This window comes from Neoarius graeffei, chromosome 6, assembly GCF_027579695.1.
Source record: "Neoarius graeffei isolate fNeoGra1 chromosome 6, fNeoGra1.pri, whole genome shotgun sequence".
In the NCBI taxonomy this organism is placed as follows: domain Eukaryota; kingdom Metazoa; phylum Chordata; class Actinopteri; order Siluriformes; family Ariidae; genus Neoarius; species Neoarius graeffei.
In genome coordinates this window covers 90,253,895-90,325,983 of record NC_083574.1, presented here as the reverse complement: position 1 = coordinate 90,325,983, position 72,089 = coordinate 90,253,895, and the positions used below count along the sequence as shown (strand labels likewise).

Genomic DNA, 72,089 nt, shown 5'->3' with positions numbered 1-72,089 from the left:
AGTATCCTCAGATCCCATACAACTAAAAAGTAGTATTACAGGAAAGGTGATGTAACACAATGGTAATAATGCCTCTGTCCCAACTTTTTTTTTGAGTGTGTTGCAGGCATCAAATTTTTTACTTCATTTATATTTACAAAATACAATTAAGTTGGTCAGTAAAACTATTTAAAATATTTTCTTTGTCCCTTTGTCACTTAAATCAAGGTTCACACAAATTTAACAAATGACACATTTTTTGTTTTTATTGCATTTTGGAAAATATCCCAACTTTTCTGGAAACAGGGTTGTAGTTGAAGTGGATGTTTGGAAGCAACAGGGCGTTGAGTAGCCTGACTGGAGGGGTGGTAGGGGTAGTCACATTAATTACAGAAGTAAAGCTAATAGAAAACAATTAAGGTTTAAGGGCTTTCTGAGGGTATTTTGCTTCAATAGCTTCAATGTTGCAGGAATTGATCTTTATAAGCCAAATGAATATGAACCGAGTCCTCCTGGATACAGTTATATACACCAGCCTTGCCTAACTGGCAGATGAGGAGGTATTGTGGTTACTTATGATTATCTAGGCGTAACACAAAAACCTGGTTATACATATAAATGTAATACATTTGAAGTTCTTCATACTCCTATAATGTATGTAGCCTCAAAAAATACGTCTATCCAGTTAATTCCATTACTTATTATTTACAGCCCCCCAGGGCCATATTCTGAGTTTCTTTCTGAATGTGCAGATTTTATCTCAGATCTGGTTATTTCCTTAGACAAAGCTTTAGTTGTTCGAGATTTTAATATTCACTTCGATAACCCAGAAGACCCTTGGAAAACAGCATTTGTGTCCAATTTAGATTCAGTAGGGATTAATCAGAATGTCATAGGACCGACCTATAATTGTGGTCACACCCTCGATCTAATACTATAATTTGGGTTAAATGTAAAAAATATAGTCATACTTCAACAGTGTGAAGTTATCTCAGATCATTATCTCATCTCATTCAAACTATGTCTGAGTAATAATATATGCGCCTCACCACGCTACTGTATTAAACATACATTCACGCCAAGTACTGCACAGAGCTTTATAAATGATCTCCCAGAGTTATCAACTTTGATTGGGTCATTGTCAGCCCCCACAGAACTTGATCAGGCAACTGAATGCTTAGAGTCAACATTCCACCATACTTTAGATAATGTAGCTCCTCTTAAAAGGAAAATAGTCAGAGACAAAAAATTTGCACCCTGGTATAATGATGACACTCGCACATTAAAACAGACCACTCAAAAATTGGAATGTAAATGGCGTCAAACAAAATTGGTAGTGTTCAAATTAGCATGGAAGGAGAGCTTCCTGAAGTATAGAAAAGCTCTTAGTGCTCCTAGATCAACATATATCTCCTCTCTAATAGAAGATAACAAAAATAATCTTAGATTCCTATTTAATACTGTAGCAAAATTAACCAGGAATAAGTCTACTATAGACACATGCACACCTGTAGTATGTAGTAGCAATGATTTCATGAATTGTTTTAATGACAAAATTGAGAATATCCAACAAAAAATTCAAGCTACTAATTTACGGTCAATGTAAGTAACCCTGTAGTTAACAATATAACTGTATCAGATCAGCAATTAGAATGGTTTACTCCCCTAAAAGAAACTGAATTACTTTCATTAATTTTGTCATCAAAAGCCTCAACTTGTGTACTAGATCCCTTACCTACAAGTCTATTCAAACAAATAATACCTGAAGTAATTGAACTGCTTCTAAAAATAATAAATTCTTCTCTTAGGATTGGCTATGTACCCAAATCCTTTAAACTAGCAGTTATCAAACCCCTGATTAAAAAAACTGACCTTGATCCCTGTCAGCTGTCCAATTATCAGCCAATATCAAACCTCCCCTTTATCTCCAAGATCCTTGAAAAAGCTGTGGCACAGCAGTTATGCTCATATTTACATAGGAATAACATCCATGAAATGTATCAGTCAGGATTTAAACCTCATCATAGCACAGAGACAGCTTTTGTTAAAGTACAACCCTGATTCCAAAAAAGTTGGGACAAAGTACAAATTGTAAATAAAAACAGAATGCAATGATTTGGAAGTTTCAAAATTCCATATTTTATTCAGAATAGAACACAGATGACATATCAAATGTTTAAACTGAGAAAATGTATTATTTAAAGAGAAAAAAATAGGTGATTTTAAATTTCATGACAACAACACATCTCAAAAAAGTTGGGACAAGGCCATGTTTACCACTGTGAGACATCCCCTTTTCTCTTCACAACAGTCTGTAAACATCTGGGGACTGAGGAGACAAGTTGCTCAAGTTTAGGGATAGGAATGTTAACCCATTCTTGTTTAATGTAGGATTCTAGTTGCTAAACTGTCTTAGGTCTTTTTTGTCGTATCTTCTGTTTTATGATGCGCCAAATGTTTTCTATGGGTGAAAGATCTGGACTGCAGGCTGGCAAGTTCAGTACCCGGACCCTTCTTCTATGCAGCCATGATGCTGTAATTGATGCAGTATGTGGTTTGGCATTGTCATGTTGGAAAATGCAAGGTCTTCCCTGAAAGAGACGTCATCTGGATGGGAGCATATGTTGCTTTAGAACCTGGATATACCTTTCAGCATTGATGGTGTCTTTCCAGATGTGTAAGCTGCCCATGCCACATGCACTAATGCAACCCCATACCATCAGAGATGCAGGCTTCTGAACTGAGCGCTGATAACAACTTGGGTCGTCCTTCTCCTCTTTAGTCCGAATGACATGGCGTCCCTGATTTCCATAAAGAACTTCAAATTTTGATTTGTCTGACCACAGAACAGTTTTCCACTTTGCCACAGTCCATTTTAAATGAGCCTTGGCCCAGAGAAGATGTCTGCACTTCTGGATCATGTTTAGATATGGCTTCTTCTTTGAACTATAGAGTTTCAGCTGGCAACGGCAGATGACACGGTGAATTGTGTTCACAGATAATGTTCTCTGGAAATATTCCTGAGCCCATTTTGTGATTTCCAACACAGAAGCATGCCTGTATGTGATGCAATGCCGTCTAAGGGCCCAAAGATCACGGGCACCCAGTATGGTTTTCCGGCCTTGACCCTTACACACAGAGATTCTTCCAGATTCTCTGAATCTTTTGATGATATTATGCACTGTAGATGATGATATGTTCAAACTCTTTGCAATTTTACACTGTCGAACTCCTTTCTGATATTGCTCCACTATTTGTCGGCGCAGAATTAGGGGGATTGGTGATCCTCTTCCCATCTTTACTTCTGAGAGCTGCTGCCACTCCAAGATGCTCTTTTTATACCCAGTCATGTTAATGACCTACTGCCAATTGACCTAATGAGTTGCAATTTGGTCTTCCAGCTGTTCCTTTTTTGTACCTTTAACTTTTCCAGCCTCTTATTGCCCCGTCCCAACTTTTTTGAGATGTGTTGCTGTCATGAAATTTCAAAGGAGCCAATATTTGTCATGAACTTTCAAAATGTCTCACTTTCAACATTTGAGATGTTGTCTATGTTCTATTGTGAATACAATATCAGTTTTTGAGATTTGTAAATTATTGCATTCCGTTTTTATTTATAATTTGTAATTTGTCCCAACTTTTTTGTAATTGGGGTTGTAGTAAATGACCTATAGTAAATGGCGAATAAACTGTTTGAACCTTAACTTTCATCTCACTCCTCTGCACTTGAGTCATTCCCCTGGTGGCCTAGTGGGGGTTTGCTGGGTTACTATACCAGCGACCCGGGTTTGATTCCCAGCCCAATCTAACAGAAAGATTCAGTCATGACTGACTCAGCAGAGGCTTCTTCAGCTGTCTTTTAGAGGATAATGGCTGCTTTAACAAGCTTTGGGGCTACTATGGACACTCATGGACAAGCAATTGTAAGCCAACAAGAGATCCTTGCTCGCCACAATGCACTGCTTCAGCAAATTGGGAAGGCTGATTCCTCTGCCCCCATCTCCTGATCCTCCTCCTGCTCCAGTGCCTCCTGCCATGCTGCCTCCTTCACCTCACGAACCCTGCCTTCCTGCACCACAGAGGTATGATGGTGAGTGCCGGGAGTTCCTTACCCAGTGCCAACTCACCTTTGAGCTCCAGCCTACCACCTACACTATGGACCGCCGCAAGATTGCTTATGTAATAACTTTGCTAGCTGATAAGGCATGAGCTTGGGCAACAGCCATCTGGCAGAGACAGGGACCCAAGTGTTCCGATTTCAAGATGTTTACGGAGGAGATGCTTCGTGTTTTCGATCAGCAGACATCAGCAAAGATGCAGCCAGGAAGCTCATGTCCATCCAGCAGGGAGAAAGTGTCACAGACTACGCCATCTCATTCCAGACGCTCGCAGCAGTCAGTGGATGGAATGAGACTGCCCTGGTTTCAGCCTTCCACCATGGTCTGTCTGACCCCATCAAAGACGGTCTGGCCTCTATCGGATGCACAAGTGACCTTGAAACTCTGGTCTCACATGCCATTCATCTTGATAACAGGATTAGAGAGCGTCACCAAGTCCTGAGCTCCCCTTGCCTCACTGCCTCAACCTGGAGTCCGTCCACCTCCTCCAGTGACTGTCCAGAGCCCATGCAAGTTGGCCATACTTGTCTCTCCGTATCTGAGAGGGAGCGCAGAAGGAGGGACAAGAGCTGCATCTACTGTGGCAAGCCTGGCCATTTCCGAGCGTCATGTCCCGAGCTTTTGGGGAGACAGACCATCCTGTCCAGCCGAGGGAGGGTTGTGATGGGGACTACCCTCTCTCCTGAACTTCCTGGCCAAGGAGTCTACATCCCTGTCTCCATCTCCTGGGGTGAGTCCGTCCACTCTTGCCAAGCCTTGTTAGACTCCGGGGCTGCTGGAAACTTTATGGATGTTCACTTCGCCCAAAGAATCAATGACCCTACTGCACCTCTTGAAGTTCCATTGTCTGTGTCTGCTCTGGATGGCCAAGCTTTAGGTGACGGAAGAGTCACCAAAGTAACTTCTCCAGTCCTTCTCCAGTCTCAAGGTCACAAAGAAGAAATATCCCTGCACCTGATTCATTCACCAGAGTTCCCAGTGATTCTAGGCCTTCCTTGGCTTACCCGCCACAACCCTCGCATAGACTGGGTAAGTTCTCCTGTGCCTCCTGCCGAGCCCCCTGATCTCACCAAGTTATCTCAAGTTCCCACAGAGTACTGGGATCTGAAGGAGGTTTTTAGCAAGAGTAGGGCTGCCGTTCTTCCTCCGCACCATGCCTATGACTGTGCCATAGACTTGATCCCCGGGGCTACCCCTCCTCGGGGCAGGCTGTTCTCCCTCTCTCAGCCAGAATGCAAGGCCATGGACGAATACATCAAGGATGCCCTGGCCTCTGGATTCATCCGACCCTCCACCTCACCTGCTGGTGCAGGCTTCTTCTTTGTCGGCAAGAAGGATGGGGGCCTGCGACTGTGTATTGACTACAGGGGCCTGAACAAGATCACAGTGCACAACTGTTATCCCCTTCCACTGATGTCCACAGTGTTCAACCTGCTCCAAGGTGCTACAGTCTTCACCAAGTTGGATTTACAGAATGCATACCACCTCATTTGTATCCGACAGGGAGATGAGTGGAAGACTGCCTTTAACACCCCTTCAGGACACTATGAGTACCAAGTGATGCCTTTTGGACTTACCAATGCACCAGCAGTCTTTCAGGCCCTTATCAATGATGTCCTGAGGGATATGATCAACAAATATGCCTTTGTTTACCTTGACGACATTCTGATATTCTCCAAGACCTTGCATGAGCACCGCCACCATGTCCGTCAGGTTCTTCAGAGGCTGCTAAAGAACAATCTGTTTGTGAAGGCCCAGAAATGGGAGTTTCATGTCCCCGAGGTCTCCTTTCTGGGCTTTATTGTATGGACGGGACAGCTCCAGATGGATCCAGCCAAGACCCTGGCCATCCGGGACTGGCCCACTCCCAAGTCCATGAAAGAAGTTCAGCAGTTCTTAGGATTTGCTAACTTCTACTGCAAGTTTGTCAGAAACTTCAGTTCTGTAGCAGCACCCATATCTGACCTCACCAAAAGGACAGATGGGTCTTATGTCTGGTCTCCTCAGGCAGGGAAGGCTTTCAAGGACCTCAAGCACCGCTTCTGTATGTCACCCATTCTGGTCCTCCCTGACACATCGCAACCCTTCATCGTCGAGGTGGACGCTTCGGACAGTGGCATCGGTGTGGTCCTCTCTCAATGCTCGGCTGGAAGGTTACACCCCTGTGCATACTTCTCCCACTGTCTGAGTCCTGCAGAGTCCCGTTATGATGTGGGGGATCGAGAACTGCTTGCGGTCAAACTGGCCCTTGAGGAGTGGAGGCACTGGCTGGAGGGAGCTCAACATCCATTCCTGGTTTGGACGGACCACAAAAACCTGGAGTACCTCCAGGAAGGCAAGAGACTTAATCCATGACAGGCTAGGTGGGCCTTGTTCTTCAGTCGGTTCAATTTCACTCTATCGTACCGCCCCGGCTCAAAGAACACCAAACCTGACGCTCTTTCCAGACAGTTCTCTTCCATCAACAGGGAAAGTGAAGTTGGGCCTAGTATCCCTGTGTCCCGGATTGTGGCCCCTGTCCACTGGGGTGTTGAGGAGGCCATCTGACAAGCTCAACGCCAGGACCCCAGTCCTGGGATGGGGCCACCTGGCCTCTTGTACGTCCCACGTCAGGCCCAGGCCAAGGTTCTCCAGTGGGGTCATCCTCTCACTGCCCACCCAGGAGCTCGGAGGACCCTGGATTTCTTGAAAAGACACTTCTGGTGGCCAGGCATGGAGAAAGAAGTGAGGTCATTCGTCCTGTCCTGTGAAGTGTGCACCAGAAGCAAGAACCCATGGCAGCATCCCCAGGGTCTCCTGCATCCCCTGCCCATTCCTCGGCATCCCTGGTCTCATGTGGCAGTCGACTTCATCACGGGCCTTCCAGATTCACAAGGTAACACTGTCATTCTAGTCATAGTCGACAGATTCTCTAAGGCCTGTCATTTCATACCACTATGCAAGCTCCCTTCTGCCCTTGAGATGGCCAAACTAATATTTACCCATGTCTTCCGAGTCTTCGGGCTCCCACAGGACATTGTCTCCAACCGGGGACCCCAGTTCTCCTCCCGAGTGTGACGGGGGTTTTGCAAGCTGATCGGGGCCACTGCCAGCCTCTCCTCTGGGTCCCATCCCCAGTCTAATGGCCAGACTGAGAGGCTCAACCACCCTGTGAGGCCTGGCGATAGATAACCCGATGTCGTGGAGCACCTGGCTGCCATGGGCAGAGTACGCCCATAACACCCTGCAGTCATCAGCCACCAGGTTGTCTCCATTACAATGCCGATTCGGGTTCCAGCCACCTCTGATTCCTGAACAGGAGGAGGACGCTGGGGTGCCCTTGGTCAACCAGTTCCTGAGACGGGGTCATAAGACCTGGAACAAGGTCCAGAGGACTCTCATCCAGACTTCCAGGGCCAACCAGACTCAAGCCAACCGCCATAGACGGCCTGCCCACATTTTTCGCCCTGGGCAGCGGGTTTGGTTGTCCGCTAAAGACCTTCCTCTATGGGTGGAGAACCACAAACTTGCCCCTCATTATGTTGGCCCCTTCAAGGTAGTGCACAGGGTGAACCCTGTTGCCAACCAGCTCCAGTTGCCCTGGTCTCTTAGAATCAACCCCACATTCCACGTGTCCCTGTTGCGGCTCATACTGTCGTCCCCTTATGCCCCTGCCCCTAGGAATCCCCCACCTCCCCGCATCCTCCATGGACAGACCGTGTTCACTGTGCACCGCCTGCTGGGCTCCCACCAGGTCCGTGGCAGTCTTCAGTACCTAGTGGACTGGGAGGGCTATGGCCCTGAGGAGCGCTGTTGGGTCCCCACCTGGGACATTTTGGACAAAGAACTTTGTCGGGACTTCCATTTGGCCCATCCTGATCACCCTGGGAACATCAGGAGATGCTCCTTGGGGGGGGGGGGGGGGTCCTGTTAGGCATTGTGACTATCTCGGCCTCTAGAGGCCACTATTGCATAGTGTTTTGTGTTTGTTTTGACAGCCATGTGCTTCTTTGTTTTTCATGTGCCTTGTGCCCCACCTGTTCTTTATTTACTGCCCTGCCTATTTTCCTAATTGCCAATTTTACCTGGTCATGTGTCCTATTACTTTGGGTATTTATACTACCCCATTTTGTGTCTCTTGTTACTGAGTCTTTGTGCTGTTCATGTCTAGTCACCTTTGTCCTGTGTACCTTGCCTGTCTACTTGTGTTTTTGGAATTCTACTCTCTTAGGGGTCATTCCATGCCAAATCAACAAATATCTGACAAATTTATGCTCGACCATCTCACATTTCAATGAAATTTGAATGGCTCAGAGGTACTATTAAAAGAAGTTAATCCCCAAAATTTGAGCTTCCTATCTTCAACGGTTTCAGAGATACAGGCATTTGAATTTTTCTATTTTTTTTTGCATTTTGCTCAAAACATACATATTTCAAAGTGTAATATAATCTTTATTATGCAAGATAGAAACCTAAAATTTTGCAGAGAGATACTCATTGTCTTGTACTACAAGCTTCAACTTAGAATTTCAGTGGTGATTGTATATTAGATGGTGATTTTTACAAGGAAATTAAATTTTAACTTACAATTTAAAATTAACTTATTAATTAACTTACAATTTCTGTTGTATGTTAGTTTAACATACAACAGAAATTGTAAGTTAAATACACTCTCTCAGTATAGTTTGGAGCAAATTTCATTAATTAAACAGAGAACTGAACTTGAGAACATTTCAAGCACAGACACAGTATGTCTGCATCATGAGAAACTGTTTCTGTTGAAATATGAAGAGCTACAGAAAAGTTGTTGTGATCCATATGAAAGGCACAAGAAAAAAGTTAAAACAGAATTACGGTCAATTCTTCCTGAAACAGCAGATTCACTTTCAAAACTGATAAATAAAAATATTAAACCTGGACAAAAATTGTGTTCTAAATGTTCACAGAGAGTGAAAGAACATTTAAGCCAAGCAGATTCAGCAGGTTCTACAGAATCAGAACAAGAGACCATGTGTGTAGATGTGGATCCAACATACACTGGTGAGGTAGCTGAATCACTTGACAAAAGCCTTGTGTCAATTGGTTGCTGTCCACTGAAAATTGCCAAGTATAGCCACAAACAGAAAGCTGCATATGGCAAAGCAAAGCTGCAACGAGTAGAAGAAATTTTACGTTCTAAAATGAAATTTTATTAATTAATGAAATTTGCTCCAAACTATACTGAGAGAGTGTATTTAACTTACAATTTCTGTTGCATGTTAGTTTATGGCAGTCAGAATCTTTCTTTAGTCCAATTCCTATAGAACAGGGAGGAAGTTCAGCCATTTCTAGATGTTTAAGAACAAACTCATTTATACTGATCTCAAATTGAAAGCAACTACAATTAAATTCCCTAGTCAACTATTCAAAATATCCAATCCTTGCAAAGAAACACATTCAGTTAATAACACTGGTAAATTTTCTCAGTGCTCTGTATTACAATGTATTTAATATAATCCAAGCAATATAATGTTATCTGAACAAGTATGCAGTTTACAGACTCTAAAACTATAAGATATGAGCCACCTGTTCTGGTATCAAAGGTCACCTATTGTGCTGTGTTGATATTGATAAGGCTAGCTGTTGACTGGTACACAATAGCTGGTCATTGATTGCTAATGTTACACAGTCTTAGATTAAAATCAATTTACAAATAATTAATACTGAGCATTAATTGAAATTTTATTTAAAATTGAGGAAGAAACATGTCTCCTAACCTACTTGAGCCTTACTGAAGCATTTATTAACCCTCAAATATCAGTTATATGAAAATATATAAAAAATTCGAATTTGGTGAAAATGGATTTTTTAAACCCCTGTAGTTTAAAAAATACTTGAGAGACACAGAACAAAAATTTGGAAATATAAAATATGGGTCTGGGGGATTACTGAAAAAATGTACAAGTTCCTAACTGCTATCCCACATTGGATTTCTTGCTACTGAAAATGGCATGTTTTAGAAATCCGTGAATTTCAAAACCCTATTACAGACAAACTAGGAATAGTGTAGACTTGGTAAAACTGAAATTGGTAGATATTTCTGTGTAGATTTGAATAACATTCTTAGTTTAAGCATTACTGCCACAGGCAAGCTTCCAGAATGAATTAAAAATGCAAAAAATGCAAATTTGTCTTTTTAATTTCCTTGTTAAAATCACCATCTAATATACAATGACCATTGAAATTCTAAGTTGAAGCTTGTAGTACAAGACATTGAGTCTCTCTGTGCAAAATTTTAGGTTTCTATCTTGCATAATAAAGATTATATTACACTTTGAAATATGTATGTTTTGAGCAAAATGCAAAAAAAAATAGAAAAATTCAAATGCCTGTATCTCTGAAACCGTTGGAGATAGGAAGCTCAAATTTTGGGGATTAACTTCTTTTAATAGTACCTCTGAGCCATTCAAATGTCATTGAAATGTGAGATGGTTGAGCATAACCTCTTGTTGATTTGGCATGGAATGACCCTTCAGACATTTGGACTGTTTCTGTTTACTTGGACCCTTGCCATTTTTTGTATCTTCTGAGCATTTGGATTTTGCTTTCTTTGCCTTGGTTTTGGATTTTTGGACTTTTGAACTTTTGGATGTTTTTTCTTGTATCTCCAGTGTGTTTGTATTTTTCTTTTTTGGATTTTTGCTTTTTCACAAACTTTGGATTTTATGGACTTCTGGGCTTTGGCAAATAAACTGTTTGAACCTTAACTTTTGTCTCACTCCTTTGCACTTGAGTCATTCCCCTGGTGGCCTAGTGGGGGTTTGCTGGGTTGCTACACCAGCGGCCAGGGTTCGATTCCCAACCTAACAGATGGCTTTCTTTCATCTCAGAAATACTGCTAAGATAAGAAATTTAATCTTACTACATGACGCAGAAAAACTAGTTCATGCTTTTGTTACCTCCAAGTTGGATTATTGTAATGCCTTACTATCTGGATGTTCCAATAAGTGAATAAACACATTCCAGTTAGTTCAAAATGCAGCAGCAAGAGTCCTAACTAGAAAACATGACCACATCACCCTTGTCTTTTCCACACTGCATTGGCTCCCAATCAAATTTTGTATTGATTATAAAATACTACAATTGACTTTTAAAGCACTGAATGGTCTCACACCACAGTACCCGAGTGAACTTCTGCTCCTCTATGGCCCACCATGCCTACTTAGATCAAAAGGTGCAGGCTATCTGCTGGTACCTCGTATAGTGAAGGCTACATCAGGGGGCAGAGCCTTTTCTTACAAAGCCCCACAGTTATGGAACAGCCTTCCAAGTAGTGTTCGGGAATCAGACACAGTCTCAGTGTTTAAGTCTAGGCTGAAAACATACCGGTATCTGTTTAGTCAAGCCTTTTGTTAATAGTGTTTATGAGGTAAAGGTGTAGATCTGAGGGTCCTCAGACATAGAGGGTTTTGGTAAACCAGGATGTATGGATGCTGTCAGTCCCCACTCGCTTGCTCACTCAAGTTTGTTGATTGTGTTGTGGCTGGCTGCTTTATGTCCTGGGGCTCCCTCATGCCTGTGTTACCTTCTGGATCTCCCCTTTTAGTTATGCTGTCATAGTTAGTTTCCGGAGTCCCTGCTTGTACTCAGTGCAATATGTATACTGTTCCTTCAGGTGACATTGGGCATACCTAACAACCTGTGTTTTCTCTCTCTTCTTCCCCCCCACCAAATCTGTCCCTCTGAGTTACATGTTGGTCCTGGGATCGAGATGCTGACCTCTTCTGCTCCTCGGACCTGCCTGATCCATCCTGGTGCCCTGTGTCTGGTTGGAGTCTCATTGCATCGCTCCTGTGGAGGGCGGCCCCATGTGGACAGTTGGGGGTCGCTCCTGGAGGATGCTCTGGACTCTTGCAGTGGTGCTTTTGTGGCTGGGGACTGCAGTTGACTTGCTGACTTTAGGACTGCATTTGACTTGCTGACTTTGGGACTACGGTTGTCGTGAACGGTTTTGCGCTCAGGTTTCCATTGGTGGGGGGTTTATAGCATCAATGAAGCTGACTTTATGTTAGGACTGTTAATGTTATAGTCATGTTGTCTGTTGTTGCCCGGATGGGGATGGGTTCCCTCTTGAGTCTGGTTCCTCTCTAGGTTTCTTCCTCATGTCATCTGAGGGAGTTTTTCCTTGCCACCATCACCACAGGCGTGCTCGTTGGGGATAGATTAGGGATAAAATTAGCTCATATTTTAAGTCATTCAAATTCTGTAAAGCTGCTTTGCGACAATGTTTATTGTTAAAAGCGTGATACAAATAACCTTGACTTGACTTGACTTTATAATACTAGGTCCAAACACACACCTGAGCTGAATGTAATCTTTTATGTGATTGCTGTATTATGTGTGATTAATGAGCAAGCTGTTGTATGCCTCCTGTTTTGTTTTTTTTGTGGTTGAATAGAGCTTAAGGCTTTTATTATGATTTGTACATTTAATATTTTATTGTCAAATTAATAATTTTATGGAATTGATGAAATACATTTAAATAATAGCCTGTTAAAGGTTATACAAATCCTTTTACAGCAAAATAAGAGGTATGAACATCTGTTTATTAAATTGTTTGTTTGTTTCCATACTTAGAACCATACATATATGTTCCAAAGCCTGTTCAAAGTGGTTTGGAGGGTGTTTTACTCATCATATGTTTTTTGGTGTTTTTGTCTGGTTTAAACAAAATTATGTAGCATTTTGGAATAAATATACAAAAAAGTAATCCAGAACTTGAGGCTAAAATGGCAAATATTTCAACAGCTACAATAAATTTTCCAGGAGAGCTGACATAAGCTGGAATAAAAGTAATCCAAACTACACAAAATATGAGCATGCTGAATGTAATGTATTTGGCTTCATTAAAGTTATCAGGTAGCTTCCTTGCTAGAAAAGCCAAAATAAAACACAAGAAAGCAAGAACACCAACATATCCTAGCACAGCCCAGAAACCTAAAACTGACCCCACATGACATTCTAAAATGATTTTATCTTTGTAGTGGTACATATTTTGATAAGGAAAGGGAGGAGAAATTGTCAACCAAAGACTACAAATGAAGACCTGAATGAAAGTGATGGAAACTACACTGAGTCTCTGCTGTGCAGGTCCAAACCATTTCATGACATTACTACCTGGAAGTCTAGCTCTGAATGCCATTAACACCACTATTGTCTTCCCCAGAACACAGGAGATACAGAGGACAAATGTGATCCCAAATGCTGTATGGCGCAGCATACAGGACCACTCAGAGGGCCGACCAATGAAGGTAAGTGAACAGAGGAAACACAGAGTCAGAGAGAAAAGCAGCAGGAAGCTCAGCTCAGAGTTGTTGGCCCTGACAATAGGAGTCTGTCTGAAGTAAAAAAAAATTACCCCAATTGTCATTGTGAGACATCCACCAAACAAGGAGAATGCCATCAATAGAATACCCATAAGTTCATTAAAGTTCAGGAATTCAATGTTTTTCAGATCACATTGAGTCTTGTTCCCATTTGATTTGTATTCAAGAGGGCATGGAAGACATGTCACTGCATCTGAAACCACAGATATATTAGAAAGGCAAAATGAGGACATTTTGTGATGAGGTGAAATCAAGTGAGCTTTTAGTGGACTTTTTAAAAACATCAAGAGCAGTAATGTAAATGAAAGGATCCTGGTCTTCTCACTTGTGGTGTTGCTGAACTCCCCATCTGCACAGGGGATGCAGTCAAAGCAGCAAATTGGCTTTCCTTTTATAAAAGCCCTGCTGGTCCCTGGAAGACAGTTTTCACTACATACAGATGGAGGAACCTGGAGTATACAGGTAACTTTGTTTAGAATCTGCTAAGCAATAGATACAGTCATAAAATATGTCAAGGAACTATGATAAAATCAGTATTTCCCATGCTTTGCTTACTGTTTGCTGTTCTCCCATCCATACTGCACTGGCGGTATTAATTACAAATTCATGGCCATCTTGCTGAGATGCATCATACATGCCAATTGACTCAAATATTATTGTTCCATTATGCTTCCTCTGCCAATTGACAATGGCATAGCGTGCAACTGGGTCACCTGACTTGTCAAACAGGACATTTTCTCCAGTCTTTGTAGTAAAGTTCACCTGAGCCAGGAAATGGAGCACCTGAAAGATTTACAGGGTTCAGTATACCCTGAAACATTCATTCATTTGTTCATTTATTCATTCATTTATTTATACTGAACAAAAATGTATACATTTATGCAGTGGAATTACACTGTAGTTACATCACCTGCCATGGCTCAATGCTTCTTACATCTGCACATGTACCATTAGTAAATGGCTCCTTCCAGTCATGGCAGCCTAAGAGCCTATCAACAGCATAAGCCACAGCATATACAGCTTTATAAATGTTGTTCAGTAAGCTAGCATCTGACACATCTGTGAAGCGTGTGTGTGTATTCTCAAGAGACTCATCACCGGTGCAAGATTTTTCAGTCTTTGGTGATTGAGGGCTTAGAGTACAGTCAAACACACTCTCCCACAATTCAACCAGACCAGTATTACCTGGTTTTAAAGAGGGTCGCCTGCTTGAAATAAACTCTTTCAAGCCAGGAATGTTGGCATTGGGTACAGCAAGACCCACTGCACCACCAACCACCGCATAATTCATGGCATTGGATAGGTAGCTGTAGGTGATCCATCCTTCACTTCCAACCCATTGAAAACCAGTCACATTCTGATAGTAAAGCTCTTTTAGGAGGATGCCCAGGTCATTCCCATCAGCAAAAGCAACAATGACCTTAGATGTAGATGCCTTAATAATGTCTACCACATTTAGAAACTTTTTCCTGGAGTCAGTCCTATAAATAGCCACAGAGTACTCGATACATACTCCTTCTTCTTCAGCAACTTCTAGAAAACTGGCCATTCCATTATTTCCATAGTCACTCTGACTTCTAACAGCTCCAACCCAGGTCCAACCAAAATACTTGACCAGCTTTGCCAGTGCTCTGCTCTGATAATAATCATTGGGAATTGTCCTGAAGAAAGAGGGATACTCTTTTCTGTCGCTCAGACATGCACAAGTAGCTGAGTGACTAATCTGTAAAAGAAAGGTAACATCTAATTATTATAATTATGGCATTGCTAATCATGTCCATTTTTCATTAAATCAATTATATCTATATGAATTTAAAAGTTAAAATGTATCTATAGACAGATATTATATACAACCTATATAAATGTAATAGAACTATTTTAATATATTTATTTTTGAATAACTTATATATTATCCTTATATATGGATATTTCTTTTGTTACATGGTTTGTGTTGTTTTTAAGAATAAACAGTACACAGGTTGCCTCAGAATATTCGTTTACTCACCACTGGTATATGAAATGGGCCCAGGGTCTTTGCAATACCTATAGTTGCTGTGGAAGTGGTTTCCCCAATGACAGCATGCACAGTGGAAGATTTTGTGCAATTTTCTCTCTCCAGTTCTGGCCTGTTCATGAGAAGCAGAGATGCCTTGACTGAGAGAGGAATGCTGGGGCAGGAACCATATATTCTGTAGCCCAGTGTAAAGTCACGAAGGATATCTGTGCTATTGTTAATCTCCTCAATAGCAAATATCATTGCCATGGCATACTGCAATTCCCCTGCGTCAATCCTAGAAACACACACACACACACACACACACAATACCAGTCAAAAGTTTGGACACACCAACTCACAGGTTTTTCTGTATTTTGACCACTTTCTACATTGTGTAAAAATACTGAAGACATCAAAACTACAAAATAAAAAAAGAAGCTATATGGAATTCTGTGGTAAACAAAAAAAGTGTTAAACAAAAGAAAATATGTTTCATATAATAGATTCTTCAGTGTAGCCACCATTTACCTTGATGACAGCTTTGCACACTATCTTAACCAGCTTCATGAGGTAGTCACCTGGAATGCTTTTCATTTAACAGGTGTAACTTGTCAAAAGTTAATTAATGGAATTTCTTGACTCTTTAATGTGTTTGAAACCATCAAATGGTAATTAACCCTATTTGACAATTTGACATGAAGTGTTTTCTAATTAATAAAATTAACGAAAAAACATTTAACTAGAAGGTGATATATATATATATATATATATATATATATATATATATATATATATATATATATATATATATATGTATTTATTGTATTATTGTTTGACCATTTTAGTGTTTAGAAATATTTCACTTCAGGTTTGTAATATTTCATTTATTTATCAAACTAACAACTTACCCATAACATCTCATGTTTCCTGGGTTGATCTGTAGTGTTGGATTTATACCAACAGGATACTGATGGAATGAAAAAATGCCTCCTATGGATACAGCACCTTCTTTAGAAAAATAAAGGAGTTCATCTGTTCCATATACTGTGCATTGCTGATCTTCAGCATTAGCACTAATTATAATCATTAGTATTTCTGTGAGTAAAATCATGATGCCATACAGGAAAAATATGTCTCTGTTCTTTGGACTATGGCTAGCACACGATGAATTTATATACGTCTAATAACATTGGAACATGGGACCTAATTTGCATGTTTACCATTTCTTTCCAATGACAAAAACAAGTGTAATCATAAATAGAAGAAAAAAGTGACGTGTGAATTAGATTTGGCCCAATCAGGCTGGATTACAAAAATTCAACCTCCTTGTATTTTTATGCCATTTGAAAAATAAAATAAAATAAAATAAAATAAAATAAAATAATATAATAATAATATAGGGTGTGATTAAAAAAAAATATGTCTCTTACATATCAACAATCAATTAGCATAAATTTAGCAAAAATGATTCAATCATTCAATCATGATTCCCAAGTAATATTCATTACTGCATTTTATGAAATTTTAGGGGAAAAAAAGAAACAAAATTTGAAAATCATTTTAATTAAGATTAATTATCTTTATTATATTCATACATTAAATTCGTTAACAAACTTAAAACTTATGACTTCCACTACTTGCTTTATGAATTTTCAGTCAGTAAAGTGTTTCATTTCTGAAGAAAATCACTGAGATTTTGTATTTGCCTTGCCCATTATATGTTTTCTTGTATTCCTTTCTGGCTTAAGTATGATGATATAACATTTTGAAAAAAATATACAGAATAATAAACCAAAACTTGATGCTAATAGTGTTGCCACCTGTCCCGGTTTTTCCTGATTGTCCCGGATTTTCATGGTCTGTCCCGGAAAAAAAAAAATAAAAATCCGGGACACTGAATGTCCCGGTTTTTTGTACATGATGGGCAAAATGTGTATTTCAACTTGCGAGCCAGCTGAGAACCAGTTTGCTTTTCCATAGCTCGCCCGTGCTAAGCGCCACTAAGCGGAGCCACGTCATCACGTCGCTGAATACGTCATTACGTCGCTGTATACGTCACTTACGTCGCTGTATACGTCAGTTACGGCGCTACGTTTACATAAACCTTGGCGCGAATATCAAAGCAAAAACACGGAAGAAGCAGCAGTAACAACAACAACAATAATAATAATAATGGATGACTTCGCGTTTGTACAGCTGCTGCTTCTTGGCGCTTAAAAATGGCGATCTTTCATGGTCTTGTTATTGTTGTTGGTCTTAACAACTCCGCCCCCCCGCTGACGTAAGCGGTTCTTTCCTCTGGCCCAGCAGAGAGTTGGTGCGAGCCTGGAACCGGCTTGGACTGATAAAAGAAACAGACTCTCTGTTGCAATGGTGAAGGCTGAGCTTCAAGTCAGGCTAAACTTTCAGTTGTCCTGTACTGAGTTCAAGACATTCATTGAAAATCAGCCAGGACTCATAGCAGCAGCAAAGAAAAACACCAAATATAAATGGAAGATTAGGTAAGGTTTTGGTGAATTAAATGAAGTAGTGTAGTAACATACTCCTGTATGTACTGTATGTACCAAGTTATATCAGTTACATGTCCTCCTATGTATTTGTTTAGCCAAGAGCAGCAGAGGCATAGGCAAGCACAAGCAAAGCACACACCACACTCTAAGCAATCAGGTAAGCTGTTTGACACTACACCTTACATTGTTACATTCAGGTATTCTTAGATACAATGAAAAATTAGATTATTTATTTTTATTCCACATAAGCAAACAAACAGAACTTAATTATGTATTTCCCTTTTACCTGTGCCCACTACTGCCCCCAGGTGTCCACAACCAAAAACTGTTGGAAATAAACCAAAATACTGAAGACCTAGCCTAGTAAACTAGACCCACCCGCCTAGCGGCCAAAAATATTTTTGCCTAGCGAGTGGGTCTAGCCTCGCACCATGTAAACAAAAACACTCCGGGCATCAAATCGTGCCCGCCAATCACAACGCAAGGTTTTTGTTTGGATTCTTTGGGCGGGCTTTTGCAGGAGTGACGACAAAGCTGCGCGACGCTGGAGAAAGCGCAGCAGGAAAGATGGCTACGGCTAGTGAACAGCGCGCGTTTGACTCCGCTTTGGAATCAGTTTTAGAAGAATTAGACTTGGAGTTTTCGTTGAAACATGAGCAGGAAGAGGCTCTCCGCTCATTCCTTTTCAAGAAGGACGTTTTCGTTGTTTTGCCGACCGGCTATGGCAAAAGTCTGATCTACCAGCTGGCTCTGCTCGTAGCCAAAAGGATGGGGCTAGTTTGTGCAGTACGAAGAATTAATAAACAGCTTTGAAACATTACTTTTTGATTGTTTCTTATTTTCCCGTTATTTTAAATTTAAGGGAAATTATTTCATCAAACACCACTAAATAAAAACTCTCAAAAACAGTTTAAGCAAACCCTTGAAATACACTTGGGGAAAAAAAATGAGTGTATGTTATGTATGTGGTACAGACTCCAAACTTGTGGTCATTATCTCCAAACTTCTTAATATCTAGAACATGTTTATTAATTAATACGCATTTTGAAAAATTATTTATTTCAAGGTCTCCCCCACTGCTTTCTGTCGCTCTGACTACGTCACAGTCACTGTTGCACTGATTGGTCAGAGCGTTGGCCTATACGCACAGAGACAGTTTGAAAGACAGCGGTTTGTTCCTCCTACCCGCTTCGGAAATGTCTACGGATCGAGGCCAGACTAAATATTCACATTTAGTCTGACTTGCCAGGCTAATGAAGACCTGCTATATTATGTAAAGCAATTAACTAAACAAATAACTAGCAAAAGCGTCATTTTTACTAATTAGAGCAATACAGTTTCAGCGTAGAAGGGCGATTTTTGTCTTGGGTTAGATGTGTGAAGGGCGCCGTTGCTTACAAGCAAAAAGGTCGATTGGATGGTCGAAATGTCCAGGATTTTTGTCAGACACAGGTGGCAACCCTAGATGCTAAAATTGCAAATATCTCCACAGTGACAGTGAATTTTCCAGGAGAGCTGATGTAAGCTGGAATAAAAGTGATCCAAACAGCACAGAATATGAGCATGCTGAATGTGATAAATTTTGCTTCATTAAAATTAGCAGGCAGTTTACGAGCTAGAAAAGCTAAAATAAAACATAAAAGAGCCAAAAGTCCTATATAACCCAGCACAGCCCAGAAACCTATGGCTGATCCCAAATTACATTCTCATATTATTTTATCTGTGGAATGAGTCATGTTTTTTTGAGGTACTGGGGGTGCAAGTGTTAACCATAGAGCACATATAATGACTTGAAAAAGGGTGCAGCAAAAAACACTCATTCGTTGCACGGGCACTGAACACTGGGGGAAACTGCTACCTGGCATGGTGGATTTAAAAGCCATCACTACTGCTATTGTTCTTGCTAAAACACAGGACATACAAAGTGCAAAAGTAGTACCAAATGCTGTGTGGCACAGCATACAAGACCACTCAGAAGGCTGTCCAATGAATGTAAGTGAGCAAAGAAAACATAGAGTCAGAGAGAAAAAGCAGGAGAGTCAGCTCTATGTTGCTTGCCTTTACAAGTGACGTGTCTCGAAAATAGAAAAAACAAACAAACAAACAAACAAAAAACAATCCTACAGCTATAGTGATAGAAACTCTTGTTAATGAAACAGCTGTCAGGAGAATCCCCATGTTTTCATCAAATGAAAGGAATTCCACTTCCTTTGGGACACAGAGACTATGATTTTCATTTGACCAGTAGTCCAGAGGGCATCTGATGCATTCAGCAGAGTCTAAAATGAGAGAAAATGCTCACAGTTGTTTATTTTTTTACCTTTCTAGTTATAAGTATACAGAAATGTATACATTTTTGTTTTGTAATGCAGTACCAGTCAAAAGTGTGCACACACCTACTCACTTATAGTTTTTTTTTCTGTATTTTGACTATTTTCTACATTACAGATGAATTAATAAAAATGAAGAAAAAAACCCTTGAACTAGAAGGTGTGTCGAAATTTTTTGATTAGTACTGTATATGTCTGGCTCTTTTATATTTCAGCTTTAAAGTAACACATGAACACATACCGGTCTCATTGCTGATTTCACCTACAGGACACTGTATACACGCAAAGCAGCATGGTGGTCTCCCTTTGATTTGTGCCTGTCTGAATCCTGCCTGACAGCTCTCGCTGCACACAGACCTCAGCCTCTGACACACATTCTGACTCAGTTATACTTTTGAAAATAACACATTCATAATAACTTTTCAGTACTTTTTCTCATCTGTACTCCATACCTACCATATTACTATTTCCAGACCAAGCTATACTAACAGGATTCATGACAAACTGTTTGTCAGTTGGGAGAGAGACATCATAGTAACCCACTGCCACAAAGTTTATGTCTCCAGCTGAATTTTTCTGCCAGTTCACCAGCTCATATTTTGCAGCCGGGTCTCCATTATCATTGAAATACACATGTTCACCTGATGGCATTGTAAAATTTACATTCCATAAAGATTTTAGTACTTGCAGGGGGAAATCATGTGCTATTTTTACATGCATGAATATTTGTTTGTAACCCTCTGTGTACTGTTGTAATTTTCATTTATTTTTTTTTTACCTGACCCAGTAGAATCTCATCCTTTTTGGTGCATTTTACGTTTTCAAAGGTTTCAATAACATTGAAAGCTGAAGTATGATGTAGGGCATGAGCTACTGCATAAACTGCCTTATATACATTGTTGAAAATCCTTAGCTCCGAAACATCAGTGAACATATGTGGCAGTGGGGGCGTGGCCAAGCAGCGGTCTGTGAATGGAGGGCGGGGTCGGGGAAGGTAAGTGGCTAAATCATTCCACCTGCTGTCAATTAATGTGTGTGTGTGTTTGTTACAGGGATGGAGCATAAAAGGAGGGTGAGAGAAGAGAAAAGGGGCTCCCTCCCGACCACAACGCATGTGTGCGTGTTGAGTGAGTGAGTGCTGAAAAGCTGAAAAGTGAAATAAAGTGTTTGTGTGTGACCATCAACTCTCGCCTGCTGTGCTTCTGTGCTCTACCCCCATTAGGAACTACTACAGTGGTGCCGAAACCCGGGAGCACAGAAGGGAACCACCCCATGGAGTCCTCCCCATTCAAAGAGCTTATCCTTGCCCTCGCTACCGCCCAGCAGAACCAGCATCAAGTGCTGATTGCACTCTGAAAGGAACAAGAGCAACGCTTCGAAGCCTTGATGCTGGCCCAGCAAGAAGATCGACAGGCATTCCAGCACCTGCTCATGTCAGCAGTGGCATCGACCACTGCAGCTGGCACCCTCATGAAGATGGGCCTGCAGGATGATCCAGAAGCATTCCTCACCCTCTTCGAGCAAGCAGCCGAGGTATGGGGGTGGCCGCTGAAGCAGTGTGCAGTGAGCCTCCTCCCACTCCTGACTGGCGAGGAGCAGCTCGCAGTGGAACAGCTCCCTGCTGACAGCCGATTGGTGTATGCTGACCTGAGGAAAGCTATCCTGCAGCGGGTCGGCCGCTCCCCGGAACAACATTGCCAGCACTTCCAGACACTGGCATTGGAGGTGGTCAGCCGGCCATTTGCATTCGGCCAACAACTCCGGGATGCCTGCCGGCAGTGGCTGAGGGTGGAAGACCGCGACACTGATGAGATCATTGATCTGGTGGCACTGGAACAGTTTATTTCTCGACTTCTGGAAGGAACGGCAGAATGGGTCCAGTGTCATTGCCCGGCATCGCTGGAATGAGCCATTGAGCTGGCGGAGGACCATCTGGAGGCGGCTCCAATGACAGGCAGACGAGGCATCTTCCCTCTCTTCTCTCTCTCGCTTCTCTTCTCTCTCTCAGATGAGACTCTGCAGCATGCATTTGACCAAGTGAGAGTAATCGATGGTCAAACTCTTCAGCCAAGCATGGCACTGACCTTCCCTTATTTTGCTATTATTAAAGATAGATTGTTCTGAGTGTTGCAGGACACTCAAACTAGTGAATGAATAGCCCAATTGTTAATCCCAAAGAGCCGTAGGGAACTCGTATTCCATGCGGCTGACTTTAATCCCATGGCTGGGAACTTAGGGCAAAATAAAATACTAGCCCGAATAATGGCCCGGTTCTATTGGCCAGGGATTCATGGGGATGTCCGTCAGTGGTGTGTGGCATGGCGTGAATGCCAATTAGTAAATCCCATGGCCACTCCAAAAGCACCATTGCACCCTCTTCCTCTAATCGAGACCCCGTATGAGTGAATTGGGATGGATCTCATCAGGCCATTAGATCAGTCAGCATGGGGATATCACTTTATTTTAGTTCTGGTGGACTATGCAATGTGATATCCGGAACCAGTGACTCTCTGCAATATCTCAGCATGCAGTATTGCGGAAGCGCTCTTCTGCCTTATCTCCCAGGTGGGGATTCTGAAAGAAATCCTGATAGACCAAGGCACTTTGTTTATGTCACGCACACTGTGCGAACTGTATGGGTTATTGGGGATTAATTCTATCCGCACCAGTGTCTATCACCCACAAACAGATAGCTTCGTAGAGCGATTTAACCAAACACTCAAGAACATAATCCGGAAATTCATAAGTGAAGATGCGTGCAATTGGGATAAGTGGTTCGAGCCCCTGTTATTCGCAGTACGAGAGGTCCTGCAAGCCTCCACGGGGGTTTCTCCCTTTGAATTATTATATGGGTATAAGCCATGTGGCATTCTGGACGTGCTATGGGAAAATTGGGAGGAGGGACCTTCACCTAGCAAAACCAAAATCCAGTATGTACTTGACCTGCATGCAAAACTCCACACCCTCATGTACCTAACCTAGGAGAATTTGCGGCAGGCACAAGAACGTCAAATCCGGCTGTATGACAGGGGCATGTGCCTTAGAGAGTTCACGCCAGGAGACAAAGTGCTTGTATTATTGCCCATGTCGAGCTCCAAATTAGTTGTCAAGTGGCAAGGGCCCTTTGAGGTCACACGGTGAGTCAGGGAGGTCGACTATGAGGTGAGGTGAACAGATAGGGGCAGGGCATTGCAAATCTACCACCTCGACCTTTTAAAATGCTGGAATGAGGGGGTCCCCATGGCGTTGGTGTCAGTAGTCCCAGAGAAGGCAGATCTGGGGCCAGAGGTGAAAAAGATAACACCTCGGACCACTCTGGTCCCTTGTGGAGACCACCTCTCACCAGCCCAACTCACAGAGGTGGCCAAGTTGCAGAAGGAATTTTCCGATGTGTTCTTGCCCCTTCCTGGTCATACCCACCTCAGAACACCATGTTGAAATGCCCCTGGGGGTGGTAGTGCATAGCCGCCCTTACCGCTTGCCCAAACACAAGACAAAGGTGGTTCAGGACGAACTCAAGGCCATGCTTGAAACAGGCATAATCAAGGAGTCCCACAGTGACTGGAGCAGCCCAGTGGTCCTGGTTCCCAAGACCAATGGGTTGGTCCGGTTCTTTGTGGACTATAGAAAGGTCAACGGGATGTCTAAATTTGATGCATACCCACTGCCTCTCATTGATGAGTTGCTTGATCAGTTAGGTGCTGCTCCCTTTTATTTGACACTGGATCTAACAAAGGGATATTGGCAGATCCCCTTGATTCCTCTATCCCGAGAGAAAACAGCTTTTTCCACACTGTTTGGATTACACCAATTTATCATGCTCCCTTTTGGGTTGTTTGGGGCACCTGCTACAATCCAGTGGCTTATGGACAGGGTCCTCTGCCCTCACGCTGCCTACGTGGCTGCCTATCTGGATGATATAATAATCTACAGCCATGATAGGCCACAGCACTTGGAACACCTGAGGGCTGTTCTAAAGTTGCTGAGGTGAGAGGGCCTCACAGCTAACCCAAAAAAGTGTGCAATTGGGCAGGTGGAAGTACAGTATCTGGGGTTCCACTTGGGTCATGGGCAGGTGTGTCCCCAAATTAATAAGACTGCAGCAATTGCAGTCTGCCTGAGGCCCAAGACCAAAAAGGAGCTGAGATGGTTCTTGGGGCTGGCTGGCTATTATCGTAGGTTTCTACCTAATTATTTGGATGTCACCAGCCCACTAACCGATCTCACTAAAAAGGGGGCTCCAGATCTGGTCCATTGGACAGAGCAGTGCCAACAGGCCTTCTCTGAGGTAAAAGCTGCACTGTGTGTGGGGCCACTTTTACACTCCCCTGAGTTCTCGCTCCCCTTTATTTTGCAGACTGATGCATCGGACAGAGGGCTGGGGGCTGTTTTGTCCCAGGAGGTGGAGGGCGAGGAGCGCCCCATGCTGTACATCACCCAGAAACTGTCGATGCATGAAAGCAAGTACAGCACAATTAGAAGGAGGGTCTTGCCATCAAGTGGGCAGTCCTCGCCCTCCGATATTACCTGCTGGGGTGCCCTTTCACTCTCTGTTCAGACCATGTGCCTCTTCAGTGGCTCCACCGCATGAAGGATGCCAATGTGTGGATCACCTGTTGGAATCTCGCCCTCCAGCCATTTAAGTTTGAGGTGATCCACAGGCCGGGGGCACAGATGGTGGTGGTGGACTTCCTATCCCGTCGGGGGGGGGGGGGGGGGGGGGAGTCAGCTTCAGGATGGACGGCTTCCTGGCCTGAGTCATGCAGTGGGGGTATGTGGCACCAGGGGCATGGCCAAGCAGCGGTCTGTGAATGGAGGGCGGGGTCGGGGAAGGTCAGTGGCCAAGTCATTCCACCTGCTGTCAATTAATGTGTGTGTGTGTGTGCGTGTGTGTGTGTGCGCGCACGTGTGTGTGTTTGTTACAGGGACAGAGCATAAAAGGAGGGAGAGAGCAGAGAAAAGGGGCTCCCTCCCAAACAACGCATGTGTGTGTTGAGTGAGTGAGTGCTGAAAAGCTGAAAAGTGAAATAAAGTGTTTGTGTGTGACCATCAACTCTCACCTGCTATGCTTCTGTGCTCCACCCACATCAGGAACTGCTACAACATATTATTTATTTCTTTGAGATCTTCGAATCCAGTGCAAGTTTTATGTTCTCCATTTTTGGTGAAAACTGACATCCAAATGTCATTTCCCAGAATTCTATCAAAAGGGAATTTGAGGGCATCTGGGATGGGTGGACCTTTAGAAGGAAGTCCTTTAGCCCTGGAATTTTAGATTTATTAATGGTAAATCCCAATGCACTGCTGATAGCTTTTGATGTCCTTTCAGTTGCTAAATATCTGGCTGTTATCCAGGACTCACTGCCTACCCATTGAAGCCCTGTCACATTTTGAACAAAGACCTCCTATAACAAAGCATCCATTTCATTTTGAGCCAGAAATGCTACCAATACATTGGATGTGACTTTGTAAATTATTTCTACAACTCTAGTAATGCTCTCCATTGAATTTGTCCTTAGAATGGCTTCATTATACACAATGCATACTCCCTCTTTTCCAGCTTCCTCCACAAATGTTGCCATGCCATTGTTTCCATAGTCATTGTCGCTTCTTACTGCTCCTACCCAGGTCCATCCAAAATAATTGATGAGCTGAGCCAGAGCTCTGCTCTGATAGTAATTACTGGGAATCATTCTAAAGAAGGAGGGATATTCTTTTCTGTTGCTTAGACAAGCACGGGTCATAAAATGACTGATCTTTTGAAAATAAGAGACATATCAAAGCAGTATTATTAATGTGACACATTTAAATGAATTAACAAAAGCAGATTTATGTCCATATATTTTACCACTGGAATCTTGAATGGCCCTGTTGCTCTTGACATCACAGTGGTTGAGGAAGACTCTGACTCCCCAATGATGGCCTGCACTGTTGAATGTTCAGAACATGTTTCTTGAGCTGTAAATTCCTGACCATTTATTAAACCCACTGCTGATCTCATTGAGGCTGATGTTGACCCACAGCTGTCAAATATCTTATATCCAACAGAAATATTAGGAAGCAGCCCACTCTTGTTTATTTCATCAATAGCAAAGCTCATGGTCTGAGCTCAGGCTACATAAATGAAGAAAAACAACACCTTGTCAATATTGTTTCACAATAGCAACATTTCATATCAGTTTTCATGTTTTTACAAGAATGTTAGTATATACAGTTTGATTTTATACTTCTACAGTTCCTGACAAGTAAAATGTTACCTTTGGATTACAGTAGAAGTAAAAGAATTAAAAAAAAGGAAACAGACCTTGTGCAGATAAGACACTGTGGCTTCTCAGTAAATGACAGTGTCTGTAATGTGATTTTGCTGTGAATTGAAAAAGCTCCTCCAATGATGACATCACTATCTTTGGAGAGCTGGGGATACTCTGGGTTCCCTATCATTTGACAATTAGCCATTTCTCCTTTTACTTTAAAGACACAGAGTAGCAATAATGCATGTAGAAACATCACAGAGACTCTGGAGCACTAGTATATTTCCCTGCTACAAATAGAAGATCAAGTTATATAGGAACTGATAGATTCTTCTGGGTTTATTCGATATGCAATCACGTGATCATACTGTATGTATGTATCTCAACATGTGATCCCACAAATGATGAAAGTGATTACAACACTCTAAATTAAATAACCTATTCAAAGATGATTTAACAACAAGGATAATTAATATAATGCCCTTCCAGGAAAATTTGGACAGTGGATTCTATCCTGAATGCTTATTAAACAATGAAAAAAAAAAGATGCACAGGCAGTAGATGCTACCATGTGTTTGTGGTTATAGTGAATGCATGTGTTATGGTTGAGTTGTTTTTATGTTTTTATTTACATTTTATGCTAATGTAAATACAGATAATTATGATTGGATTTTTTTTGCTCACATGCAAACATTTTCATTCAGTGGAGTTCAACTGTTTCTGCCTGAGATAATCAGGCAGAGCAGTCTCTAGAGTTGACACAGAACATACCCACTGGTGAGTTAGTCCAAGGTCTTAGATGATATGGGGCAGGGGGTGGTCCACCATAACACTCAACATTTAAAATTTTAGTGCATCATTCAATTCCATTTTCTGTACAAAATGAAATATGAATACATTTTGATCATATTACTTTTTTTCCTTTAAACTTGCCTCTACTTCTTCATTAAATCTCAAAAAAGGGAAGACCATCTCAGTTTGTCAGGTCAAAGGCATTGCCCCAGATCTTCAAGAAACACTGCAGAAGCATGTTAACCACACAACCCCAACCTTGTCCAGTACCGGCATGGTAGTGTAGTGGTTAGCATGGTTGCCTCACAGCAAGAAGGTTCCGGGTTCGCGGCCAGCGAGGGCCTTTCTGTGTGGAGTTTGCATGTTCTCCCCGTGTCTGCGTGGGTTTCCTCCGGGTGCTCCGGTTTCCCCACAATCCAAAGACTTGCAGTTGGGTTGATGTGGGGCGGCCTTGGGCTGAGGTGCCCTTGAGCAAGGTGCCGAACCCCTGACTGCTCCCCGGGCACTCTGGGCTGCCCACTGCTCTGGGTGTGTGTGTGCGCATGTGTTCACTGCTTCAGATGGGTTAAATGCAGAGGATGAATTTCACTGTGCTTGAAGTGTGCATGTGATGAATAAAGGTTCTTCTTACCTTCAACTGCCATTGTAACCGCAGTCACAGAAATGGACATCAAAACACAAGAGATTTCTGGCAATGTTTCTTGAAAGGAGGACATGTCCCTTGGATTCAGGAGTTTTTCAAATTGCTCCTTCTATCACTCAGCAATATGCCTATTAGAGGTCAACACTCGCCAACACTTTGTTTGTAGAGCTTGTGCACTGTCTTGTTTCCACCCTTCCTAAGGCACTGAATGGTTTGCCTGTATGCCTTTGAAGCCATCTAATCCTCCTCTTCTCCAAATTCCTTCCATGTCCAGGATTACATGGAAGGAATTTGTTGCATTTGTTGTACATTTGTTGCATATACAGAAACATTTCAGAGTTTCATTCATGATGGTTGAAATCACTTGAAGGTAACTCTTTTGTCCCCTGGGAGAAACTCCAAGTGCAAGGCCCTCAGCCTGGGCCAAGTGAGTATCCCCACACCTGCCTGCAGCATATCTTCTGTGACAACTCTGGAGAAAGAGACAGTCCTCTCAAATCAGGATGTTTAGTACTTACCCAGGTAACAATTTTACATAGTAACTACGTACTTACAACGTAGTGTTACGTAGAGGTAGATGTTACATAGGTAGATGTTACATAGTGTTTTTTATGTAGTTACTACATAAAATTCTGGATTACCAGCAACATTTTTACTACATCATAAAGTTACGTAGAGAAATTACATACCCACCACCTTCCCACTACCTTATGGGCACCTTCCCACTACCCCATGGGGACCTTCCCACTATACTTGTTAGGACTAGGACTGTTTTGGCCTCTAGAGGCCGCTGTTATTTCCTTTTCGTGTCATGTTTATTTTGGCCTCTAGAGGCCGCCACTGTTCCTGTGTTTTGTGTTTGTGTTAATTGCCTGTTTAGTCCTGATTATCTTCACCTGTGTTCAATTTAGTTTGTGTATTTATACCCCCTGAGTTCAGTCCTCTTGTCACGGAGTCTTTGTGCTGTTATGTTTATCTCCAGTTTCCTCTGTACTGTGTTCTTTGTTTTGCACTTTGCTTTTCTTTTGGATTTAGTAGTGACTGTGTTTTTGGATCTTCTGAGCTTTTGCATTTTTGCCTTTTCCTTTTTGGACTTTGAACTTTTGGATATTTTATTTTTCCCTTTGTCTTCCCAGTGTTGGATTATACTCTTTGTTTTTTTTTTTTTTTTTTTGTTTTGTTTTTTGCCCTGGATTGTATATAGTGCATATAGTATAAATAAACCTTTTGATACTTTTTCTACTTCTGCCTCATGCCTCTGCATTTGAGTCATCCCCCTGGTGGCCTAGTGGGGGTTTGCTGGATTATCCCACCAACGAACCAGGTTCAAATCCCAGCAAAACCCTAACAATACTATGGATACTTTCACACTCATATGGGTATGATCTCACCACCTTGCATTTTCACATCCTTTCTACTACCTTACAAAACCAGAGTAATATTATGCAGAAAACATGGAAGAAGCAACATTATTTTGCATAGTCAGTGCATTTATTTCAACAACAACAACAACAAAAATAGCTGCATCAGCCAGGTTAGGTTAGAAATGTCTGTCATGTGTTGTAGTTTCACAGGATGAAATGGAACAGGGCTTTTCAAAGTGTGGGGCGCGCCCCCCCTGGGGGGCGCCAGAGTTCTTCGGGGGGGCGCGATGTGAGGAGCCTTTACCAGAGACAAAATGGATTGATTTTTAGTACAGTGAGTGAGGAGACAGAGTTTGGGCCAAGCAAAAAAACCCAGAGCCTCCAGCATGTTGCGATTTGCAACTTCAGTGCAAATTCAACCAATCCCCGCGAATTCAGGGCGGTGTTACAATTATATCCAATCACCGCAACTTTCCCGCAAATTTGACCAATCGTTGGCATCGTCTTGAGGTGACGTCGACAAACTACCTTCTCCTTACTTCCGTGTTTACGTTCAAGAGAAGCAGCATGCGCAGTGTTGCCAGATTGGTTTTAAGTGCATTTTGGCGGGTTTTGAACATATTTTGGGCTGGAAAACGTCAGCAGTATCTGGCAACATTGCATGATGTGCGAGTCAGTGTTTATGTAGGCTTAAATTCTGTTACTGAAAGTGTGTGATGTTTACAGTGAAGCACTGTGTGCACTTTATTTTTTTTTTACTTAATACAAGAAAGTAATGGATGCCAACATTTTTGCCAAAATGGTATTTTATTTTCCATTATTTAGGCAGCTTCAGCATCATACTGTGAGATTCTGTTCAAATTGTTTTTTCTTCTTCTATGAAGCCTGAGCCATTTATTTTATTAGTTTATAATTATTGTTTAATTTAGTCTTCAGGAGAGACTGCCTGCACACAGTACTAGTATTAATAGTTTTTTTTTTCTTACATGAAAGCTGAGGCATTTATATTATATTTTAAGGTAACTTCATGTTGTGCTGTGAGGTTCTCTGCACTTTAACTTTTGAACCAACAGGTGTATTTGGATAAGTAAAGCATATTTTTCTGCATTTTTGTAGTCCTGGTAATCTTTTATATTGGTAAAGTTGTTTATAGGACCATTTCTCAGTGTCTTTGTTTTTTAATCAATAGTTTTTCAGTAATAACTTAATATTTAACATATCACTCAATTTTAATCACAAAAAGAGAAAATCGCAACAATTTCTCGTAACTTTCACTTCCTCCCACAATGTAATCGCAACAAAAACCTAAAAAACACCGCAACTTTCATCACAATTTTTTTGGAAAACCCCCGCAACATCAGACATTTTAGCCCGCAACAATCACAAAAAAGGCCCACAGAATCCTGGGGGACTGGAAAAAGAAGGAAGTATGACCACGATTATTTAAAGTTTGGATTTTCATGGACTGGATCTGAAGATGCTCCACTGCCACAGTGTGTTGTCTGCCAAGAGGTGCTAGCTAACGATGCTATGAGATGTTTAAAATGTGTAAAACAAGATGTGTTAAAAAGCACAGATGTTTAAAATGTGAAAAATAAAAATGTGTACAACAACCATTTTTTAAAAATACAAATGGAACATTAAGTATAGCAACAACAAAAATTGGGGGGGGGGGGGGGCACTGTTGTTTATTTGCTCTCCGAGGGGGGGCTGACTCTCCCACACTTTGAAAACCCCTGAAATAGAAGATTAATACATGTATTACCTGAATCAAATGTAATCATGAATATGTAAAGGAACTTAAAGGTATTATTCAGCACTTTTATGATGGCCGCTGGTCAGATATTACATTACACTAAAATGGCATAAAAACCTACAGAGACTGACTGCAATATTTACACACATGCCAACCATTATTTTTGTTCTGGCTCTAGAAAATATTTAATGGTGAACCAGCATTCAATAATAGAAATTCTAGCAGTGGAAGAGCTAACAGCTGTCTCTGGTTTCCGAATCAGATGAATGGTGGGTTGGTACAGTAGTTGTCTCCTTAGTTGTTGCAGCCACAGCAGCACGAGCCTGCAAATATAATTATAATCAATGATAAATTGGGAAATCCTTGTTTACCATTATATGGTCAGATTAAGTGATGTATGTACACATAAAATATTTGCAAGAGGTAAGTACCTACAAATAATTCTGCACAATTTCATCTAGGCACATCAGAACCTTTCTCTGAATCTTCTTCTTCTTCTTTTGGCTGCTCCCGATTAGGGGTTGCCACAGCGGATCTTTCATCTCCATTGCTCCCTGTCTTCCGCATCCTTCACTACCACACCTGCCACTTTCATGTCCTCTCTCACTACGTCCATGTATCTCCTCTTTGGCCTTCCTCGTTTTCGTTTGCCTGGCAGATCCATCCTCAACATTCTCCTTCCCACATGCTCAGCATCTCATCTCAGGATGTGCCCATACCATCTCAGTCTCATCTCTCTTAGCTTAATTCCCAAGCTCTCCACATGTGCTGTCCCTCTGTTGTGCTCATTCCTTATCCTGTCCAACCTCATCACTCCCGTCGCAAACCTTAACATCCTCAACTCCGCCACCTCCAACTTTGCCTCCTGTCTCTTCATTAAGGGTATGGTCTCCAATCGATACATCACAGCTGGTCTCACTACTGTCTTAATCAGAACCTTTCTCTGATAATCTATAAAAACACATAAAAAGGAAATGGTTAGTGTCATGGGCCACATAAAAATGAGTGAGCATTATGCATTTATGAATTAAAGACATAAATTTAAAAAATGGTTGGATTTTATGATAAAATACCACACATCAATAAGTAATATTATTAGTACTGGATGTCACTACACAGATATTCAAACTGACAGATCACAAATGTAAGTAATTTATTCAAGTAGTGTTTCTATCTTTTCATAAAATGTGTATGCTAGCATGTCTTTTTTGTAAGTAAGAATAGAACTCACTGTCTGATCTGGTATTTTGCCATGGATCTGTACTCCTCAGCTTGAACAGCTCTTCAAAGTCCTCTGTATCTGAGACAAATTTGCAAAGCAATTAATATCTTGCAGAACGAATGGAATTAATTAAGTTAATGGTAAGATTTTACTGTTTGTTTTTAATGAATGTAATATGCAAACCTTGGAGATGAATGATATTCCCAGGAGATAAAAAGAAATTCCACCTAAGTGAATTTTTCTATAGATTGCATAATAAATGCATGTAACAGTAAAACAAACTGAAATAGTGTGGAACAGCTTTATGAACCATTCCAAATACCCCAGTAAGTAGTCTACATATGTTGTTACAGAATAAATTTTGTGAAACGATTTAATTTTTAAATTTCACCAAACATTCATATTAGGATGCATGTTTATCAGTTTATACTGTAACAATATTAAATAACTGACCAAAGTCATCTTTTGATTGAAATCAAGAGGTAGTTAAACCTTCACAGCTTTAAACCATGGTTTTAAAAATTACCCCATAAAGGATCCACACTAACATTCAGTAACAGGGTTATCACTGGGAGGCTGGACTCTGACACCACACCCATCATCCCCCACAAACAACATGGGACCGTGACATGCTTTCCTGCAGTGGAGACTCAGACACTAAAATTCATTAAAATAAACATTTAACGATTACATCTGCATATAATATATCGTCAGACTTAATCACCTTACATTCACATAGTGACAACAATAGCAAGGGTAAGATTCATACCTTGAAAGATTCTGTCAATCAAAGCTCTCCAATTATAACCAAACACCTTCCCTTCACATGAATAAAAAAAACTGGGATGCCAGAAGTCAATCCTTCAACGGGTTTTGAAAGACAGACGCAATCCGGAGCTGCAAAGCATGATGGGATAGAGGTCAGTCAGCATATGCCCTTTTCCCGCCAAGTTAACAGGGTGGGGTGGTGGAGAGGGGTCACAGGATAGGGGCGGGTATTGGATTTGGAAAGAAAGTGGGGGGATATTGATCATTTTTACAAAAAGCATTGATGAGCGGCCTGAAGGCAAGCGCCCTGGAAAATGAAAATGTACATGTTCATTCAGTGAATTTGAGCACATTTTGAATAATTTTGCTTGCTTCAAGATTTCTGTTGTGTTTACTCTTTTATACCTCCCCCCCTCCACTGGTTGAAGGGGGGTGGGGGTTAAACCCCTCCCCCGGATCTGCCACTGGGGGGTCACAAAAATAACAATTCTCAATCACACATCACAGGAATAGAAACAGGCTCAAATCACGGGTCACGGAAATAATTTGTTGGCAATCATGGATCATGTGAAAGTCCTCCCCTTTAGTTAAAGTTTTGCGTGTACCGAACATGATTTTGGATAAAAAAAATACCACTAATAGTTATATTAGAGGGTTACAATGCAGATAAACTGATAAGACATGCCTAACTGCAAAATCATGGCTCTATGAACTTTTATTTCATTGAAATGGCCTCATTCAGCACTATTTTAAAGTTAAAATATGATCAATTCATCAATAGACCAAGATCACATTGTTAATGTTATTCATAGAGATATACAACAAAATGTATGAAAGCAAATTATTAATACATCAATCATCAAATAGAAAATACACACAGCATGTAGCTTATGTAGTAGGACGTACGTGACTGGATGGTCGCCAGATAACATGTCTGTTACACATTACCACTACATTGTCGTTACATATTACCACTACGTTGTCAATACATATTACCACTACATTGTCGTTACATATTACCACTACGTTGTCATTACGTATTGGCACAACGTTGTATTAGGACCTGCCTACTATGTAACGACGACGTATTTCCCTGACATTACCAAACCACTACCTAACCACTATGTCTTATATACGTTGTGTGTGTGCTGGGTGATCCCTTACTGTGGTGGGTGCAAGTCTGACTATATCTAATCCATACTAACTCAAGCTCTTTCTGCTAGGAAAGTACAACCCCAATTCCAAAAACATTGGGACACTGTGTAAAACATAAATAAAAGCAGATTGGTGAAGATTTGCAATCAGGTAAACCCTATATTTCATTGAAAATAGTACAAAGACAACATATAAAATGTCAAAACTGACAAATTTTATTGTTTTTTGAAAAATAAGTCAAGTAAAATTTATTGTCAAATATGCTATACATGCTCAACATACAGCACAGATGAAATTTCAGTCCTCTCTGACCCACAGTGCAAACAGGCAATGCAATAAATAAAAATAGAATAATTGAAATAAACAATATAAACAGTATAAACACTCTAGATAAGAACTAGACATAGACTAAACACACTCTCTCTCTGAGTTCAGTGTGTGAATGAACGTTGAGAGTATGTGTGTGTGTGTTGGGGAAACTGTGAGGGTGACATGTCAGATGCTGAAGGAGGGGCAGGGGGGTGTGTGGGCAGAATATGTGGCAGGGGGCAGAGGGGGAAGGAGGGGCATAACAGGGAGGGAGTTGAGCCTCCTGACCGCCTGGTGATAGAAACTGTCCTTGAGCTTGCTGGTTTTGGCCCGGAGACTCCGCAGTCTCCTCCCTGATGGCAGCAGACTCAAGAGGCTGTGAGATGGGTGGGTGGGGTCACCTGCAATCCTGATGGCTTTGCGGGTGAGGCGGGAGTTATAGATATCTATAAGAGAAGGGAGAGAGACACCAATGATCCTCTCAACTGCTCTCACGATGCACTGCAGAGTCTTGCATCAGGACATGGTGCAGGCACTGTACCACACGGTGATGCAGCTGGTCAGGATGTTCTCGATGGTGCCTCTGTAGAATGTGTACATGATGGGGGGCCAGGACTCTTGCTCTCCTCAGTTTGCGGAGGAAGTACAGATGCTGTTGGGCTTTTTTGGCCAGTGATGCAGTGTTGTTGCTCCAGGACAGGTCTTCAGAGATGTGCACACCCAGAAACTTGGTGCTGTTCACCCTCTCCACTGCAGCACCGTCGATAGTTAGTGGCGCATGCTGGGTGTGCACTCCCTGAAGTCCACAACAATATCCTTCGTCTTCTCCACATTCAGGCAGAGATTGTTGTCCTTGCACCACATGTGGCTCACCTCACTCCTGTAGATTGTCTCATCGCCATTGTTGATGATACCCACCACAGTCGTGTCGTCCGCAAACTTAATGAAGAGATTAGAGCTGGATGTTGGTGTACAGTCGTGGGTCAACAGAGTGAAGAGGAGGGGGCTCAGCACACATCCTTGGGGGGCCGCCATGTTCAATGTGATGGTGCTGGAGGAGTTGCTGCCGACCCATACAGGCTGTGGTCTCCCCGTCAGGAAGTCCAGCAGTCAGTTGCACAGGGAGGTGTTGAGTCCCAGCTGGTCCAGTTTATGAATGAGCTGCTGAGGAATGATTGTGTTGAATGCTGAGCTAAAGTTTATGAACAGCATTCTGACATACGAGTCTTTTGTCTCCAGGTGGGTGAGGGCTGAGTGGAGGGCAGTGGAGATGGCATCATCGGTCAAACAATTGGACTGATATGCAAACTGGAAAGGGTCCAGGGTGGGGGGGGAGGGCAGACTTGATATGCTGCATGACTAGCCGCTCGAAGCACTTCATGAGGATGGGCGTGAGTGCGACAGGGCGGTAGTCATTGAAGTAGGAGGGAGATGGCTTCTTCGGGGCCGGGATGATGGTGGTGGCTTTGAGGCACGTGGGGACAACAGCCTGGCTCAACGGGATGTTGAAGATTTCTGTAAAGACATCTGTGAGCTCCTCGACACAGTCTCTCAGGACACGACCGGGAATATTATCAGGACCCAGGGCTTTCCATGCATTTGTCGTCCTGAGAGCTCTCCTCATGCTGTCTGGGGATGGCGTCAACACCTGGTCACCTGGAGGTGGTGGGGTCTTCTGTGCTGTGGTGCTGTTGTCTGCCTCAAAGCAAGTGAAGAAGTTGTTCAACTGATTCAGAGAAGAGAAGAGAGAAAGAGAGAGGTGGAGTTATCACAGGTCTGTGGCACAGGCTTGTAGTCTGTGATGGTCTGAATCCCCACCACAGGTTCCAGGTGTCTCTGCTGTCATTGAAGTAGACAGCAATGTTCCTGGAATGCTGTCTCTTGGCCACCCTGATGTCTCATGACAGGTTGGCCCTAGCTGTCCTCAGGCCCACCTCGTCCCCAGCTCTGAAGGCGATGTTCTGAGCCCTCAGGAGCCTGTGGACTTCCCCTGTCAGCCATGGCTTCTGATTGGCCTAAATGGAGATGGTTCTGTAACATCATTCATGCACTTCCTCATGTAGGCAGTGACAGTCTCCGTGTACTCCTGGAGATCTGTGTTGTTGTTGTAGGTGGCCGCCTGTCTGAACATGTTCCAGTCAGTGGTGGAAAAACAGTTCTGGAGTGCCTCTGAGGACCCCTCTGGCCACACACATATCTGCTTTGTAGCTGGTTTGGTGACTTTAACCAGCAGCCTGTATGCTGGCATTAGCATAACAGTGGAATGATCTGAGGCCCCAAGGTGGGGGAGGGGTAGGGCTTTGTAGGCATCTTTATGCATGGTGTAAACATTGTCCAGAGTATTGTTTCCATGTGTGGGAAAGTTGATATGTCCATAGAGTTTTGGAAACACGCTCTTGGGGTTTGCATGGTTGAAATCCCCAGCCAGGATGAGGAAAGCATCTGGGTGGGCTGTCTGCTGCTCACTGATATGCTGATAGAGTTCATTCAGTGCTTCACTCCTGTTGTTATTGGAGCTGGGAGGGATGTATATTGCTACCAGCAATATGGCTGTATATTCCCTTGGCAGGTAGAATGGCTGGCAGTTAATAATTATAAACTCCACCAGTGGTGAGCAGTGTTTGCAGACCACGACAGCATCGCAGCACCAGGCATCACTGATGTAAACAGAGAGTCCTCCTCCGCGAGTCTTCCCCCTCTCGACTAGTGCTCTCTCTGACCGGTAACATGTTAGCCGGGCTAGCTGAATGGCACAGTCCGGGACACTGTCGTTAAGCCATGTTTCCACAAACACGAGGACACAACACTCACTCACAGACTTAGAAGATGAGTGGAGCAGGCGGACATAATCCAGCTTGTTGTCCAGAGAGCGTACATTGGCCAGAGTGATGGGGGGGGTTAGCCGGCTGGTGAGGGCTAGCCGCTAGCCTAACCCAGATACCTCCGCGCTTGTCCCTCTTCTGCTTCTACATGTTCCGCCTGTGGCGCCTCCACTGTGGGCTGGATGCAGGAGTGGGGGTCAGTGGTTGAGCAGGCCTCCGGAGCAAACCGTAGTCACATAGCACTTCCACATCCGCTGGATTTATATCCGTGAATATAGTTCTGCGGATGTCGAGCAGAAACTCACGGGAGTATCTGCGCCTTAAGACTGATGGACGCGACAAAGATGAACAGATACACACTGTTTTAAAACACAAAAAACACGAAAACACCGTTCTGTCAGGACAGAGAGGAGCCGCTGCGTGTGTACGTGCCGCCATCTTGGAAAAATGAATTTGAATTTGATGTGAGCAATACATTTCAGAAAAGTTAGGACAGGGATAACAAAAGAATAAAAAGCCATGCAATGCTAAAAAAAGGTTCATAGACAACAGGTCAGTAACATGATTATCTTATAGCCTCACAGTTCCTGGGTCCCCATTTTGATCCTGATTTTGAGTTACTCTCTGTGCATGTTCTGCTCATGTTTGTGTGGGTTTCCTCCAGATTTTCTGCTTTCCGTCTACCTCCCAAAAAGGTGCATACAGGCAGATAGAATTTTTGTTTCTTATTTTAATGATTGTGTGTGAATCTCTGTGTAACTGGTGCCCTGTAGTGGACTGGTGTCCCATTCATGGTGCATTCCCACCTCATGCCCGGTGTTTCAAGGATCCCAAGTGAACTGATTCCACTCAAATGACCAATTTCAACATTCAGTCCACTCGCATGACTACTGGGTGCTGTTACGTAATACGTGCTGTTACGTAATACGTAACGACAGCCAGTGCAATGTGACTACTGTTGCAGATTTTAATATTTTTTATTTGTCATTTCAATGCCATTTTCCCCATCATATGTTTCTTCATATTGAGCTCAGGTTTAAATCAAATAATATAACATTTAGGTGTAAATATATAGAATAGCAGAGCAAAACTAGAGGGTAAAATAGGAAATATCTCCACAGCTACAGTAGATTTTCCAGGAGAGCTGACATAACCTGGAATAAACTGCACAGAATATGAGGATACTGAATGTGATGAATTGAGCTTCATTAAAATTGTCTTGCAGCTTTCTAGCTAGAAATGCTAAAATAAAGCACAACAATGCCAGAATATCTATATAACTCAATATGGCCCAAAAGCCTATAGGTGAGCCCAAGTTACATTCTAAAATGATCTTTTCCTTGCAGTAGTTAATATTCTTGCAGGGGAAAGGAGGAGAAACTGTTAACCAAAGCACACAAATAAGGACCTGTATTAGAGTGAATAAAATTACACTGAGTCTCTGCTGTGGAGGTCCAAACCACATTAGCACAACTAATTTTCCCCAGAACATATGAGATACAGAGAACAAATGTGATCCCAAATGCTGTGTGTCGCAGCATACAGGACCACTCAGAGGGCCTTCTGATAAATGTAACTGAACAGAGGAAACACAGAGTCAGAGAGAAGAGAGGCAAGGCAAGGCAAGTTTATTTGTATAGCGCATTTCATACACACAGGCAATTCAATGTGCTTCACAAAAAATAAAAGCATAAGAACAGTAACAAAGAATTAAAGTAAAAGTGAAATCATTAAAATCCAAAATTAAAAATAAATTAAAATAAAGAATTAAAGTAAAATCATTAAAATCAAAATTAAAAGAAATTATGTTAAAGAAAATTAATTACACTTTAGGTAAAAATTAATCAAGTGAAAGCATCTGAAAACAGCTTTGTCTTGAGCCTGGATTTAAAACTAACAACAGTAGGAGCATTTTTGATATCATCTGGAAGTTGGTTCCAAAGCTTAGCAGCATAGCAACTAAAGGCTGCTTCACCACACTTCGTTTTGACAGCTGGTATTACTAGCAAGTTTTTCTCCTGTGATCTTAGAGACCTAGTTGGTGCATATAATTGAAACATATCCAGTAGGTACTGTAGCTGGGTCCCATCCCATTTAATGTTTTAAATAGAAGAAGTAATGCCTTAAAGTCAATTCTATAGCTCACTGGGAGCCAGTGCAGAGACCTTAGGATTGGAGTGATATGGACTACCCTTTTTGTTCTTGTAAGAACCCTTGCTGCTGCATTTTGGATTAGTTGAAGCTCTTTAATGGTCTTTTTTGGAAGACCTGTGAAAAGGCTATTGCAGTAATCAACCCTACTGGAAATGAAAGCATGAATAAGTTTTTCTAGATCATGCTTTGACATGAGACCCCTGAGTTTAGAAATGTTTTTTAGGTGATAGAATGCAGACTTTTTTACCACTTTCATATGACTGTTGAAGTTAAGTTCACTGTCAATAAGGACACCAAGGTTTTTGACAGTATCCTTTGCTTTAAGCCCCTTAGTTTCAAGAACAGTGGCAATCCTAAGCCTTTCCTCCTTTTTGCCAAATATAATTACTTCAGTTTTATCTGCGTTCAGCTGAAGAAAATTGTGAGACATCCATTTGTTAATTTGGTCAATGCATCTATGAAGAGACTCAAGAGGGGCAGAGTCATTAGGTGACATAGCTAAGTAAAGCTGAGTGTCATCTGCATAGCTATGGAAGTTTATTGAGTTATTCTTAATAATTTGTCCAAGTGGGAGCATATAAAGGTTGAATAGTAATGGTCCCAGGATTGAGCCCTGGGGAACCCCACAGTTCAAGGACACGGGTGATGAACTGTGGCCTCCAATGGCCACATAAAAAAAATCTTTGTTGTAGGTAAGATTTTAACCAGTTGATTACTATACCAGTAAATCCAACCCAATGCTCCAGTCGATGTAACAGTATGAAATGATCTACCGTGTCAAATGCAGCACTTAAGTCTAAAAGCACCAAGACTGATGTTTTACCAGCATCAGAATTAAGACATAGGTCATTCATGACTTTAGTAAGAGCTGTTTCAGTGCTATGATTGGCACGAAAACCTGACTGAAACTTATCAAAACATCCGTTTGATGTCAGGAAGGCAGTTAATTGATTAAAAACAATTTTTTCAATTATTTTACCAACGAATGGCAAATTGGATATGGGCCTGTAGTTGTTGAGTACTGAGACATCCAGGTTATTCTTTTTCAGTAGGGGTTTTACAACCGCTTTTTTTAGAGATGAAGGAAACATGCCAGTTCGTAAGGAGGTGTTGATAATCTGAAGTACCTCGTCTGATATTAGGTGAAGAACAGATTTGAAAAAGACTGTAGGTAAAATGTCCAGTTCAGATGTGGAGGAGCTGAGAGTTTGTACTGTTTTTCTTAGAGTCTCAACATCAATTAAACTAAATGTTGACATTGTATTACGACCCCCTCTCTCTTTATCCAGTGGTTCCAGATTTTGAAGTGTTTGCACCTGTGTGGCTATATTCATATGTATTTTATCAATCTTTCCTTTGAAAAAAGATGCAAAGTTGTTGCATGTATTAACTGAGAGAAATTCAGAAGGCATTTGTCTTGATGGGTTTGTTAGCTTTTCAACTGTAGAAAATAGCACACGGGCATTGTTGATATTCCTATTAATAATGTCAGCAAAAAAAAAAGACTGTCTTGCTTTAGAAATTTCTAAGTTGTGTTTACATAACATCCCTTTGTAGATTTGATAATGAATCTGGAGTTTAGATTTACGCCATTTTCTTTCAGACTTTCTACATTCCCTCTTTGACATTTTAACTGCTGGATTTAGTTTCCAGGGTGCTTTTCCTTTGTCTACGACTCTTTTGGTTTTTAAAGGAGCAATAGCATCCATTATATGTTTCATTCTTGAATTAAACATTTCCATTAGATCATCTGCACAATCTAAAGATTGACATGGGAGTTCTGAGAGTGCCTGCTCAAAAAGAGCTGCTGTGCCATTGGTAATTACCCTCTTTTTTACAGTCACAGACTTGTTTTGAAAGTGAGGGGAAATGGAAACATCAAAGAAAACACAGAAATGATCAGATATACCCAGGTCCATGACACTAGTAGATGCATTAAGACCCTTAGTGATGACAAGGTCGAGGGTGTGGCCATGGGAGTGCGTTGGCCCTTGTACATGTTGTGTTAGGTTGAAGGCATCAATCAGTGTAAGAAATTCATTTGCATACGTGTTATCTAGATTATCAACATGGAAGTTAAAATTCCCAGAAATAATAAGATTGTCAAGCTCTAAACAAATATTTGACAACAGTTCCCCAAACTCCTCTAGGAACAGTGGTGCAGAAAGTCTTGGTGGTCTGTAAATAGTCAACACTAATATGTTAGAAGAATATTTTAGGATTGCACTTAGGTATTCAAAAGATGTAAAGTCACCAAGAGTTGTCTGTTTGTACTGAAAACATGCCTTGTATATATTTGCTATTCCTCCTCCCTGTTTACTGGGTCTTCCAACACTCATAAAATCAAAGAGTGGGGGAGTTACTTCAATAAGAGTAATAGAGCTGCTTGATTGTTCAAGCCAAGTTTCAGTAAGAAGCATAAAATCCAGTTTGTGTGTACCGATGAAGTCATTAATTAAAAAAGGCTTATTAAGTGATCTTACATTCTGAAGAGCTTGTTTTACAGTGAATGTGGGGGTAATTTCCACAGAAGCGTTCTGTGGTTGTTTTGGAACTGGAAGGAGATTTGACAAGTTTACCCCGTTGATAGGATGTATAAGAACACCTCTCCTTCTTGTTAGCACAGGAATAGAAAAGTACGTCATGGGTCCCAGCTTATTTTCAAAACTACCATCTGGACCCAGATTATATCAGTTCGTTCCAACATGAAGGTCATCACTGCTGCCGGTGAACTGTAGCTGTGCACATGGTCCTTGAGTCTTATCTGTAGTCACAGGGGGAGGTGGTACCCTCCGTTTCTTGGGTGCTGTAGCAGTTGGATATATCATTAAAGATGTTGGGGTACACAAGGCCTGACCATGAGACAGCTCTGTGTACGGTACTTAATTTGAGTGTCCTCTTGGGCTTGCCAAAGACACTCGGCTTAAAGACAATAGTCTCTCCATTTTCTCAGGAAAATGCAGTCTGGGGGGTGAAGGAGATACAGAGGGGCTTGGGGTTACATCCACTGTTGTTGGTGGTGATTGCCTATTGCCAGTCTCAGGAGGTTGTGGTGATGCTTGTTTATCTGATTGTCTTTCTGATAGTTCTGCCAGCTTACCCATTAGCTCAGATATCATGTTGCTAGACTTGGAAAGTGATGGGGATATGTGTGGTGATAGATCCACCCTCTGATCATTTTCCTGAACTGTATTGGGGGCAGATGAGTCAGCATGATCCTCTGTAGTTGCTGGGGGCTTAGTTGCCTTCGTTGGTGACAAGGAGTTTTGCTTGACTCCACTGAGAATGGGAAATAAGATTGGACATTTCCCGGAATGTTGTGAATCATCTGTGTTTTTGATGTTGTTTATCATTTTTTCAGTTTGTAATCCATCAGAGTGAGCATTAGTCCCGCTTCTTTCTGCCTGCAGATTCACTGTTACAGAGTGTTTTGTGTCGTAAGCCACTGCTTGAGTATGAACCTCAACAGTGTGTTTCCGTACTGTTTTTGAGTCTTTGTTGATGTCCCTGGGAGGTTCAGTTTGTACCCAAACAGAGTTCGTATCAGTGTTTTTAACTCCTTTCAGTGCAGCTACAGAGCGCTTATCAGAGAGTGTACCCAAGGTCGGCATGGAATGGTGGACAAAGTATTGATAATGGTCTGCCAAGACTTTAGCAGCAGTCCAGCTGAGTTCTGTGCTATTTGGGCTGAAAAAGGCTTTGCGTTTCCAGAAAAGGTTGAAGTTGTCAATAAAATTAATGCCAGAGGAAAAACATGTCTTTGCAAGCCAGGTGTTGAGACTGAGCAGTCGGGAAAACCCGTAATTGCCGATCACAGATCCTGGTAATGGACCACTGATAAAAAAAGACATTCCAAGTCCGTTTAGGGCAGAAAAAAGGTCTTTGAAAGATTTCCTCACAGTGAGCTGTTCCCTGAAAACATCATTTGCTCCAACATGCACAATAATGAGTTTAATTGATTTGTAGTTTGACAGCATTTTTGAAATGTTGTCTGTAGTCTCTGAGATGGAAGCGTGAGGAAAACAGCACACAACCATGGACTCTCCTCCAATATTTTTCATAGTGAAATCACCCACAACAAGGGTTGTAGGATTAACTGGTGTTGGTGGCTGCTTTCTACCTCTACTGCGAGCTTTATTTTTGTTATTCAAATTCTGCCACTTTTTAGGAACTACTGGTTCCATGTCTGTAAGACACTGAAATCTGTTCTGGAGTGTAATGGGCTGTGTATATCTGTAGTTTTCAGCCTGGTGGTATTCATAGACTGTAGGTCTGACGGCATCAGACCGCAATGGAGTTGAAGTCAATGCCCTTTTGTTTTTGGGTCTAGCACCTTGTCTTTTCCAGCAATCAGTACTCACATTTTGCTTTGTGAAGTCAACCGATTCATCCAAATTCCCATCATTCAGATGCTGAACATTCCCCGCATTCCCCTTTGCGGTATCGGCTGCTGGACTCCCTTCAATCCTTAATAGACGGGCATCAATCATAGATTCCAGGCTAGACATTCTTTTTTCAAGCTCAGTCCATTTGTTACTAGAGTTCCTTGGTTTCTCCATTTTACAATAATCCAGTCTTCTGTGTCAGTTGCTTTGTCTAACTTCTAGGTTATCTTGTATAAATGGGAGAAAACATCTGTCCTTCCTTGCTAAACTTGTTGAATGTAAGTAAAAAGAAAGCAAATAAGAAAAAAATAGAGAAATAGTGAAAAAAGCCGAAAAGAGGAGTTCAAGCAGGAGCAAAGCAAAAAGCGTCCTACTCGCTTGAGTAGGAGGAGCGAAAGGAGCGAGAGGTCTGTCAGATCTCAGAGTTGTTGGCCTTAACAATGGGAGTGTCTTTTTTATTATAAATAAAACAGCTACTAACACACTTATTGCTGCTCCAAACAAAGAAAAAAAGGACCAATACTATCCCTGTAATGTCTGTAAATGAAAGAAACTCAGTGACTTTTAACACACATTCATCTCTTTCAGCATTAGACCAATATTCTCCTGGACACTTCTCACAGTTGTTTGAATCTGCAAAATAATCATGGTTATTCTTATTAGGAAGGAAAATAAACATTGTCTCATGCCTTTATTTATGAATGCCATTATTCAGGAACTGTATCCTAAATAATAGGAGGATGATACAAAATGTAAAATTAACAATTTGGTGTAGGTGCCAATTCTGCCTCACCTTTACTGTTTATTTCCTCCATAAATGTTCTATAATGGTCATAGTACTGTTTACTGGCCTTCACTTTCCTCTTCAGGCACTGATGATGAGCAATGACAAGTTTAACGAGGGAGTTTACATCGAGGGAGTTTACATTGATTTTGCTCATCGCTGTTTACATCCTTCCCACCGCTAACACCAATGTTAGGAGTGAGGCACTCAATGAACTCTACCAGGCCATCACTGAACAACAGACAGTGCACCCAGACGGAGTCCTCATCACAGCAGGTGACTTCAATCATGCAGATTTAAAGGTTTTACTGCCCAAATTACATCAACATGTGGACTTTCCAACAAGAGGTGACAACTTACTGGACTTGGTGTACACAACTCACAAAGGAGCTTACAAGGCCTCCCCCTCCTGGGTCTCTCTGATCACATCACCAGCATGCTGAGACCTGCATATAGACCTAGAGTGAGAGCCATCAGACCAACACAAAAGGAGGTACATGTGTGGCCAGAGAGGGTTCCTATGCTTTGAAAGACTGTTTTAGCACTATACACTGGGACATTTTCAATGAAGCAGCAACTTACAATGACCACATAGACTTAGAGGAATACACAGAGGCCGTCACAGCGTACATCACTAAATGCACTGATGATGTCACTCATTGCAAAACAATCACTGTTCGTGCTAACCAGAAGCCTTGGCTGACAGGAGAGGTTCACAGGCTCCTGCGGGCTTGGGACGCAGCCTTTAGGGCCAGTGACACCACAGGTGTAACAACAGCCAGAGCCAATCTTTTCTGCGGCATCAGGGAGGCAAAACGTCAGTACAGCAATAAAATATCTGGATACTTCAGCAACACCAGAGATGCACAGTCTCTCTGGCATGACATTCAAACCCTCACAAACTACAAACCCCCACCACGGACCAGTGAGAGTGACATCACATTGCTAAACTGCCTAAATGACTTCTTTGAAAGCCTTGAAATACAAAACAACACACCAGCACAGAAGACCACTCCTCCCCCAGATGAACAGGTTGTATGTCTGGCTCTAGCCAGCATGGAGAGGACCCTCTCCAGGATCAACCCACGTAAGGCAGCTGGACCAGACAACATACCTGATAGTGTTTTGAAGGACTGTGTCATGGAGCTCAAGGATGTCCTCAAGGATGTCCATCTTTAACATCTCCCTGAACCAAGCTGTTGTCCCCATGTGTTTCAAAGCTACAACCATAATACCAGTGCCAAAGAAGCCCCTCCCATCTAGCTATAATGACTATTGGCCCATAGCACTGACTTCCATCATCATGAAGTGCTTTGAGTGACTGGTCATGCAGAACATCAAGTCCATTCTCCCTCCCTCTCATGACCTGTTCCAGTTTGCATATAGGTCAAACAGGTCCATAGAGGATGCTATCTCCACTGCTCTCTACCCAGCCTTCACTCACCTGGACTCAAAGAACAGCTATGTGCGAATGCTGTTCTTGGATTACAGTTCGGCATTCAACACAATCATTACCCAGCAGCTAATACAAAAACTCAGACATTTGGGACTCAACACCTCTCTTTGTAATGAGGTGCTGGACTTTCTTACAGGGAGGCCACAGAATGTTTGGGTCAGCAGTAACACCTCCAGGACCATCATGCTGAGCACAGGGGCCCCACAAGGGTGCGTGCTCAGCTCTCTACTCTTCACCCTGCTGACTCATGACTGTGTACCAATCTACAGCACCAACCACATCATCAAGTTTGCGGATGACACGACTGTGGTGGGCCTCATCACTAACAACGATGAAGCCAACTACAGGAATGAGGTGAGCCAACTGGTCCAGTGGAGTAAAGACAACAATCTCTTCTTGAACATGGAGACCAAGGAGATTGTAGTTGACTTCAGGAGAGGTCACTCACAGCATCCCCTTCTGACCATCAATGGTGCTGCAGTGGAGAGGGTGAGCAGCACCAAATTCCAAGGGGTGCACATTGCTGAGGACCTCTCCTGGTCCAACAACACTTCATCACTAGCCAAGAAGGCTCAAACTCGCCTCTAATTCCTCTGCAAACTGAGGAGTGCATGAGTCCCACCCATGTGCTCATTCTACAGGGGCACCATTGAGAGTGTCCTCACTGGCTGCATCACTGCGTAGTATGGAGGCTGCAGTGGCTCCTGCTGGAAGACTCTGCAATGCATAGTGAACATGGCCAGCAAGATCATTAGTACCCCTCACCCCTCCCTTATGGACATCTATCACTCCTGTCTCACATGCAGAGTCATCAGCATTGCTGGTGACACCTCCCACCCTTAACACTCATTCTTCTACCCCCTGCCCTCAGGGAAGAAGTACCGGAGCCTCCGGGCCCACTCCACAAGACTGCTGAACAGCTTCATCCACCAGGCTGTCAGGATGCTGAACCCTGTCCACTACCTACCCCATACCCCTGGTCTGTAGCACATTCATTCACACAAGAAACTCTATCTCATCCATTTGCACATCACACTATAAACATTTACATTACCTCTGTATCTGCTGCTATTGCTCATTTGCACTACTGTTCATATACATCTCATAAGCTGCTCTTCTAAGCACCTTCTCCATTAGATATTGTATTGTATTTGCACTACTGCTATTTTGTACATTGTTTGATTTTAGAGTGTATTTTTATCTATATTATCTATATTTATAAATATTTATATATATAGTTTTTCTTAATATATGTATTTTTTGATAATCTTTACCTGTTTTTGCAAGTAAGGTGAGAGAGAAACGACATTTCAATTCTCCTATATGTCCTGGATATATAGGGAATTGACAATAAAAAAGTCTTTGAATCTTTGAAGTTTCTTCTTGTTTGGTAGCCAAGGCAGACTATTGGTCTTGAAAGGGAGGGGCATTTCCAAGTGACTGTCCTCCTTCTGTCTGATGTTACTGCTGAAGAATGGTATGAAATGGACATCTTCTTGAAACATATACTTCTCTTCACAAGTTCTTTCACTGAAGTCTGATTCCTGAGCTTTCAAGACATCGATGACGGGTGGAGCTGGAATTTCCTTTACTGTAATATGATGCATGAAGCTTTGGCTTCCCTGTCTGTCCATATGAGGGTTGGATGAGCCTATAATGCTCCAGCCAAGCTCAGTTCACTATGCAAAGGGTTCATTTTCACCACCTAGGACTACCTCAAGTGGAGCCAGTGCTGATGGACAGCTGCATCTGATTAACAGTCCTACTTCACAGTCCAGGAGTGATGGTATTTGTTCTGCTAGATGTTTGAGGTGAGGCCACAGTAATGCTATTTTCTTGGTTGGAATGTAGAATTTATCTACTGGAATGAAGTCACGGGTGTAGGCTTGCTTTATCTTGAGATGTTTTCCAGAATTGAGTCCTCAGACTTGTAAATCATGAATGCTCTTGCTTATCAAAGCTGTGTTGACAGCTGTCATTGTACTAAGTTTCAGCTTTACTGGTTGAGCGTTGGTATTTAAATCCTCAAGCAGATCTTTGAGAATGAATGTTGAATCACTCTGGGTGTTGAGCAATGCATCGGTAAGAAGTTCTTTCTGCAGCGCTTGAGCTGAGGATACCAAGACTGGGACTATTGAGGTTTTTCACCTGACGTCACAGGGTCACGTGGCGCCCCGGGGTCCACCATTTTGGACAGCAAACTAGCTAATGTCAACATCATAGTACCTAGTATGTTACTGTAGCAACGTTTACGTTCAGTCATTGGGATGACTGTTAAAACCTTTCAGTCTCAAGTTTTTCCTTTACTGTATTTACTAGTTTACTGAGCCAGCCAGCCCCGGAGCGCTAGCTAGCTAGCACCAGCCAGCCAGCCCCGGAGCGCCAGCCAGCCAGCCAGCCCCGGAGCGCTAGCTAGCTAGCGCCAGCCAGCCAGCCAGCCCCAGAGCGCTAGCTAGCTAGCTAGTGCCAGCCAGCCCCGGAGCGCTAGCTAGCTAGCTAGCACCAGCCAGCCAGCCCCAGAGCGCTAGCTAGCTAGCGCCAGCCAGCCAGCCAGCCAGCCCCGGAGCGCTAGCTAGCTAGCGCCAGCCAGCCAGCCCCGGAGCGCTAGCTAGCTAGCGCCAGCCAGCCAGCCCCGGAGCGCTAGCTAGCTAGCACCAGCCAGCCAGCCCCGGAGCGCTAGCTAGCTAGCGCCAGCCAGCCAGCCCCAGAGCACTAGCTAGCTAGCGCCAGCCAGGCAGCCAGCCAGCCCCAGAGCGCTAGCTAGCTAGCGCCAGCCAGCCAGCCCCGGAGCACTAGCTAGCTAGCGCCAGCCAGGCAGCCAGCCAGCCCCGGAGCGCTAGCTAGCTAGCTCCAGCCAGCCCCGGAGCACTAGCTAGCTAGCGCCAGCCAGCCCCGGAGCGCTAGCTAGCTAGCGCCAGCCAGGCAGCCAGCCAGCCCCGGAGCGCTAGCTAGCTAGCGCCAGCCAGGCAGCCAGCCAGCCCCGGAGCTCTAGCTAGCTAGCGCCAGCCAGCCAGCCCCGGAGCGCTAGCTAGCTAGCGCCAGCCAGGCAGCCCTGGAGCGCTAGCTAGCTAGCGCCAGACAGGCAGCCAGCCAGCCCCGGAGCGCTAGCTAGCTAGTGCCAGCCAGCCAGCCCCGGAGCACTAGCTAGCTAGCACCAGCCAGCCAGCCCCGGAGCGCTAGCTAGCTAGCTAGCGCCAGCCAGCCAGCCAGCCCCAGAGCGCTAGCTAGCTAGCTAGTGCCAGCCAGCCCCGGAGCGCTAGCTAGCTAGCTAGCACCAGCCAGCCAGCCCCAGAGCGCTAGCTAGCTAGCGCCAGCCAGCCAGCCAGCCAGCCCCGGAGCGCTAGCTAGCTAGCGCCAGCCAGCCAGCCCCGGAGCGCTAGCTAGCTAGCGCCAGCCAGCCCCGGAGCGCTAGCTAGCTAGCACCAGCCAGCCAGCCCCGGAGCGCTAGCTAGCTAGCGCCAGCCAGCCAGCCCCAGAGCACTAGCTAGCTAGCGCCAGCCAGGCAGCCAGCCAGCCCCAGAGCGCTAGCTAGCTAGCGCCAGCCAGGCAGCCAGCCAGCCCCGGAGCGCTAGCTAGCTAGCTCCAGCCAGCCCCGGAGCGCTAGCTAGCTAGCGCCAGCCAGCCAGCCAGCCAGCCCCGGAGCGCTAGCTAGCTAGCGCCAGCCAGCCAGCCCTGGAGCGAGCTCAGTAAACTAGTAAATACAGTAAAGAAAAAACTTATAACGGGCCATGTCTCAACAGACTAAGAAGTTATTTCAATGACATTTCATAACATTTTGTTTATCCTGAGGACCAAAAGTAAATGAAAATGTGAACAAATCTTAGCTGTCAGTGAACAGTCCTGGTGGAAGCAGGTAAACGTCGTTCTCTAAGCCTGCTAACCTCAATTTTTGCAAATACCTCTCCCTCTGCTCGCCCTGTAAATGCCCTACGTCGCTGGATAGTGAAGGTGTTTTCTGCATCTCGCTCCTTTTTCTTTTATGTTTTTCGTTTGTCGCCTTCCTCGCATTCAAACTGATTCGAGCCGTGCCGTCCAAAATGGCAGCATCACATGACTTGGTCACGTGAGTGAAATACCTCAATACTTGAGGTGGCAGGGGCATGCTGCGTTGATGCACAGGACATAGCATTGTGAACTTCCTCGCTTGAATGATTGTGGGCAGACATTGAGCTATTTCTTGTTACTTCCATTGGCCTTTGTCCCCTTTCTTCATGTAAGCAGGTCGGATGTCAATGCCTGCAGGTTCCACAAGTGTAAAACATCCTTTCACTTGCAGAAAGGGGCTTACAATCAATAAGTGCCATGAAAGACATTTTCCATTCAACAAACTTCATGGGGTCTCTGTTGAAAGTTGTTGATTCAGGCACAGGCAGACGGTTTATGCTTAATGAACTTGCTATTGCTTGGGCTAGACTGCTCATATTCTCAGGACATGTTGCTGCGAGAGGTGCTGGTTGAGGTTCAAATAATGGAGCATTTGGGTTCAGTGGAGCAATGGGTTTAATCTCCCAGTAAGCAGTATTTGTTTCAGGGTCCATCTCTTTTTCATAATCACTTTCAGAAACATCATATGCTCTCACTCGAGCAGCTGCTACCTGGGCTTCCTTCTCCACTTGTAACTGCTCCAGCTTTATGCATTCCTCTTCTAGTTTTGATTTTATCTGTACCTTTTTCTGCTCCATGTCAGCCAACATTTTTGCCTCTCCCAGTTTAAATTCACTTTCCAGCCAACTGAGCCATAATTTCTGAGCTTGGATGTCCTTCATTGCCTTCACTTGCTCTTGTTTAGCTGCAAGTTCTGCTTCTGCATCTAGTTGTTTAGAGATGCTGGACAATGCACTGGAATGATTTGATTTGTGAGATGTCTCTAAGGCTGCGATTTCAGTTTTTGTGAGGCCAAAAACAGACCCATACTGAGCCTTATTTAATACAATTCTCACTCTTTCTTTCTCCAGACACTCCTTATATTCCTCATCCATGTTCTCTGCATTTGCTCATGAGAGCAAGGATTTCTTTAGTCAGAGCGACACAGGTGTCCATTTTGTTAACTATCTCTGGAGTGGAGGTCTGATTTCATAAGAGGGGCTCATATTGACATTGCAGTACATCATATTTCATATTGATTTCTTGTTCAAGTTTATCAAGATCATCTGGAGAGCAGGTGGATTTCAGGACTGTCCTGCACTCTCTTGCCATCTGTTTCCAAGAGTCATAAGCCTTATAAAAGGCCACTTTATGTTTTTAAAACATTCTGATCATGTAACTCTTAAACTTTCTCAGTTAATGTTCACTGATGAGAACTTGGTTTGTCCTGTTGTGCATCAAATGGTTTGCCTTCTACTTCTGCACGAAGTGACATTTTGTTTGATCAACTGTGTACGACAATGTAATCATAAACTTTGAATGTTATCTGTAAAAAAAAATGTCTGGAATAAATCTCTGAGAATTAACAATGACCTTATAAGGAATAATACTCAACCCTAAACATTTGCAAAACATATTCAAAAGCTCAAGGTTTTTAATGCAACACAAATGCCATGAGCAGAAGTGCTACAGAAGCTAAATGACTCAACTATTTCACCTTTAAAGTGCATATCATGGGTAAATTTAGGAGCAAGATCAATGTAATTCACCTATTTTATATTAAACTTTACTCAAATATCTGTAACATTCTGCATTTTCTGCAATTTTTTTTACCTTGGCAATACCAGAAAAATTCAGTTGAAATCAAGCTATTTGAGGCGAATTGGTCCACCTCTGAAAAAAATTGCCATTTGAATTTCCCGGCAAACATTGATTTTTGTGACATCATCTGCAGGACGCCTCCCTCTGAATCCTACATCAGCTCTGGTTTGTTTATGAGAAAACGACCTGGTGGTTTTTTGCAAATTTCTTCAACGTTATCACATAATTATTAAAATGGTTAACAGATGTATCGTAGGAGGGTGTAGCAACACCAATCTTGATGGGATTAGTACTCATCATTTTCCAAAAAACCAGACAATGAGAGAGAAATGGGAGCGCTTGGTCTACACAGGCTGTGCACTTAAACCGTGCAAAGCTCGCGCAGCCTGCTCGCACTTCTGCAGATAATGTCACAAATCTGGCTCCAGACTCCCTTGGGATTTTTCCAGACGTGTTTTGTTATTTTATTTTTTTCTGCTGTATGCCCTTTAAGACATTTAGTAGAAGCAGATAAAATTTAACACCAAATAAATCAGTAACATCAACATACAACTGTACAGTTCACTTTTAATTTACATATTTTACACCTTCAAACTTTAAAACAAGGGCATTTCAAATATTTAAACCACAATGTAAGCTACAATTAAATGATTGGTTTACATAAATATAGTCTCTTAGTCTCTTTAATGTCTCTCATTAAAGCCTCTCACTGTAAACTATGGCGTGCATACCTCAAAGTATTGTTTCCCACTCTTGCCTGACAGTTAAATGTAGATAAAGTTGAATCTCCAAACCTTGATGATAGAGGCGTGCTGGACATCCTGTATGCAGCGTGGAATCTCATTGACATCTCATACGTACCACTGAGTTTTACTAATGTCTCCTATGTAGCATAAAGTTTTACTGTTACAGCCCCCCAGCTTGGTTTATCAAAGACGCAATGAGTCCCGACTGATGCTTCACGATTGTTTATTGATTTCATGCATCGGGAAAACACCATGAAACTTGTTTTGCTGACCAAGGGGTGTAAATGATTCCTAGATAATCCTTGATTTATCTTCCTCTCAAAATGCCAACATCTTGAACTCTGCTAGCAACCTTCTCTATTGCCAAGGTTGAGAGGATTATGCTAAAGGTGAGTGGGTCTTATATATATATATATATATATATATATATATATATATACAGAGTCACCCAAGCAAAACTAATTGGACAAACTCACCTCAGTCAGGGCACGTCTGCCACCTTGTGGATGATACAAGCATATGCAAGAATGAGCTATCCGATTTATACCAAAAGAAAAATAATTATAAAGAAATATACATAAATATACATATTTTTCCTCTTTCAAAACAACAACAACAACAACACTTTAAAATAGCAGTCAGTTACAGTCATAGTATGGCCAGTGTCAAACATGATGAAATACAATTGCAACTTCCATAAAAATATCGATCAAACATCTGTAAACATGATCAGTAGGTATTTAAAAGAAAGATTAAGTATTCTTAGAACTTGTGCAAAAGGACTTTAGATTTGTGCTAAATGTCTTCAGATTAGTGCTCAATGGCTTTCAGTTTGTGCTCAAAGACTTGTGCGAAAAGACTTGTGCTAAATGACCGGATACCATACTTGGTTGGGGCTCCTTTACCATGAATTACTGCTTTAATGTGGCATGGAATGGAGGCAATCAACCTGTAGCACTGGTGAGGTGTTATTGAAGCCCAGGTTGCTTTGATAGTGGCCTTCAGCTCATCTATATTTTTGGGTCAGGTGTTTCTTATCTTCTGTTTGACAGTTTAGGTCAGGTGAGTTCGCTGGCCAGTCAAGCACAGTAATATCATGGTCAACAAACCATTTGGTAGTAGTTTTGGCACTGTGGGCAGGTGCTAAGTCTTGCTGGAAAAGGAAATTGGCATCTCCATCAAGCTTAGCAGTAGATGGAAGCATAATATGCTTTAAAATCTCCTGATAGATGGCTGCATTGACTTTGGACTTGATAAAACACAGTGGACCAACACCAGCAGATGACATTGCACCCCAAATCAACACAGACTGTGGAAACTTCACACTGAACTTCAAACACCTTGGATTCTGTGCCTCTCCACTTCCTCCAGACTCTAGGAAATTGATTTCCAAATGAAATCCAAAATTTACTTTTATCTGGAAAAATGACTTTGGAGCAATGAGGAACAGTCAAGTTCTTTCTTTCCTTAGTCCAGGTAAGATGCTTCTAACATTGTCTCTGGTTCAGGATTGGCTTGAAATTTTGAATGTGACAGTTGTAGACCCTTTCCTGAAGATATCTGTGCATGGTGACTCTTGATGCACTGACAACAGCATCACTCCTCTCCTTTTCAAGCTCTCCCAAGTTGTTGAATTGACTTTTCTTGACAATCCTGTCAAGGCTGCTGTCAGCCCTTTTGCTTGTGCACCTTTTCCCTCCAGCCTTTTCACCACTGACAAGTTCAAAATGTTATTCCAAGCACGTGACTCATGGAAAGGATCCCTACAGAGATACATCTGTGTCTGTTTACCTCAAAACTGTAAAGAATCTGTGGAACATGACTGTTTCTAAAGTCATTGTTTTACTTTTCTTTTCTTCTGGTCTGCCTGCTGCTAAGTCTGCTGCTGCTGTGTGCTGCTCACCAACCTGCCTGCTGCTAACTCTGCTGCTAAACCTATGTTGATGTACAGAACAGTACCGCATGTACTGCAGTAGCACCTCCAGTGGCCAATATCACACTCACCAAGATGGGACCTCAGGACCATCTGGAAGCATTCACGGAGCTTTTTGAGGATGCTGCAGATGCGTACCAATGGTCAACCTAGTAGTTGTTGATCCACCTCTTGCCACTTCTGTAAGATGAAGCCCAGCTCACAGCCCAACAGCTCTGCATTGCCAACCTGCTGAAGTACCCAGACATCAAATGGGCTGTCTTGCAGCAGGTCAACCACATGCTGGAACAGCCTTGTCAGCATTTCCACACAAGCTGTTTGTTGATGGTGGCTGCTGGCAGAGGAGCACAACACCAGTGATATCACTGACTGAGTGGTGCTGGAGTGATATCACTGACTGAGTGGTGCTGGAGTAGGTCATTGCTTGGCTGCCAGAAGGGATGGCAGAGTGGGTCCAATGCCACTGTCCAGCATCACTGGAAGAGCTGATTCAACTGGCAAAAGACCATGTGGCAGCATCTTCAGGGGTAGGTAAGCCCCCCACCCATTCTCTCTCTCTCTCTCTCTCACCCTTCCTCTGCTCCTCCTTATCCTCCCCCTGTCCCTGCACCATGGAAACAACTCCCCTGAAACCAGCTCCTCAAACCTGGGTTCCTCCCTATTCCTCTTTCTCCTTCCATTCCACTGTCTCCACTAACTCTCTCCCTCTTTACACAGGTGAAACTGTCCATGCTCAGAAAATAAATCTTGACTGATCAGGGCAAACCCCCATTGACTGTATGAATTATTAGGCACCTTGTTAGGATGCCCCCTGGATGCCTCCCAGGGGAGGTTCTCTGGGCATGCCTCACTGGGAGGAGACCCTGGGGCAGACCCAGGACACACTGGAGAGATCACATCTCTTGGCTGGCCTGGGAAAGCCTTAGTATTCCCCCAGAAGAGCTGGTGGGGGTGCCTAGGGAGAGGGAAGTCTGGTCTTCTCTGCTTAGGCTGCTACCCCTGCAACCCAGACCTGGATAAATGGCAGAAAATGGATGGATGGATGGATGGATGTACACACAAGCACAGTGAAATTCCTCTCTGCATTTAACCCATCTGAAGCAGTACACCCACCCACCCACACACACACACACACCCACAGAGCAGTGGGCTGCCATGCTACAGCACCCAGGGAGGAGTTGGGGGAGGTGTTAGATGCCTCACTCAAGGGCACCTCAGCCCAAGGCCGCCACATGTTAACCTAACCACATGTCTTTGAACTGTGGGGGAAACCAGAGCACCCAGAGGTAACCCACACAGACATGGGGAGAACATGAAAACTCCACCCAGAAAGGCCCCCATCGGCCACTGGGCTCAAACCCAGAACCTTCTTGCTATGAGGTGGCAGTGCTAACCACTATACCGCCGTGCCACCCATTTTATTCAACACTGTCTCTCACCAAGTCTATTGGCAGATTCCCTTGACTCCAATTTCCTGAGAAAAATGTCCCTTTTCCATTCTAGTGGTTCCCACATTGCTGCTTTCACCAATTTGTCACCCTTTGATTTGGGTTGTTTCGAGCCACAGTGACATTTCAACATCTCATGGAGCATCTCATGATGCTGCCTGTTGCTGCCTGTATAAATGTTGTGATTTATAGCAATGATTGCCAGTCAGATTTGCCACATCTGAGGGTTGTCCCAAGATCATGGAGACAAGCAGAACTCACAGAAAACTGGAAAAAAAGTGTGCCATTGGGCAGGTGGATGTACAGTATGATATCTAGACTTTCACTTGGGCCATGGGCAGGTGCAATTACAAAATGTGAGGGCTGTCCTGAGATCCTGGAGACAGACAGAACTCACACCAAACCAAAAGAAGTGTGCAGTTGGGCAGGCAGAAGTCTGATATCTAGACTTCCACTTGGGCCATGAAGAGGTGTATCCCCAAATTGATAAGACAGAAGTGACTGTGACCAAAAGATGGGTGCAGCAGTTCCTGGGGCTGGCTGGCTATGATAGCAGGTTTGTGCCTAATTTTTCAGATTTTATCAACCCGTTCACTGACTTCACTAAAAAGGGGACACCAGATCTGGTCCAGGGGGTGAACTCACGTGAATGGGCTTTTGCCCATGGAAAAACAGTTTTGTTTGGACTGAATGAATGAGTAGGTGTGTTCAGACTTTTTTTTAATGGTAGTCAAAATAGAGAAAAACATACAGTGAAGCAGGAAACTCTGCACACCCCTTTCACCTTCTCCAGGTTTTATTATATTACAGACTTATTCTCCATTCGATTGAGCTCTTTTTTTGCCTCAATCATCTACACACAATCGCCAATAATTATGAAGTGAAAACAGGTTTTTAGAAAATATGTATACAATTTTATTTTACTGACAAAAATAAGTTATTTTGGGGTTACATGTCTGTACACACCCTTCGCCTAATACTTGGTTGATTAACCTTTGGCAGCAATTACAGCTTCAAGCCATCTTGGGAATGAAGCTACAAGCTTGGCACACTTGTTTCTGGACATTTTCATCCATTTCTCTTGGCATATCCTTGCAAGCTCCATCAGATTGGATGGGGAGCATCGGTACACAACCATTTTCAGCTCCTTCCACAGATGTTCAATTGGATTCAGGTCTGGGCTCTGGCTGGGCCACTCAATGACATTCACAGACTTTCTCTGAAGCCACTCCTTTGTTCTCTTGGCTGTGTGCTTTGGGTCGTTGTCATGTTGTAACTTTTGCCCCAGTCTGAGGTCCAGAGCACTCTGGAGCAGGTTTTCTTCAAGGATCTCTGTGTACTTAGCTGCATTTATCTTTCACTCTATTAGGACTAGTCGCTCCATTCCTGCTGCTGAAAAACATCCACACATCATGATGCTGCCACAGCCATGCTTCACTGTAGGGATGGCATTAGCCAGGTTATGAGCGGTGCCTGGTTTCCTCCAGATGTGACACTTGGTATTCAGGCCAAAAAGATCAATTTTGGTTTAATCAGACCAGAGAATCTTGTTTATCATGGTTTGAGAGTCCTCTAGGTGCCTTTTGGCAAACTTCAAGTGGGCTGTCAAGCCTTTTACAACCCCGATTCCAAAACAGTTGGGACAAAGTACAAATTGTAAATAAAAACGGAATGCAATAATTTTCAAATCTCAAAAACTGATATTGTATTCATAATAGAACATAGACAAGATATCAAATGTTGAAAGTGAGACATTTTGAAATTTCATGCCAAATATTGGCTCATTTGAAATTTCATGACAGCAACACATCTCAAAAAAGTTGGGACAGGGGCAATAAGAGGCTGAAAAAGTTAAAGGTACAAAAAAGGAACAGCTGGAGGACCAAATTGCAACTCATTAGGTCAATTGGCAATAGGTCATTAACATGACTGGGTATAAAAAGAGCATCTTGGAGTGGCAGCGGCTCTCAGAAGTAAAGATGGGAAGAGGATCACCAATCCCCCTAATTCTGCACCAACAAATAGTGGAGCAATATCAGAAAGGAGTTTGACAGTGTAAAATTGCAAAGAGTTTGAACATATCGTCATCTACTGTGCATAATATCATCAAAAGATTCAGAGAATCTGGAAGAATCTCTGTGCGTAAGGCTCAAGGACGGAAAACCATACTGGGTGCCCATGATCTTCAGGCCCTTAGACGGCACTGCATCACATGCAGGCATGCTTCTGTATTGGAAATCACAAAATGGGCTCAGGAATATTTCCAGAGAACATTATCTGTGAACACAATTCACCGTGTCATCCGCCGTTGCCAGCTAAAACTCTATAGTTCAAAGAAGAAGCCGTATCTAAACATGATCCAGAAGCGCAGACGTCTTCTCTGGGCCAAGGCTCATTTAAAATGGACTGTGGCAAAGTGGAAAACTGTTCTGTAGTCAGACAAATCAAAATTTGAAGTTCTTTATGGAAATCAGGGACGCGGTGTCATTCGGACTAAAGAGGAGAAGGACGACCCAAGTTGTTATCAGCGCTCAGTTCAGAAGCCTGCATCTCTGATGGTATGGGGTTGCATTAGTGCGTGTGGCATGGGCAGCTTACACATCTGGAAAGACACCATCAATGCTGAAAGGTATATCCAGGTTCTAGAGCAACATATGCTCCCATCCAGACGACGTCTCTTTCAGGGAAGACCTTGCATTTTCCAACATGACAATGCCAAATCACATACTGCATCAATTACAGCATCATGGCTGCATAGATGAAGGGTCCGGGTACTGAACTGGCCAGGCTGCAGTCCAGATCTTTCACCCATAGAAAACATTTGGCACATCATAAAATGGAAGATACAACAAAAAAGACCTAAGACAGTTGAGCAACTAGAATCCTACATTAGACAAGAATGGGTTAACATTCCTATCCCTAAACTTGAGCAACTTGTCTCCTCAGTCCCCAGACATTTACAGACTGTTGTAAAGAGAAAAGGGGATGTCTCACAGTGGTAAACATGGCCTTGTCCCAACTTTTTTGAGATGTGTTGTTGTCATGAAATTTAAAATCACCTACTTTTTCTTTATAAATGATACATTTTCTCAGTTTAAACATTTGCTATGTCATCTATGTTCTATTCTGAATACAATATAAAATTTTGAAAATTCTACATCATTGCATTCCGTTTTTATTTACAATTTGTACCTTGTCCCAACTTTTTTGGAATCAGGGTTGTACTAAGGAGTGGCTTCCATCTGGCCGCTCTACCATAAAGGCCTAATTTGTGGAGTGCTGCCTGGATGGTTGATCTTCTGAAAGGTTCTCCCATCTCCACAAGGATATTTTGGAGCTCTGTCAGAGTGACCCTCAGGTTCCTGCTCACATCCCTGGCCAAGGTCCATCTTCCCCAATCTCTCAGTTTGGCCAGGCAGCCAGGTCTAAGAAGATTCTTATTGGTTCCAAACATTTTCCATTTACAAATGATGGTGGCCACTGTGCTCTTTGGGACCTGTAAAGCTTCAGCAATTTTTCTGTACACTTCTCCAGATCTATGCCTTAATACAATACTGTCTCTGAGGTCTGCAGATAATTACTTTGACACCATGGCTTGTAGTTTGCTCTGACATACATTGTCAACTGTGGGACCTTAGAAAGGCAGGTCTTGGCAATCCCCAATCATGTCCAATCAATTGAATTTATTACAGGTGGACTCCAGTTTTGTAGAAACATCTCAAGCAGTATCAGTGGAAACAAACTGCACCTCAGCTTACTTTTGAGTGTCATATCAAAGGGTGTGCACACTTGTGTACATATGTGTGGCAGCGGGGGCGTGGTCAAGCATCGGTCTGTGAACGGAGTGTGGAGTCAGCCCAACAGAGTGCGGAGTGCGGAGCCACAGCCCAACAGAGCCAGCACCAGACGCTAGTTGCCCTCCAGAAGGAGCAGGAGCAAAGGTTCGAGGCCCTGGCACAACAGGAAGATCATCAGGCGTTCCGGCACCTCCTCGCATCAGCGGGGTCCACCACCGTGGACCGTGGGTTAATCCTTGCCTTACACACTTGATAATTTTGGGGACTAATTGGCTGGGATTTTGGGAATTAATGACTCATTTAGTGAAGAGTGGGGCTTGCCATAATTCAGCAGGGGGAGGTCCCGGTGTGGCATTGGCAGGAGCAGCTGTCACAGAGCCATCTACGTCATCACCGCGAGGAGCAGCAGGCTCCTCCTCCCTCTCTCAGCGTGTCAGGATAAACAGACGAGGACCCAAGAGCGCAAGTTAAATGTTGAGTTTTATTGATAGCAGGGGAAAGGGAGTTGAGAGGATGTGCTTGTGTGAAGTTCAGTGGCCAGAGAGGCAGGGATGGCTGGTGGGAGCATGGTGGTGATATCTGCAGTCTCCCATCCAAGTACTAACCAGGCTTAGCCCTGCTTAACTTCTGAGATCAGACAGGATCAGGCATTGTCAGAGTAGCATGGCTGTAAGCTGACAGCACTTGGGTTTCAGGCAGTCTCCCAGCAAACAGACAGGACAGCACAACAGGCAGGAGTTAGGGAACAGGCTGGAACACAGAGTCACAGATCAGGTAGCAAAAATAGGGACAAAAATGCAGGGTCAGGTTACCAGGACTGAAGAGTTGATGGAGTCGATGCCTTGAAGACGATCTGACACTGAAGCTTGGGAGGACTGCAGTTTAAATACCCACAGAGGAGGAGCAGGTGATAGGAAACAGCCAATGACAGCTACTGAAAGTTAATAAGAGGAGGAGTATGCGGGCGTGGCAGGAAATACTGAGTGGAGAGGAGTGGAATTGTTACCTGAAGAGAGGAAAACCACAGGTAGGACCATGACACAGGGAATCCCTCGTGGATTTCCCATTCGAGCAGTTGCGAGACGAGACTCTGCAGCATGCGTTTGACCAAGTGAAGTAATCAATGGTCAAACGCTCCAGCCAAACGCCACCCCGTCCTTCCCCTATTTTTCCATTATGAAGGATAGATTATACCAAGTGACGCAGGACACTCAGACTAAGGAGCCGATAACACAGCTTTTAATCCCAAAGAGCCTGTGGGAATTTATATTCCAGGCGGCTCACTTTAATCCCATGGCTGGACACTTGGGGCAGGATAAGACATGAGCCCGAATAATGGCCCAGTTCTATTGGCCAGGGATTCATGGCGATGTCCGTAGGTGGTGTACGGCATGCTGCGAATGCCAGTTAGTAAATCCAGCGGCCATTCCAAAAGCGCCTTTGTGCCTTCTGCCATTAATTGAGACCTCATTCGAAAGAATTAGGATGGATCTCGTCGGGCCAATAGATTGGTCAACATGAGGGTATTGCTTTATTTTAGTTCTGGTGGACTATGCAATGCGATACCCAGAAGCAGTGTCTCTTCGCAATATCTCAGCACGTAGCATTGTGGAAGCACCCTTCCACATCATCTCCCGAGTTGGAATCCTCAAAGAGATTCTGACTGATCAAGGCACTATGTTTATGTCACACACACTGTGCAAACTGTATGGGCTACTAGGAATTAAGCCGATCCGCACCAGCGTTTATCACCCACAAACAGACGGTTTAGTCAAATGGTTCAATCGCACCCTCAAGAACATAATTAAAAAGTTTGTATGCGAGGATGCAAGCAATTGGGATAAATGGCTCGAACCCCTGTTATTCGCAGTGTGAGAGGTCCCACAAGCCTCCACGGGGTTCTCCCCATTCAAATTATTATATGGGCGTAAGCTGCGGGGCATCCGAGATATACTGCAGGAAAATTGGAAGGAGGGACCTTCAACGAGCAAAAATGAAATTCAATACGTTCTTGGCCTGCACGCAAAACTCCACACACTCACACACCTAACCCAGGAGAATTTGTGGCAGGCCCAAGAATGGCAAATCGGCCTGTACGACAGGGGTAAGCACCTTAGGGAGTTTGCACCGAGAGATAAAGTACTCATGCTGTTGCCTACTTCAAGCTCCAACTTGATCGCCAAGTGGCAAGGACCCTTTGAGGTCACATGGCGAGTCAGAGACATCAACTATGAGGCAAGGCAAATGGGCAGGGGTGGGGTGAGGATTTACCACCTCAATCTGCTCAAACTTTGGAATGAGAAGGTCCCCGTGGCATTGGTGTCGCTGGTTCCGGAGAAGGCAGAGCTGGGGCCGGAGGTTCAAAAGGGAACATTGACATCACTTACCTCTCCGGTCCCCTGTGGAGACCACCTCTCCCCGACCCAACTCACTGAGGTTGCCCAGTTGCAGACCTAATTTTCGGACGTGTTCTCGCCCCTGCCCGGCTGCACCCTCCTCATAAAACACCATATTGAGATGCCCCCGGGGGTGGTAGTGTGCAGCCGCCCTTACAGGCTGCCCGAACACAAGAAAAAGGTGGTTCGGGAAGAACTCAAGGCCATGCTCGACATGGGCATCGTCGAGGAGTCCCACAGTGACTGGAGCAGCCCGGTGGTCTTGGTTCCCAAGGCCGACGGGTCGGTCCGGTTCTGTGTGGACTATAGAAAAGTCAATGTGGTGTCTAAATTCAATGCGTACCCAATGCCTCGTATTGATGAGTTGCTGGATCGACTAGGCACGGCTTGCTTTTATTCAACACTGGATTTGAGAAAGGGTTATTGGCAGATCCCCTTGACTCCATTATCCCGAGAAAAAACGGCCTTCTCCACACCATTTGGCTTACACCAATTTGTCACACTTCCTTTTGTGCTGTTTGGGGTGCCCGCTACGTTCCAGCGGCTTATGGACAGGGTCCTCCGCCCCCACGCCACCTATGCGGCTGCATACTTAGACGATATTATAATCTATAGTAATGACTGGCCATGGCATCTGCAACACCTAAGGGCCATCCTTGGGTCGCTAAGGCGAGCGAGTCTCACAGCCAACCAGAAGAAGTGTGTGATTGGGTGGGTGGAAGTACGGTATCTGGGCTTCCACTTGGGCAATGGGCAGGTGCATCCCCAAATTAATAAGACAGCAGCAATTGTGGCCTGCCCGAGGCCCAAGACCAAAAAGGGGGTGAGACAGTTCCTGGGGCTGGCTGGCTACTATCGTAGGTTTATACCTAATTATTCGGATGTTACCAGCGCGCTGACTGATCTCACTAAAAAGGGGGCACCAGATACAGTCCAGTGGACGGAGCAATGCCAGCGGGCTTTCTCTGAGGTAAAGGCTGCACTGGGTGGGGGGGCCACTGTTACACTCCCCTGACTTTTTTCTCCCCTTTATGTTGCAGACAGATGCGTCGGACAGAGGGCTGGGGGCTGTTCTGTCCCAGGAGGTGGAGGGGGAGGATCGCCCAGTGCTGTACATCAACAGAAAGCTGTTGGTGCGTGAGGGTCGCTACAGCATGATAGAGAAGGAGTGCCTGGCCATCAAGTGGGTGGTCCTCACCCTCCGCTACTACCTGCTGGGACACCCTTTCACCCTCTGTTCAGACCACGCGCCCCTCCAGTGGCTCCACCGCATGAAGGATGCCAACGTGCGGATCACCCGTTGGTATCTGGCACTCCAGCCCTTTAACTTCAAGGTGGTCCACAGGCCGGGGGTGCAGATGGTCATGGCGGACTTCCTCTCCCGTCAAGGGGGGGGAGTCTGCTGCAGGCCAGACGGCTGCCCAGCCTGAGTCGGGTGGTGGGGGTATGTGGCAGCGGGGGCGTGGTCAAGAATCGGTCTGTGAATGGAGGGCAGAGTCAGGGAAGGTAAGTGGCAGAATCACTGCACCTGATGTCAATTCACCTGTGTTTGTGTGTTTTCCCCAGTGACCATGCCCTATAAAAGGAGAGAGCGAGCAGAGGATGGGGGCTCTCTCCCCAACCAGATGACTTGTGTGTGTGTATGCATGTGTGGCTGGGAGAGCGTAAAGTCACTGAAAAGTGCAAAAATAAAGAGTTTTGGAAACTCAGTTCTGGCCTGCCGTACTTCTGTGCTCCACCCACCCACGCAAAGTTCTCTAATATGATATTTTACATTTTGATTTTTAATAAATTAGCACAAATGTCTAAACCCTGCATTCACTTTGTCATTATGGGCTACTTTGTGTAGAATTTTATGACAAAAAAAATTAACTCAATCTATTGTAAAATAAGTCTGTAATGTAATAAAATGTGGAGAAGGTGAAAGGTGTGTGCAGACTTTTCGGCTTGACTGGATGCATATATATGTACATGTATTCAAAAGTATGTAATTCATTTATTTATTCAATCAATCAATCTTTTTGTGTAAACAGTGCTTGTGTTACATACTAAACCCCACATTATCTGAATTTTTGGAAAATGATACAAAATAAACATTTCAAAAATGAAATGTATATTTATTAAGGCTGATACCTGATTTCAATGAGCCACAAGACTTTTTAAGTGGGGGAGAAAACAAAATACAAAAAATCCATTATTAAGTGAGTAAAAATTCAGAACAGACCTGAATGTTAAAATATTAAATGAGTTTAGTTATGGTTACTTTGTCATATGCGTTATATTGGGCCATATTATTTTAAATTTGGGCCATAATATTATTATATTACATAACATTTGGACTGTTAGCTTATTCAACTGGCATATTTCCCCATAAGTTGCTTTTTCGTATTCTTCTCTGGTTTTAGTATAATTATGTAACATTTTGGAAGAAAGATACAGAATAACAAACCAAAGCTTGATGCCAAAATGGCAAATATTTCCACAGCTACAGTAAATTTCCCAGGTGAACTGACATAAGCTGGAATAAAAGTGATCCAGACGGCACAGAATATGAGCATGCTGAACGTGATGAATTTAGCTTCATTAAAATTATCAGGCAACTTCCGAGCCAGAAAAGCCAAAACAAAACATAAAAGAGCCAAAAGTCCAATATAACCCAGCACAGCCCAAAATCCTATGGTTGAGCCCAAATGACATTCCAGAATTATCTTTTCTTTGTAGTGATTTAGGTTTTTGAAAGGAAAAGGAGGTGATGTTGTTAACCAAATTACACAGATTAGAACCTGTATTAGAGTGAATGCAAGTACACTAAGTCTCTGTTGTGGAGGTCCAAACCATTTCATGATATTACTTCCTGGAAGCGTTGCCTTGAAGGCCATTAATACCACCATTGTTTTTCCAAGAATGCAGGAAATGCATAGGACAAAAGTGATCCCAAATGCTGTGTGGCGCAGCATACAGGACCATTCAGAGGGCCGTCCAATGAAAGTAAGCGAACAAAGGAAACAGAGAGCCAGTGCAAAGAGCAGCAGGAAACTCAGTTCAGAATTGTTGGCTTTGACTATTGAAGTGTTTTTATATTTAATAAATATGACTGCTATTATCACTGTCATAAATGTACCAACAACAGAAATAACTGTGAGCAGTATTCCCATAGTTTCCTCATATGACAGATATTCAATTTCTTTCATGACACATTTATCCTTCTGTGGATTTGACCAGTATTCCTGCTGACATTGTTTACATTCAAGAGAATCTGTAATGAAGACATAAAAAAAGAGTAACACAAAGAAAAAAGTTAGATATGTTTGGGAAATAATAAATAGAATTTAAAATATGTGACAAGTTAATAAAGCTGATTTGCTGTCTTAAGATTAATCTCCAATTAACAGTCACCATCTCTTGAAATCTATTGACTTTAAACAGTGAAGGCTGAGTTTAGGGTAAAAAGTGTACACTGTCATATTACATGACATTATATATTAAACACTCATTTTTCAGTAAAATGTACTGTATAAATTTAAGTAATGTAAAGCTAAAAGTTATTTGAAATTTTGTTTGTTATTTTAAGTGTTTTGGAAAGAACAATAATGTATTATATTGTATTTATTACATTATAATTGAATACATAAGACCTTTTACAAAAGCTTTTGAAGGACATGGCATTCTGAATATTCTGAATGTTAATTGTATTATATATCTCCAGGACCTGAAATGGATAAAGTTGCATAGCAAAAGCATACTCCTAAAATTATTTTATGTGTATTCACAAAAATGATTGAATAATTTTGTATTATAACCTTGACTGCAAAATTTTAGGTGACCATTGCAAACTCTTAAATAGTATTTTTTTGAAAATTGAACTGTAATTGTCACAACATCAAGATTTTGTTTTGTACCTGTCATATTACTAAATTCTCCTGCAGCACATGGTATGCAGTCAAAGCAGCAGATTGGCTTTCCTTTTTGCACAGCTTTCCTTGTTCCAGGTGGGCAGCTGTCACTGCATACAGATTTGGGTACCTAGGACCAAGGCATATATATATATATATATATATATATATATATATATATATATATATATATATATATATATATACACTGTATATACACAATATATGATATTGTATTAAAACGATAGAAAATGACAAATAAATCCCCCCCCCCCCAAGATCTATCTTCATACAATTCTAATTCTCCTTATACTCACTTGATCAGTATTTTTTGCCCAAATAATAGAGGTCATGTTTACATTTAAACGACTCGGACCAGGAAAAGTAGAATCATAAAACCCAACAGTAACAAATTTATGTATGTGTTCTTCATTTGTTTGCCAGTTTATGATTTCATATTTTCCTGCAGGATCACCATTTTTATCAAAATTAATATTTTCACCATCTTTGGTCTTGAAATGCATCTTTTTGATGTGTTCAAGGAACTAAAAAAAACAATATTTAAAATCAAAGTTAGTTCATGTGTTAATAAAACTTTTAAAATATATAAGTTATCTATATTAAGCAAAACTGCACTATTCATAAAGTGCATTATGACTTGGTTTTCCAACACGTGTGTACCAAAGCTAGCCTTTGTGCAAAAACAGTGTCATAGCACCACTTTTAACTCACAGTGAGAGGATCAGGTTGCTTCTTTGTAGGACAAGTTTGTTTGCAGCCAAGTAGGTCATGTAGGGTATGGCCAATGGCATAAACTCCTTTATATACATTACTGATAACAGGCATCAAAGACATGTCAGTGAAAGTATTTTCCACTTCAAACAGATTTTCTTCTCCTGTGCATACTGGTAAGCCTCTTGAATCATTCTGCATTGTATACTTACAATTAAACAGAGCTTCCCAAAATTTAGTAAAAATGGCACTGCCTACAGATTTCAGTGGTTTTATATCAAGAATAAAGTCCTCTAGACCTGTTACTGTTGTTTTGGAAATCGCAAGTCCTATGGCTCCTTGCAGTATATTTTGCTTATCCATTGTGGCCACTATTGGATCCGCAATCCAACCCTCAGTTCCCACCCATTGGTATCCAGTGATGTTGTGTTTAGTAAATACATGCACCAAAATCTCCCAATCCCAGTGAGCAAGAAATCCCACTATTACTCGAGAAGTGGAGCTTTTTATTTGCTCTACAATTTTTAGCACCCTTTCTTGTGAGTAGGTTCTAAAAAATGGGAGGGAATATTCTAAGCATATGCCCAATTGTTCTGCAACTTTAGTAAATGTAGCCATCCCAGTGTTACCATAATCATCATCTCTTCTTATTGCTCCCACCCAGGTCCAGCCAAAGTGCTTGACCATCTCTGCCAGGGCCCTGGATTGGTGATAGTCACTGGGAATTGTGCGCAGAAATGAGGGATATTTCTTTTTGTCACTGAGACATTCACAGGTGGAAGAGTGACTGATCTGAAATTACATTATTACAGACAACTCAGGCGTCATGTTGCAGAACTCATTTTGCACAGTACAATGCACCAAAAGTGAGCTATAACAATGACTTTTCAGCTGTAATGTCTCTCGAACTTTTAAAACAGTGTTGTTGTATTCATATTACTAATAAACTGGCATAAATTCTTACTATGGGGATGTTGAAAGGTCCAATACTCATTGCTATCGCTGTGGACACCGCTGAGTATGTGTCACCTATCATGGCTTGCACCTGGGCTGGCTTTGTGCAGACCCAATGTGCAACTGAGTTCTCATTTCCATTAATAAGTGTCATTGCCACTTTAACTCCCATTGCTGAAGAACTACAAGTGTCAAAGATCTTGTAGCCCAGTGAGACTCCAGGAAGCAAAGAGGAACTGTTGTTAATCTCTTCTACTGCAAAGATCAAGGACTGTGTGTACTGAAAGGATCTGAAATCTAAACTGATAAAAATGAATAAAAAAATAAATCAGACGGCATGGCAAATCCATCATTTAAGTATTAAATAAAAGTATAGTATCATAGTAACAGCATAGTAATTTATCATAGTAAATGCTCAATGAATTACATTAATGGTCTTTTTATAAATAATGCTTACCTTGTGCACTTTATTGGTGGTGGCATAACCGAATAGGACAAGTCTGTGAATTCCCAACTACTATAGAATGGAAAAATACCTCCAACTATGATATCACCATTCTTTGAAAAATGTGGGTATGCAAGATCTCCTCGCAGGCTACAAGTAGTTTCATTAGCTCTGGAGAAATTTATGATGGCTGTTAGCATGTGCAGGAGAGTAAATATTGACTCCATTTATATGCCACTCTAGAGTACAGAGGATGAATAGGAGCACATGTGTGTGGTCTAATCTGTGATTTGGATGAACAGGAAGGATTGAATGTTATTTTTATACATGGAAATGCAAATCCTCTATGGTATAGTTACACACATGAGCCAAAATCAAAGGAGGTCTGATGTTTTCTAAAATGCATTCCCCCTGCTCAATGTATATACTTTCCATGAATGTCATGTTTGACCATTTTCAAATTTCTTATCGAGTTCAAAGGAAACAAAATAAGAAAAAAATGTGATTGTCTTTTTAGTGATGCTTAGACTTCCCATGTCCTTTATTAATCATAACATATTTGCTTTCCCAGTATAGTACTGACTCAGCACATGAATTTGCTTTGGACACTGGGATTCTATGTACACTAGCTAATTCAGAAGTTTAAACATAGTAAAAATAAATAAATAAATAAATAAAGTCAATCATTCAATCAACATTTAATGGTGCTTGTGCTATACACTCCACTCCACATTATGGGAATTTGTTGGTAATAGACACAAAAAAGATTTTAAAATTTATTATTATTATTATTATTATTATTATTATTATTATTATTATTATTATTAAGACAAACATCCCATTTCAGTGTGCAATAGAACTTCTTGACTTGGGAAGAAAACAAAATACAAAATACTTTAATTGGTGTGTAAAAGTACAGCGGCCAGTGTGTTGAGTAATAGATACATGGTCATAGACTTTATCCAGGGCCATATTAAATAATATGTTTTGAGCTTTTCACTTAATCAATATTTGTCCCCATAACTTAATGAACTTAAGTGTTCTTTACTTTAGCTTCATTAAAAAAAAAGCTTAATTCAGTTAAAAAAGGAAAGTTCATATGTTTTTAAAATTATGCATGTTAAAAGTTCTGTATAGTCAGGTATACTATGTGCACACTTTATGAACTGCATTATGACTGTTTCTTTTAATATAACATGTATTTGCCCAAACAAGCCAAAGGGCAAAAATAGTGCCTTAGCACCACTTTTAACTCTCAGTGAGAGGATCAGTTTGCTTCTTTGTAGGACAAGTTTGTTGCCATCAAAGAAGTGCATGTAGGTGATGGGCAATGACATAAACTCCTTTATATACTTTTTCTGATGATGGCCATCATGGACATATCAGTGAAGATGTTTTCCACTTCAGACAGATTTTCTTCTCCTGTGCACACTGGGAAGCCCCTGAATGATTCTGCAATGGATATTTAAAACTGAGTTTCCTGAAATTTGGTGAAAATGGCACTGCCTACAGATTTTGCTAGTTTTATATCTAGAACAAAGTCCTCTAGATCTGTGTAGAGGTGAGAGCATGATCAAGCATTGGCTGTGGTCAGAGTGGAGGAAGGTTGAACAGGCAGGTAACACATGATGGCTTTCACCTGTGCTTACTTTATATACATCCATAATTTTTATGTCTGTGTGCTTGCAGGAGGAGAGACCAATGAAGCACAGAACATATAGTGTGTATTCCAATGTGTGTGTATCTGAGTGTGTCTCAGTGCGAGACATGCAATAAAAAGAAATTCTGCTAAAAAGTGAGAGGGGGAAAAATAAATCCACCTGAGTTGTTGCAAGCCTGCTCCCTGACTCTTCATTTCCTAGAACCATGAGAGTATTACATTTATATTGAAACCTGGGACTTGAGGAGGAAGCACCATCATGGAGTCTTAGATCATCTGGTATCTTGTCAGCATCCACCAAGCCCAAAATCAGGCCCTTATTGCACTGTGCACAGAACAGGAGCAGAACTTCCAGGCTTTGTAAGTCCAGGCAGAGGACTGACAGGTAATCTGTAGCCTTGTCTAGGCAATGGGTTCTCCAACAGCAGTTCCTGTGGATGCTGTGGCCCAACCCCTCATCATGCTAGTCATAATGGGGCCTTAGTCTGACCTGAGGCATTCCTAGAGGGCTTCAAATGTGCCACAGAAACATGCTCATAGCCAATCTTGCAGTCGGTAGTCTGCCTATTGCTGCTTCTGTCAGGGGAGTTTCAACTCACAGCCCTACAGCTCCAAGCATCAAACCTGCTGGAGTATCTGTACCTGAATCAGGCTATTTTGCAACAAGTTGGCCACATCCTGTAACATCATTGCCAGTACTTCTGCACACTGGCACTCAGTGTGCTTGGCCACCTAGTTGCCTTCACCCAACAGCTCCAAGATGCCTGCTGATGGTGGCTTCTGGAAAAAGAGTGCAATGATGATGACATCATAGACCAAGTCGTATGGGAGCATTTTCTCATTTGTACAACCCTGATTCCAAAAAAGTTGGGACAAAGTACAAATTGTAAATTAAAACGGAATGCAATAATTTACAAATCTCAAAAACTGATATTGTATTCACAATAGAACATAGACAACATATCAAATGTCAAAAATGAGACATTTTGAAATTTCATGCCAAATATTGGCTCATTTGAAATTTCATGACAGCAACACATCTCAAAAAAGTTGGGACAGGGGCAATAAGAGGCAAGAAAAGTTAAAGGTACAAAAAAGGAACAGCTGGAGGACCAAATTGCAACTCATTAGGTCAATTGGCAATAGGTCATTAACATGACTGGGTATAAAAAGAGCGTCTTGGAGTGGCAGCGGCTCTCAGAAGTAAAGATGGGAAAAGGATCACCAATCCCCCTAATTTTGCGCCGACAAATAGTGGAGCAATATCAGAAAGGAGTTCGACAGTATAAAATTGCAAAGAGTTTGAACATATCATCATCTACAGTGCATAATATCATCAAAAGATTCAGAGAATCTGGAAGAATGTCTGTGCGTAAGGGTCAAGGCCGGAAAACCATACTGGGTGCCCGTGATCTTCGGGCCCTTAGATGGTACTGTATCACATACAGGCATGCTTCTGTATTGGAAATCACAAAATGGGCTCAGGAATATTTCCAGAGAACATTATCTGTGAACACAATTCACCGTGTCATCCACCGTTGCCAGCTAAAACTCTATAGTTCAAAGAAGAAGCCGTATCTAAACATGATCCAGAAGCGCAGATGTCTTCTCTGGGCCAAGGCTCATTTAAAATGGACTGTGGCAAAGTGGAAAACTGTTCTGTGGTCAGATGAATCAAAATTTGAAGTTCTTTATGGAAATCAGGGATGCGGTGTCATTCGGACTAAAGAGGAGAAGGACGACCCAAGTTGTTATCAGTGCTCAGTTCAGAAGCCTGTATCTCTGATGGTATGGGGTTGCATTAGTGCGTGTGGCATGGGCAGTTTACACATCTGGAAAGACACCATCAATGCTGAAAGGTATATCCAGGTTCTAGGGCAACATATGCTCCCATCCAGATGATGTCTCTTTCAGGGAAGACCTTGCATTTTCCAACATGGCAATGCCAAACCTCATACTGCGTCAATTACAGCATCACGGCTGCATAGAAGAAGGGTCTGGGTACTGAACTTGCCAGCCTGCAGTTCAGATCTTTCACCAATAGAAAACATTTGGCACATCATAAAATGGAAGATACGACAAAAAAGACCTAAGACAGTTGAGCAACTAGAATCCTACATTAGACAAGAATGGGTTAACATTCCTATCCCTAAACTTGAGCAACTTGACTCCTCAGTCCCCAGACGTTTACAGACTGTTGTAAAGAGAAAAGGGGATGTCTCACAGTGGTAAACATGGCCTTGTCCCAACTTTTTTGAGATG

The 72,089-nt window shown here is 42.6% G+C and overlaps 1 protein-coding gene, 1 long non-coding RNA gene and 2 pseudogenes across 2 annotated transcripts; 1 reads left to right on the top strand and 3 right to left on the bottom strand.

The window, feature by feature from the left end:
- Positions 1-12,720: 12,720 nt before the first annotated feature.
- Positions 12,721-16,548, bottom strand: LOC132887547 (extracellular calcium-sensing receptor-like; annotated as a pseudogene).
- A 574-nt stretch (positions 16,549-17,122) lies between these two features.
- Positions 17,123-51,117, bottom strand: LOC132888370 (extracellular calcium-sensing receptor-like; annotated as a pseudogene).
- On the top strand, positions 17,674-18,609 carry LOC132887546 (uncharacterized). Its single transcript, XR_009654854.1, has 3 exons — positions 17,674-17,938; positions 18,043-18,104; positions 18,256-18,609. It is a non-coding gene; the product is annotated as an uncharacterized LOC132887546 (long non-coding RNA).
- A 13,377-nt stretch (positions 51,118-64,494) lies between the features above and the next one.
- LOC132888368 (extracellular calcium-sensing receptor-like) lies at positions 64,495-68,394 on the bottom strand. Its single transcript, XM_060924424.1, has 6 exons — positions 68,180-68,394; positions 67,733-68,024; positions 66,769-67,560; positions 66,354-66,581; positions 66,043-66,166; positions 64,495-65,399 (listed from the first exon to the last, which is right to left on the bottom strand). The coding sequence occupies exons 1-6, from the start codon at positions 68,392-68,394 to the stop codon at positions 64,495-64,497; spliced, it is 2,556 nt and encodes an 851-aa protein (XP_060780407.1).
- Positions 68,395-72,089: the final 3,695 nt, after the last annotated feature.

Excerpts from the sequence above, each read along its gene's own strand:
- LOC132888368 (XM_060924424.1), bottom strand. The coding sequence starts at position 68,394 with ATGGAGTCAATATTTACTCTCCTGCACATGCTAACAGCCATCATAAAT. Across the intron at positions 68,025-68,179 it reads CCACCAATAAAGTGCACAAG|TTTAGATTTCAGATCCTTTC; the intron begins GTAAGCATTATT and ends CATTTTTATCAG. Across the intron at positions 66,167-66,353 it reads GGGCAAAAAATACTGATCAA|GTACCCAAATCTGTATGCAG; the intron begins GTGAGTATAAGG and ends CCTTGGTCCTAG.